This window comes from Chenopodium quinoa, unplaced genomic scaffold (assembly GCF_001683475.1).
Source record: "Chenopodium quinoa cultivar QQ74 unplaced genomic scaffold, ASM168347v1, whole genome shotgun sequence".
NCBI lineage: Eukaryota > Viridiplantae > Streptophyta > Magnoliopsida > Caryophyllales > Amaranthaceae > Chenopodium > Chenopodium quinoa.
Window position 1 is genome coordinate 5,357,364 of NW_018742484.1, and position 71,852 is coordinate 5,429,215.

The window sequence follows — 71,852 nt, forward strand, 5'->3', positions numbered from 1 at the left end:
GTGATCCCCAGATCTGACATGAATTGATGCAATCTTCCAACACTTCAAAAGAACAGGAAAATATTCTTCTCCAAATCATTCAAGGACATTATATTAGGGAGTAAACATTTTAATTCAACTAGATTTCTAGTTTCCTGAAAGCAACTCTGTCCTCTTTCTCATCGTGGTTCAAAGTTCAAACCCAATAATTTTCGAAAAGCAATATGAAAAACTGGCGAGTCTGAGCACCATAAGAAGAAAACAACTTTCTTACATATACACACACAAACGGAAAAAAAATACCTATACTTCATATTCTACTAGTCTGTGTATCTCAGTCACGGTTATAAAGGCCAAAAGTGAGCTTCACTATTATCATTACAAAAATCTATGAAATTACATGCCTTGATATCAACCTGCAAGACAGAGCAGAACCAATTCATTCCTACATTTAAAGCTTAGTGCAACTCCTTATCAATGCTCAAAGTTTTTGACACTCATCATGAAAGGCCATACCTTCCAAGCAAGAAAAGCTTAACTAGCTATTTAGGTATCAATATCTTTAACAAATACAAAAGGCGAGTACTTGTAATCGAAATTTAAGGGGGCAAATCAACAAGAAAAACAATAGAAAATGGCATTAAGCCACGTACCAGTGATGATAATTCATTGAATAGAAACAGTGGTCTTCAAAGTGCCAGCAGAATGCAGAAAAGAGCATGCCAATATATAGCCAGGGTACCATAACACCAGCAATACTGTGATGAACTGCCCGAAGCATTGAACCCTTCAACTTTGGCAAGTTGTTCAGGTTCCAAGGACTATTACAGTATTTATTCCACACTTCAGCATCAACTGATTCTGGTTTTTTGTCATTTGAGCGAGGAAATCCACTTCCATATATCGATGTATCCAAATCGCTACCGTACATGACTTCAACCTCGCCTAATGATCCCCCTACAATTTCCCAAAACTTTTTTTCTAATTGCATGCGTGAACATGATGCAGATCCAAACCATTTTTTCTTGGTACGATCAGCTACCTTTCTAAAAGCTTCCAAAGATAAGCATTTTCCAGGAACGAAACCAAAACTATCTTCATCAGAATTCAGGCATTCGAGACAATACCAATTGCCTGGTGGAATTGCTTCCAAAGGAGGTGATAGGCAATAAATATGCCATCCCTTATTACATCTATCACATAGAAGCATAACCTCTCCATGCAACCCACTTTTACATTGTTCACATATCTGATCACGCTCCTCTTCCTTCCGTGGTTTGGACACTTTAACAGCATCCCCAGCATCATTATTCCGTTTCTTCTTTAAGCTATCCAGATCTGACTTCTGATCCCTTTTCCTATCATTATTATCTATCTCTCGCTTACAACCTTTTAATTTCCCCTTATTCAAGTCACTGTAATACTCCTCATAATCATACAAATGTTCTAGATACAGCTGACCTAAAACATGCTTGGCACACTCAGAGATCTTGCTCTTAGGCCTCACAAACCTAAAAACCTCTCCCCACTTCTTCTCCTTGGCAACCTTATCATACCCACCAAACCGCTTCACAGCATTAAACACCTTACACAAATCTAACTCCTCCCCTTCAAAAACAACCTTCCTCCTCGGCTTACGACCCCCACAATGGGTCTCAAGAAACCTATTATACTCCAACTCAAAAGTCTTGGAATCGCACGAAGCAGGCCTCGCCTGCAATTGATGAATAGCCTGAGTCTTGGTTGGGAACGAAAACGATTCCACATCTAAAGCAAAAGGGGGTTTCCATCCCTCAGGTGGAACAATCTTACAAATCCCAAAAGGCTCAGCCTCAGGCCTAATCTTATATATAAATTCCAAAGGGTCCCTAAAATCTTCCTCAGTTGGGTAATATACAGGTGCAGGGGTTATATTCATTGACCCATTTGCCGCAGAAATTTGCCCTAACAATCCTCCTCCTCTTTCAACTGCCCTAGGTCTACCTTTCCCCATTATTTCTTCATCCAATGCATCAACAATACTATATCACAAAATCATAAATACCCCAATTCAATTCAATTCAATTCAAACCCTAATTCACATTCCATCATAATAAAAAATATATAAAAAAATTTCACCAATCCAACGTACAATCTTACAATAACAAATAAAACCAAATTCAATGAAATAATTGAATTAAATTTCTAGGGTTTGAAGCGTACCTTCTTTTTTCTTGCAAATAAATTACAAATAAATTCAATAAAATTTTCTTTAAAAAATAAAATATGATCCGAAGCTTTTGAGATATTGAAAGTGAGAGAGTGTTTTTCGTGGGAGATTTGGTTAAGTTGGTTAGAGAGGAGAGAGAAAAACCAAAAAACAGAGGTTTTTGTTTTGTGAAAAATTTTAGGGTCTTGAAATTGGAAAATATTACGAAAAGTTGACACTAGGGGAGTAGGGGTTTTGATATTCTAATTTTCCCCCAAATTGATTTTTTTTCCCTTTTTTCCGTGATGAGAGAATGATGACGCGATTTTAAATGTCGTGGATCTTACGTGCTAAGTAGTTGAGTATTTAAGGGGTTAGATTTTTGCGTGATTATCACGTGATATTTTGGAGGAAGTTTTTGTTATTAAAAAAGGCGGTTCGAAGTGTGTGAGGTGGTTAGTTGAGTTGACTCGGTGAATTGAACCGCCCACTGTTTTTAGTAGCCCGTTGGTTTATGTTTTTGGGAGTACTAGGTTCGTATTGTGGTTAGAGTGAGTACACAAGTACATTAATAGATTCACTGTAGTGATTGTCTTAGGTTGTGTACTTGTGTGTACTTGTGTCAATGTGTTGCGTAGTTGTGAGTATTGTTAGTCCTTATGAGCATGATTGTGTCGTGTTAAATTTATATATGTCAAACATGTAAGCTGATAAATTAATATCAAAGATCCTTATATTGTTGAAACAATAATTAGGTCTAAAACATGTGTAATAATACGAAGCATTGGGTGAGACGAGCCTCATCCAAGTATCCAACCATTGGTGAAACGCACATTTTTTTATTTATTACAGATGATATCATTTGTTTACTAAATTATTAATTATATGATTAATTGTCTAGATGATATCATACGTTTATCGGATGAATTTGATATTCTTGTCTTGGCTAGATGGTTTGATTTATTGTTTGGATGGCATTAATACTAGTTTGGTGCCCCGTGTGATGCCTGGGTTGTTTATTGAATTTTAAGATAAACTTTTTATCTATGTACCAAGTTTTAAAATATATCATTGATACAAAATTAGTTAGGAATTGATATGCTTTTGTGACAATTTAAGTTATGGAGTAGCTGACTAATAATAATATTGGTGAAAATGTTTGATTTAAACAATTATTAAAAAAATAGCAAAGTAAACTTGAAATATTAGAAATTTCTAAAAATTAGCCAAAAATAAAATAAACAAAAAATTCCTAACTCCATTAGGTTGACCGGAACCCGAAACTTTGGGCTAGTGTTGAACATTTCTTGCCCGTGACTTGAAGTGACTCGACCCAAAATGACCCATGACCTGAAATGACTCGACCCGAAATGACCCATGACCCAACCCGATTGACAGGTCTACATACAATAATAAAATCATATTAGATTGTGAAGTATTTTATTTCAATCGATTATAATATATTATAAATGAATGTTGTACGTTTTGAACTAATTTTTTCGATCCAAAAAAAATTATGATATAAAAATAAATATGATTAAATGTTTAATTGTTGTCTACGTGGCGCGACATTTGATGAAAAGTTGAAAAACCAAGTGTCAGTGTCTCGTGGTCTGGCTAAACTTATAATTTACTAAATTTAAACCCGTGCGATGCACGGGTTTTATTCATAGTCAAACTTAATATTTAATATTTAATCAAAATTAACAAAATGTTAATACATAATATTACTATTTTTTTTAATCTTATACAATTAAGGTTCACACATATACAAATAAATTTTAAATCTTTCAGAGCAATTATGATCACTGTTCATCGCATTCAAGAATTTCATGGTGTTCAAATTCTAAAATATGCTTCATTGCCTGCAAAAGGTTTACGTTTATCTTGTGGAACATTAGATGAGTTTAAATAGGATTGAAAAACTACTGGATTTAAAGTGGTGATAAAATTTATTAAATATGATAAATTTTAGTAACGTAGAACTTAATCTTTTAGCCGAATAAATGATACATGATGAACATTTTTTTTTATTTGCTGGAAAAAAAGAAAGGATATATTTTTAGTTTTAATGATTCGTATCTAATTCAAAACTGATATTTCTTATAATTGAAGGTGATTTCATTTTTTTTTAATTGGTAATTTTTTAAAATATATTTTATTATAATCACCTCTCATAGTTCATTATTTTTTTACGTAAATATCATTTTTTAAGTTTAATAGTATTTTTGTATATATACGAAATAAAATAAATTGTTTCTTTTGTTTAGGTAAAATTTTCAATTTAAAAGATAATGCTTTCAATTTTAAAGATAATATTTTATTTTTATAATAAATTTAAACCTTTAATTTTAATCCTACGTAACGTTTTAAAATAATAATCCTATGTGGCATAATCTTATACGTACGCTCCAAAAATACTAATCCTACATGGCGCTCTAATAATTTTAAAAAATTAAAATCCTATGTGGCTCTCTAAAATCTTGGGGAAAAACTCCCCTATATATATACTAGTTTATGCCCTTGCCGATGCCCGGATTGTTGATAAAATTTTAGGATAAACTTTTTGGCTTGAATATTTATTAATACGGTAATGTAATCCCTTTTGATAATGCAGGATATTTAGACAAACGATATCCTATCGCTTATTTATAGAATAGTATATTTTTTGTAATTTTGTTTGTATATAGATATCTATGTTATTATTGACTTGAAATTATTGTTATTGAACTTAAATTATTTTTATTGAACTGAAAGTATTTTTACCAAACTAAATTTTTTACTGGTTAAAACTTATTTTTGTTGATTCTCTATTATTTTTTTTACTAAATTAAATATATTATAAATGGATCTTATTTTAACGAACTTTTTGAAACGAATTTTATAATGGAAATAAAACTGAGTTATAGGATATTTATTAAAAGTTATGATTAATTTTGTATATACGAAATATTAGAAGTATAGTAATAGTAAAACTATATACAACATTTTTATCTTAAAAAATCTATCCAAAAATCACTTACTTAGCATCATATGTGTCACAATAATACCTATTTGTCGCCTATGTGGCGCAACACTTGGCGAAAAATTAGAATGCCAAGTGTCCCTGTCTTGTGGCCTAGCTGCGAGACTGACTTTATTTATTAGTGAACTAATATGATATAGATTTGTACCTGTGAAATATTGGTATTTTATCGAAAATAAAACTCTAAACTAACAATTTTATCCTATAAATCTATCCAAATTTTATTGAAATTAAAACTGTAAACTAACTTTTTTATCCCACAAAATTTATCCAAGTTTTTATCCTAAAAAAAAATATTTATTCATAAAAAATATATCCAAATAAATCCTACGTATCATACTAATATTTAATTGTTGCTTACGTGGCACAACACTTGGCAAAAAATTAAAACGCCAAGTGTCATTGTCTCGTGGACTAGCTAAAAGTTTAGCTTTACATATTAGTTATATAATATGATATGACATGATTATGTGATATGATATGATGATTCGTGGAATGATATACTTTATACTCTTTTGTATAGACTAAGGGGGCGTTTAGTTTAGTAATTTTAGTTGTAGGAGACGGATTCAATTAAGTGTTTTCATTTCTAATTGTTTGGTATGGGTTAAAAGTAACAAATACCGTTTCGGAGGGTAAATCCCCTAATTTGTTACCCTTGACAAACCGGTGAAAACAAAATACGTTTCCTTACTCAATCACAATCCACTCAAATTGAATCCATTCCACTAGGATACCAAACATATAGTAAAGGTAACGTTTATCATTACTTTTTCCCTACTTATTTGAATCCTTTCCATTTCATTTAAAATGTTTATACCAAACACCCCCTAAATGATGTAATTTGTTTGATGGTATGATTAATTGGCTAAACGACATGGTTAATTGTTTGAATGATAACAGTAATTGCATAGGCTTTATGATATTTTAAATATTTTATTCTTTTTATATTCTTGTCTTGGTCGCATGATATCATTCATGTCTGGTAAATATGATATGATATGATATGATATGATAAACTATCAATAGCTGAATGACATGGCTAATTGTCAATATAAGTTGGGTATCATATAATAACTAATATATAAAGCTAAACTTTTAGCCAGGCCACGAAACAATGACACTTGGCGTTCCAACTTTTTGCCAAGTGTCGCGCCATGTTGGCAACATATAAAGATGGGTGTTGTTAAACATCGCTACCAAATTACAACCTGGCGCTCGCATTTTTTTCATGAAATTCCGTTTTTGCCCCTTGTATATAAATACTCACGACACTCAATCATGACAGTTACAACACTTTTTTACGCTCGTACTTCTCTCTCTAAAACTTTCTCTCTCTAAAAACTGAAAATCTCCTCAAAAATTAAAAAAACAAAAAAAAAATTTAAAATCTGGAAATTCAAAAAAAAAAAAAAACTGAAAAGAAAAAAGAAAAAAAAACCAGAACCACCACCAATCTAAGGAGGGTACACCAATGGCGGATTGGAGGCGAATAAGGCTCACCTACGGCGGTCGTGGCGGCGGCGTGGGAGGCGGCGAATAGGTTTGGCTCACAGTTCTTTTGATTTTCGTAAATACGTTTAAAAAAAATTCTGGAAAATTTGGGGCATCCGCCTGAAATTTCCGGATATCCCATGGAACATCCGGAAATTTCAGGCGGATCTGGTGAATTTCAGGCGGATGTCCCTAAAATCCGGTTTTTTCTTTCTTTTTTTTGTTTTTGTTTTTGTTATTGTTTTTGTTTTTGTTATTGTTTTTGTTTTTTGTTTTTTTGTTTTTGTTTTTGTTTTTGTTTTTGTATTTGTTTTTGATTTTTGTTGTTGTTTTTGTTTTTGTGTTTTGGTTTTCGTGGTGATTTTTTTTTCCTCATGATTAATGTTGTTTAATTTAATTTTTTTTTGTTTTGATTAATATTTTTTAATTAATCGATTAAAAATATTCCAAATTTATTGGTTTTTTTTGTGATTAATGTTATTTTTTTCGTGGTTAACAATTTTTTGTTTTTGTGATTATTCCGATTTTTTTTATTTTTTTCTCATGATTAATGGTTTTTTTTATTTTTTTGTGCTTAATATGTTTTTTGTTTCGAGATTAATATTCATTAAATAACCAATTAAAATTATTCCGAATTTTTTTTCTTTTCTCATGATTAATTTTATGTTTTTTTTTTCGTGCTTAACATATTTTTTTCGTCATTAATATTGTTTAAATAACCGATTAAAATTATTCCGAATGATGTTTTTTTTTTCTCATGATTAATGTTATGTTATTTTTTTTTCGAGCTGAACATATTTTTTTTTTCGTGATCAATATTCTTTAAATAACCAATTAAAATTATTATTATTAGTAATGTTATTAGTTTTAGGATTGTTATTATTAGCAGCAATATTACTATTATTATAATTATTGTTGTTATTATTATTATCGTTGTTGAGAATATTCTTATTATTGTTGTTATTAGTATTATTACCGTTATTATTTTTGTTGTTATTAATATTGTTATTTGTGTAATATTGTTTATTTTTTTGAATTTGAATATTAGTTGTTCAACTTTAATATCATAGTTATATTTGTAATTATTACTGATATTAGATTTTGTATTTATTTAATGTAGATTGAGGGTTCGGGTCCTCGTCATGCAGTATCAAGACGTTTGAATGCGTCTATTAGGAGGGAGTCGGGTCGTTCGGTAAATACGGGGGCACCGTATCATCATGAGCAGCAATATGGGTCTGCTGGTACTTGGTCGGGGGAGCATCAATCGCAAGGGAGCCCCCCCATGTACTCGTCAGGCCAAGTGCCGACATCTGACGAGGAGGACGATGAGTGGGAAAGTCAGGCTGATCGAGATGAAGAGTACGACCCAATTGATTATCATGCATAGGAGTCAGCAAGGGAGATTTGTGAGTAGCAGTCAAGTGAGTCAGCCTTCCACCAGCTCAGCAGAGACATGGGTAGTGCAGCAGCCGATGCCAGGTGGTCCTGAGGATGGTACTGTTATCCCTAGTTTTGGTGGTCACGTGGCTGCATATATTTAGGGCGGGCAGGAGCGCAATGTTTTGCGCTGTTTGAGCAGGACACAGTTGTGTTTTGCATTGGTTACCTGGAGAGGTCGTCTTGCACAGGAGCATCTGGAGCTGATTGACGGTAGTGGTCTGTCTCACTTACCAGGGATCATGTTTAGGCGTTTTGACTGGCCGTTGATTTCTGCGTTTGTTAAGAGATGGCAGCCAGATACGAACACCTTTCATATGCCATTTAGGGAGATCACAATCATGATGCACAATGTGTACCATATTCTTGGGCTTCGTGTTGATGGTTCCATGGTTTCCACTACTCCTAGCACGGACGTCATACGAGACGCGTGCCAAGTTACCCTGGACATGACTACGGAAGAGTTGAACGAGAAGTGTGGTACGAAGACCATTTGGCAGGGTAGTGGGGAGTTGACCGAGAGGATTATGGACTCGACCTTGGAAGAGCAGAGGCCCTTTAGTGTCCATTATAGTGCCTACATGTGGTTAGTACTGGGCGGATGTCTGTTTTTGGACAATAGTGGTAACTGCACTCATCATTCCTTCCTCAACGAGCTTGTTATTGAGGAGCTGCAAAGTAGTGACTACTCTTGGGGTTCAGCTACTCTGGCATATCTGTATCGCCAGTTGGGTACGGCTTCAAGAAAAGATGCTGATTCAATCGCTGGTTGTCTCACGCTTCTGCAGGCGTGGATCTACGAGTACTTTCCGTGCTTTCGGCCTCAGCAGGGAACCTTGACGAGGGAGCTTAGTATTCCTCGTGCGTGTGCTTGGGATGTGGGATCGGGATGCCCGAACAAGAGCATGGAGCGCCTCCTCGCTGTTTGTGCTCAATTGGATCAGCTGACCGACAATGAGGTTAACTGACTACCGTACGGAGTTGATCCCGCTCGACGCGTGCCAGTCACTTTATTCATTGGCTGCATCCAGTATCGGAGCAACATTGAGCCATACATGCCTGATCGAGTGGTCCGATAGCTTGGATTCGTGCAGGAGATTCTGTGGACCATTATCAGGCCTGAGAAGGCCAAGAGACCGACGAACCTAAAGATGTATCAGGTTGACTTTCCGACCGAGATAACATCTGTGATGTGGACTCGGTTTGTCCCTGGCTCGTCTTTCAGTATTGTTTTAGGTGCCCTCACCAGACTCGGTGGTGGAGGTGCTACGGTCGCTCTTGGTTACATGCAGTGGCTGTACCGATTTTCTCATCCTCGTCTTTCTCCTGGTGGGTCATCAGATGGGAGTAGCAGACTTCCCGAGAGGACTAACACGGACTATGTAAGTAGTTGTCTCTTATTGTACTGTAAATACCACTTAAACAAATTGTAATTTCTGTAACTAATATGTTGTTCTGTTACTTGTAGTGGATGGGTCGGTCCTTGGAGATTCACCGGAGATCACTGGATGAGTATCCCAGCATGACGCGTGAAACGAGGGCAATGATTAAGCAGCTGATAGCTGACTGGAAGGCGATGATAGGGTTGTGAAGTACTTGTCTTTTAGTTTTATATTAGCAAACAATGATTGTTTATTGATTATTATTATTTTTATTATTATGATTATTATGATTATGATTATGATTATGATTATGATTATGATTATCATTATTATATTTATGATTATTGTTGTTGTTGTCATTATTGTTATTATTATTAGTTTATGTTAATGAGTTAATAACAAAAAAATTATTATTGTTTTTGTGTTAAAGAGTTTATGTTTATGTTCATGTTAATGAGTTAATAACAAAAATGATTTACATATTATCTACAAGTGTTCACCATAAATGAATGTACATAAATGAGTTTGCTATCTAATTAACGCATCCCACATATTCCGTCTAACTGCATAACGCTCATCCCAACCGTCAACACTTGGCTCGTGGTGCTCGGTCCACCAACCTGCAATCGGGGGAAGTGGTGAATCTAGTGCAAGATCAATACGGATAAAATGTGAACCCCCAACTGTAGCAATCACAAACTCTCGGGCAGGTGCGGTGACCGTCCTTCGTGCCTACAACGTCAAGATCGTGAGGCATAGGTAGTAGCAGGTTGGTACTTGGCCTACACCAAGAATAATAACCATTGCGTTGAACCAAGTAGCAATAGGAAATAAATCTTGAATTGCAACCATCCAATGACGGGAATCAACCGCCCCACCGTCCCATCGAATACGCTCCACATTCATCCCAAGCCTTCCAAGCCCGTAAATTCTTTTGTACAGGACTGGATAACCGAGGACCTCGTTAGCTATTGTTTCTTGAGCGTCATACCATTTCCCTTGGTTATCGAAGAAGAAGTCGGCCACACAACGAAAGCCGCAATTATTATCGCCAATGACATCCTTCCATCCTGTGATGTAAGGCAATATCGGTCCTGGAAGCAAGTGTCGATACCGGCTTTGGCTGATGTCACATGGATCTTCTGCACGAAATTATTGTTCAGCTATTAGTACAGTAAATGATGAAATACGTGAAAATCAAAATAGCCAATCTTACCTGTTTGCTGCGGACCACGTTGAGTGTTTCGACGGTTGACATGTTCGAAATAACAAGGATCACGTCTTGCATCATTGTTCCTTCGTCGACCACGAACATTGTGGTTTACAGCAGGATCTCCAAGGTTTGAATGATCCGGATGCAGCTCCTCCTCAATGATGCGAGATACATTTCGGAGAACGGCAGGATCACTACCGATTACCTCATCCACCAGAGAACGAAAATGTGTGGCGTCCTCGGTCGAGTCATTACCGAACACCGGTACATCATCACCATCACCGATAACCAAGGTCTTCCAGAACGGGTGAATTTGCCTGGTATTCAAGCCTGTCTCGGCAGCTAGAGAATCATGAATCTGGCAAGCACACGGCAAACCGTGGGTCACACGCATTGCACATCCACATCGCTCAAACACCTTATAACTCGGCTCCCTCATCTTTTTCGTCACGTCGTCGAGAACCTTCAAACAATGTTGAGACACCTTGCCGTTAATACGTGACAGTGGCAATTGTCGGTACTTCTGACCAATCTTTGACCTAGACGTCTACAAACCATTACGAATGGCGATGATCTAGTTACCAATGTTGCAATGAACTCGGGCCCATACGGTATCCAAAGAACCTGAACATTACAAAGAAAACCATCAAGAGTGACAATAAAAATAACAATATCAATAACAATCATAACAACAACAACAACAATAATCATAATAATAATAATAATAATAATAATAATAATAATAATAATAATAATAATAATAATAATAATCATAATCATAATAATAATAATAATAATAATAATAATAATAATAATAATAATAATAATAATAATAATAATCATAACAAAAATAATAATAATAATCAATAACTACAACAAAGTCCAAACAACGAACCTGTCGAAGATTCAAACCACATCTTCACGGCCGAATGTTGGCTCTCAACTCTGCAAGTGCTGGTGTTGCCAAAATGCAGAACTTGGTTTGTCCAAAATGTCACAAACTTGGTTTTATGACAAAGCCATGTTCTCTCTACATATTGTATCACCGCTGGATAACTTGCCCACCAATCTTTCATTGTTTGTACAGCAGCATTATAATCCTCCTCCGTTGCAGCATCCATGATACGTTTCCATTTCCCGTTTTTGAAACTCGCACCGATCTTCTTGTTTTTGAACATATCAGTGACCCGAGCTTCCACATCTTTGTTAATGTGCCATCGACAAAGTAAGTGCGGGATCCCTAGAAACACTTCTCTCAATGCCGCACATAACCCAAGCTCACGGTCTGTCAAAAAAATCGACGGTTCCCTATCATACCCAATCAACTCTCTCAGTCTTTGCAAAACCCATCGATAGCTTGTCGTTCACTCGTTGCGCATGAACACGTAACCGACGAGGAAATTTTGATTTGTCGGTGTCACACCTATTATCTCAAAGAACGGCATCCCGTATCGGTTGGTCTTGTAAGGGGAATCCATACCGATCACATATGGGTACGTCCGTAGTATGTCTACCGTGACTGGGTGCACCATAAAGGCGTGCTGTAAAACGCCTAGATCATCAGACATGACCCAGTGAAGATACTGACTCTGTCTCACCAAATGTAGAAATTGCTGAACTACTCCTCTCTCATCAGACATCTCCGTTCTCAAGTCATTCCGGCAATTGTAGATGTGTCTGATGTTTGGATGATCATCAGGAAATTGCTCGGCAAAAGTCGCCATGATATTACGCGGTGAAACCTTAGACTTTGTCATGTCACGCACAACCTTCTTCGCATCCGGGCTCAACCCACTAATTTTACAATGCCCCTCCTGATACACAATCATTGGATGATTGTGGGTCCCAGTTGCATCATTTTTTGCCCGGATCCTCCAACTATCGGTGATGAACTCGTAATATATCTTGATGTAGAAAGGACAATCATTGGTTTTGGTTTTAGAGTCCTTCCGAATTGCGTTCTCAAGATCTCTCGGCTTGCTCCTACGTCCCGATCACATCTCAAATATCGATACGGCCGACCATCCCTGGTTTTGTTGTAAGACAATTTGACCAAAATAAATCCCAGATTTATGGCAACAACATCCGCCCATTGAACTGCATCATCAAACGTTGGAAAAAACATATCTGTGACAAAATTCGCACTGTAATTCACACCGTCACCGCCTTCTTCAAACTCCGAATCCTTTAAAAATACAAAAAAACACAAAAATCACGCCAATATTAGTATTTTACTTATAATAATAATAACACCAATATTTTTTAAAAAACAATAAGGAAAATTTGTCAAAAAAAACCTTTTAAATGCACCATTTTGCGAAAAAAAACCTTTTAAAAGCTTTTTTGTAAAAGAAAACCCGAAGTTCAATTTTTTTGCGAAAAGAAACCCATTTCCTTAATTAGACTCTAATTAACTTAATTAGACTCTAATTTCTTCTCATTTCATCTAATTAACCCCTAACCCACCAAATTAGAATTAATTAATATATAAACAACCTTCTTCCTCCCTTTCCCCCTCCCATGGCAGCCTTCCCCTTCTTCCTCCCTTTCCCCCCTCCCATGGCGCCACCCCTTCTTTCTCCCTTTCCCCCTCCCATGGCAGCCTTCCTCTTCTTCCTCCCTTTCCCCCTCCCATGGCGCCACCCCTTCTTCCTCCCTTTCCCCCTCCCATGGCAGCCTTCCCCTTCTTCCTCCCTTTCCCCCTTCCCTAAACCCTAACCCCGACCATCCACCTTCTCCCTTACCACAACGCGGCGGCGACTGCGAGAAAGAGGAGAGAGAGTGAGTCAACGAGAGAAAAGGAAGAGGGAGAAGAAGCGTGCCACCTGACCGAGGTGGGTCGCTGAGAGTTGGGGTTCAAGGAGGTGGCTCGGTTCGGGGGAGGGGACTGCTGCCATGGGGGGGGGGAAGGGAGGGAGTGGCTGGTGGGGTGGTGGTGTTTGGTTTTTTTTTTTTAATTTATAAGTTAAATTAATTAATAAATGGTTAAGTGAGATTTAGATGATAATTAGAAGAAATTAGAGCTTAATTAAGTGAATTAGAGGCATTAGGTTGTCTTTAACAAAAAAAAAAGGAAATGGGTTACTTTTCGCAAAAAAATTGAACTTCGGGTTTTCTTTTATAAAAAAGCTTTTAAAAGGTTTTTTTTCGCAAAATGGTGCATTTAAAAGGTTTTTTTTTGACAAATTTAATAATAATAATAATAATAATAATAATAATAATATTATAACATTAACTAATATTAACTAACATCAACTAACACTAGCATTAACTAATATCACAATATTAACTAATATAAACTAACACTAACATTGACTAATATTAACTCATTAACATAAACTAATACTTACAAAAATAACTAATAATAATAATAACAATAACAATAATAACAATATTAATAACAATTACATAAACTAATACTAACAAAAATAACTAATAATAACAACAACAACAATAACAACAACAACAACAACAACAACAACAACAACTACAACAACAACTACAACAACAATAATAATCATAATAATAATAATAATAATAATAATAATAATAATAATAGCAAAAATAATAATAATAATCATAATAATCAAAACAAAAATAATCATAATAATCATAATAATAAAAATAATAATATTAATCAATAACATACAATAAAAAAAAAATTTGAAAATGGCACATCTGCCCAAAATATTCGGAAGTTCCATGGAGGATCCGCCTAAGATTTCCGGATCCTCCATGGAAGATCCGGAAATTTCAGGCGGATGTATAAAAAAAAAATTCTATGACTTACAGATTCTTCCGAAGATGCCTCCGGCGTACGATCGTCGTCGTCGTTCATCGTCCAAAACCCGTCGCTAAACCTTGATAATTTTTTTTTTAAATTTAATTTTTTTGGTGGTGGGCTCGGGATTTTTTAAATGTTAGTGGTGGGTCAAAGTGCTCGGGAATAATATTAAACTGCTCGATATACTATGTGACAAAGTGGTGGAGCCTTATATAGGTCAAATTAACACAAGGGCAAAACGGTAATTTCATATTTAAATTGGAGCGTCACCATATAAATTGGAAGCGTCGAATAGCAGTTCACTATAAAGATTGGTTAAGAATTTATTTTCAATATAATTTGGATAGAATTTTAGGATAAAATTGTTAGTTAGAGTTTTATTTTTGATAAAATACCAATATTTCATAAATTACGTAGTATAATTTTATTCAAAAAAATTATTAGATCATAATTCCTCTGTTCTTTTTTACTTGACATATTTATTTTATCACGCTTGTCAATGCAAAACTTTAACGATCAATAATTTTAATTCTCCATAAGTAAAAATTATAAAAATTATATATTATGATAGTACTTATTAAGACGAATTAAAAAAGATCACACATAAATATATTTTTCCTTATATATTATTCACAAAAGACGGTCAAATGAGTGGTGTTGAATAGTGTAAAAGTCAAAGCGGATCAAGTAAAAAAAATGAAGAAACTTAATAATTATCATATTAATTTATTTTTTACATCATATTTTTTTTTTTGGAACAATGGAAGTAGTTCAAAACGTACAACATCCATTTATAATATATTCTCATCGGTTGAAATAAAATGCTTCACAATCTAATATGATTTATTTACTATATGTAGACCTTTTAATCGAGTCGAATCAAGGGTTATTCCGGGTTAGGTCACTACAGGTCACGGGTCAAGAAATGTTCAACCCTAGGCCAAAGTTTCAGATTCGGGTCAACCCAACAGGATTAGAACAATTATTTATTTTATTTATTTTTGGCTAATTTTTAGAAATTTCAAATATTTCAAGCTTACTTTGCTATTTCTTTATAAATATGTAATCGAACATTTTCATTAATATTATTATTAGTCATTACATGGCTGCTACATAATCTAAATCGTCATAAAAGCGCATCAACCCTAACTAATTTTGTATCAATGATATATTTTAAAATTTGGCATATAGATAAAAAGTTTTTCTTAAAATTCAGTAAATAACACGGGCATCGCACGGGGCACAAAACTAGTGGTCAATAATCTGGATTATATTTTTTGATGCAATTTATTAATATTCTTCTGTTTATTAATTGTATATGATGATATATCATTAACGCTTTGAATGATATGATATGATAATTTATCATTCATTGATTGGATGGTATTAAAAAAGTATACAGATGATATCATTATTTATTTGGATAATATTATTCACTGTCTGGATTATATTATTTACAAATTTTTACCTACACCCCTATGTAGGCAGCGCTGCCTGCACCCCCTCAGCTCCTCTCCATCACGATGACGTCATTTTATTATTATTCCGTTTCAAGTCATCTTTAATCTGTTCATTTTTGTATTAGTAAATGTTCAATTTCGTATCCATAAATGTTCAATAGTGTTGATACATAGTGCAATATTCAAATTAATTCTTTTTTGTATTTGTGATTTTAAAATGTGTTTTTACAATTATATTTTATTATTTAGTTAATTTACACAAGATTTTGCTTGAATTTTTTAATATAAAATAATATTGATTCAACTACAATAATAACATTATTCTAAATTATTTTTTATAATTGTTTCATTAGCGTAAAAAGGAACATGCTTCTCAACTTTTTTTAAATCAAATACATCTAATAATATAGAATTATCCTAATAATATAAAATTATCCTTCTTGTTGCACCCCTAATCCAATGTATCAAGCATTTAATATAGTAACAATCAAAACACTATACACATTGTTTTTTTAATTTAATACATTTAATATAAATAAAAGTTATATAGAATAATCATCGTCCTTGTTATACAATAATTGTTCCCCTTCCACTCTTGTGGTGTTGCGTGTTTTCTTGGATACCTATCCTTTTCTCAAGATATGTGTCATCGTCTTCAACTTCTTTTTTTAAATTTATTTCATTGTGCTGTGTAATAAGATATCAAAATATTTTAAAATAAAGGGAAATTCTCAACGATAACCCCCAACTTCTGCTACGCACCAATGGTGACCTCCCATTTTTTTTATTATACAAAATTACCTTAGTTAAAAATTTCATCTCACTCATATCCTTATTTCATTAAATATTAACTATGGTTAGAATTATATTTTGAAAAAAAGAAAAATTAAAAAAAATTAACCCCAACCACCAAAAACCAGCCACCACCTGCCCAGCCACCATCTCCCTTCCGGCGACACTACCCCAGGTTCCATCGATTGCCGGCGACGCTACCCAGACACCCCGAACGCCGGTGACACTGCGCCAACTCCACCTCAACCACCGCCAAGCCAAATTCCCAAATCCCCGCCCACAACCCTATTTCCCTCTCGTCCTTCTCATCGTCACCACCACTAGGTTGCTGAACTCAGAACCCTGACCACCGAACCCAAGCACGACCACCCCCAAACCACTGATCTTTTTCTCTTTCTTCTCCGCCATCTCCTCTACCCTCTCTCTTTATCTTCCGCCATCTTCTGCCTAGAATCGAAACCTCAAACTTAAACCCACCATCCCTCCTCGACCAAAACCAACCCCACGGCGAAGGGACGAGGATTGAAGGTCAATGAAGGAATGGTTAGAGGAGAGAGATTTGTGAGGTTAGGGTTTAGGTCTAAGCGGTGGAAAGGGTGGAGGCGATGGTTCGGCGGTTTAGGTGGGAGGTCGGCGTTTCAAATGAGGGGGTTTGGTGGCTTTGGTGAGAGTGGAGGTGGTGCTGACTACATCTGATAGGGATGATGGTGAAGGTGGTGGTTGGGTTGGTGGTTTTAATTTTTAGGTTTTTTTTTTTTTAAATCGATAAAACTCATTAATGTCATATGTGAGATAAATTTCTTAATTAGGGTCATTTTGTATAATAATAAAAAGGAAGGTCACCATTGGTGCGTAGCAGAAGTTGGGGGTCACCGTTGAGAATTTCCCTAAAATAAAATATTAATAACAATCAAAACAAACTATAAACAAAACAGGATGATTAAATAAACATTTACATATACAAAAATGAACACATTACCAGAAAATGAACATAGTGCAATATGATAATGAACAAGTATTAATATCTAAATGAACGTCTTTCAATATAAAAATGACCAATTACTAAAAGTCAAGTGAACATCTTTCACTACAAGAATGAATAAATATTATAATTTAATTGAGCATTTTTCAATATGATAAAAAACAAGTATTTAAATTGAAACAAATATATTTTAATGTGAGAATGAACAAGTATAAAACTAAATGAACTTGTTTAAATATAAGAATAAATATTGTATTAGATTACAAATGAACATCTTTCAATATGAGAATGAACATATAATGTAAAAAGAGTGAACATGTATCAAGTTTCTTTATACATACATTAATATGAAAATGATTAAATGAATAGGTATTCCATATATATACACACACACACAAACTCATATCGAATCTGCCAAAAAAAAAAAAAGGATTAAAGATGCTTATAGAAATGAACCTTTTACAAAATTCTAATAATCATCTATTAATATGTGAATGATAATATATAAGTATCATAAATGAACGTAACGTATATTTAAACGAGAATGAACATCTATCAAAATGAGAATGATCATTTTATCAAAAAGAAAAATTAAATTCTTAGTAATCCTACAAAATAACTCAATTAATCCAAATAATTACAAAAACTGTACATAAATTTAAACTTTTTGATTCCATTAATTTTATAATTTAAGAGCACACCATAAATTAATTTCACACAAAACTAGAAAATTCCAAACTCTAACATAATCCAACCATAATTATATTACTTTCACAAAAAAAAAAAAAAAAAAAAACAATCACAAACTCTTACCAATATTTTTAAGATCTAGAGAAAAATTGAAGAAGACAAATATTTCCGGCGAGATGATTCCAACGACAAATGTGAGAAGATTTCAGCGACGTTAACAACAATGGAAAATTAAATTACAATCGGTTTGCAATTTTTTCGAAGTAGCACGAGAAATACATGGTTGTTTGAGGAGAGAGAACTTGAAGAATTTTGGTCTTTGAAAGTTTTATTTGGAAAATAAGAATTGTGGTATTTGGAGAGAGAAAATAAAGATGATGAAGGAAGTTTATGAAATGAGGATTTTTTAAAAAAAAGTCTAGTATGTATATTTATGGTAGGGGTGTAGGTAGTACTACTATATATTATTAGGTCGTGAAGCCCGTGAGCCACAACAATAAACATATCTTACTCTAGAAATCCCTCCATTTTCTCTCTTTAAATAATCCCTCTAGTTTCTCTCTCTAAAACCCTCTCCATTTTCTCTCTCTACTACAAACATGGTACCAAAGAAAGCTAATAAATTTATTTATTTGCTTTGGTTTCCATTTAACAAATAACAATAGATAAAATTTAAATTTGTTGTAAAAAAAAATTTAAATTTATGTCCAAGTTCATATAAATTTTTGAACTAGCATTGTAACATACAAAGTAATAGCATGTAACCTAACATATAGCATGTAACCTGAGTATTTGAACTTTGGAAATGGGATTTACAGTCTCTCATCACACAATCATGCATATTTTTTCAACTTCTTTATAAACTCATTATAAGTATTTAACTAGTGGGTGTGTCAGACGTTGCATTGGGTTGCTACTTTGAACATAATGTTAGAAAAAAAAAAGAATTAAAGAGAAAATTTCTCTATTGTTTTGGAATTGTCGAGACTATTCCTCTTTATTCATTTTTTCCAGGCTATTTTTGCTTAAATATATTTATTTATGTGTACATTAAAAATGTCAATTATTATTGGCTAAAATAATAAGAAATGTGATCTTATATCCATGAAATTTAGGGTTCGAAACATGTGGATGTTTTAATTTTTTCTCATAAAAAATGACATGGAATAATTGTTGCAATGTTAGTACTTAGTAGTGATGTGGCACAATGCTAGTTAAATGACGTGGCACAATACTATTGCAAATAATCTAAGTGGCACATAAACGTTTTTAAGAACGTTTTTTAATATAAAAAAATATACATTTTTTGGTTGAAATTATTTTGGTATACTATAAACGTATAAATAGTACTTACCTCTAAAATAATAATATGTAATTATAATATTTGTACAAAAGACCAAAAGAAATACAAATATAGCATGTGCCATTTTTGTAACCTTTTTATACAAGTATTCTATACTTTTTGTCTTTTCGTTAATGTAAATGTATATTTAGATAGTTTTTTAGTCAGACAAGATGAACTACCCTATCAAATTGAAACCTCTAATAGGTCAATTTTGTCTATTTTATGGGGCGCGCGGAAGGGTAAGAGAAATTCTTACCCTCAAAGTGTCCTTAGTGGGATTGAACCCCTAGTCCCCTACCACTATATATAGATTAAACTTTCTTACCAAATATTTAATATATATGAAGTATATGATACAAAGTACATGATTTATAGATTAAATATATACATTGTATTTTAGGCCTCCAAAATAATTAAAATGACTCGGTAAGGTACATTCAAGATATCACATGCCTTACATGTCTCAATTTGTGCTACATGCATATTGTTTGTTATGGTGGCGTTGACAAATTGACATGTGTCATTTAACATTCAAACGTAACTTCCTTTACACAAAAATTTGCATTTTTAAATCGTTGTATAATCCTTTAGATAGAGACAAGTGTAAGTAACAAGTGGAATGCAACTCAATAATATATCGAGAACAAAGGTGTTTTGGAATATACATATACTCATGGGAATTTGCTAGCATTTAAGAGTTCAAATACTATTTTCTTTTGTCACAAGGCTAATATTCATGAAAGAACATTACATATATGTTGTACCTCGTTTGTTCAATGAAAATTTTCCCCCTTTTCATGTATAACCGTTTCATGAAATTCTTCCTACTTTTTATTAGTGAAGTATTATTACTCCAACTTGACCCACTTTTTTAGGAGCACTGTTTGTGGATACTGTTTCTTTAAATTTTCAGTTAAACTTTAAATGTGTACTCCTAGAAAAATATACAATTTTAAAAACTATTGTAATTTGTAACATAAATATAATCTACAAAAAAGCAACTCTTTTTTTTTTTGGGTAGAAGAAAAGTGACATACTTATGGAAGGGTCAAAGTTAAAAATGTGGGCTACGAGAATTACTTAGTATTGGAAGTTTAGCATAATCAAAAAAGAGTTTTAAATAGGCATCATCATCATTCTAATCCTCACAAATTGTCCTTTTTTTTTTTTTTTATCATCATCATTTTTATTACTTTTTCTTTTGAACAGTTCATCATTCTCATGCTCATATGCAGTATTAAAGTATGATATAGTAGTATATAAAATATAATTAAGAGTAAAAATAAAATAAAAATATAATTAAGACATTTAATGCACCAAAACAATTTCCATGCAAATGAATATTAAAAAAAAAAAAAGGCTAAAAGCCGTAACTAACATTCCATGATTTCCAGCAAATTGCCAGAGCATTATATCCCAAACTATAATTATTTGTGGGAAACTATTTTCCTTGTATATCTATGTGGGGTAAATGATGTTTTTACAAATGTAGAATTGTAGAGTAGTTATTTTAATTGCTATGCCAATGAGGGAATAATCCCAAAAATAAGGAATTTTTTATTTTTATTTTTTTATTTATTTTTTTTGCAAAGTCATGCCATTAAAATCTTCCATCATAGTCTGACTAATACTCTAGATAGAGGCGGCAAAAAATCGTGTCGTGTTGAGTTCGTATTTGGTCTAATGTTCATTTCTTGTTGTATACAAATTTTGTAAAAAAACTATGTGACATGTAGGAACTCTGATTGCATAATTTGACCAAATTATTAAAATGGGTCATGTTCAAGTTGATTTTGTGTCGTGCCAACATTGTGTTTCTCTTAGTAATTTAGTGTTCGTGCTGTGACGGTTTTGGTCGTGTCGTGTTAGAAATTGTCACCTCTATCTCTAGCTTAAAGGAGGATCTTCAACAACCTCTACTTTACTCGTATTAGATTACTTGACACCCTTGTTTACATGAATCCATTGCCCGATTTCCTTATCTATTAGCAATTTAGTAAATTCCGTTATATATGCTTCTCCGTACATCATGGCTTTGATTTAATGTACTTAGTCAACCCGCACAAACGTGCGCTTCATTAATTTGTAAAGCCAAGAATCCCGCTTCTTTGTCCATTTAAATCATCAATTTCCATTTCATACACCGCCGCATATTCTGGTCCCCAATGCTTCAATTATTATTTTAGCCCTAAAGCTCGTAAATGCCCCAAACTAGCAAAATTGGTTTAGAAAGAAACTTTGTAATTACGTAGTTCATATAATTCTATCTCTTTTCTTCATCAATCAACCTTTTTATAATTTATTTTATAGCAATAAGACACGTAATACGTAACGTTTACTATACGATTAATTTAAGAATGATTAACGAACTTACATCAATAACTGTTATTTACTCGATAATTTATCATACTCACTACATAGTAGAACTAATTTTTGGTCTTTGAGACAACAGGATGATTGTTGGTCTCACACCTTTTCGTTGTAATAATAAAATTGTAATAAGTGGTGGGTTTTACATGTCGGTGGAAATTTAGGAAAATATTTGGTACGTGTAGACTTTTACAAGAAGAAAAGTTGAAAGAAAATAGAAGTGGTAAGAAAAAAATAAATAAAAAGAAAACAATTGACATTTCTCTTGTGTAAAATTAATAAATACCCACATCTTCAAAATTTTAACCCAAATCTTAAATTACCAAAAATCCCATATTTTATTGCTTCAATACAGCATATATACACAACTCCATTAAAAATTTAAAAGCACATCCTTAGCTTTCCACCCCCTAAAAAAAGGAGAACCCACTTTTCATTTACTTTCAATTTTCATTTTTGCTCAATTTTTGTGATCAATCTTCAATTGAATTGAACTGGGTATGTTGTAAAATAAGCATTTTTTTGAAGTTTTTCTATGTTCAAGTTCAAATTTTGCATTCAAATATTTGGGTTTTATGGGTTTTGATTTGGGTCAGAATTTTTTGACTGAGTTGTGATTTTGTGGTAATGTTTAATGAATTTTTTAATTTCTTATGTTGATGATTTTGCATAAATTTGAACTTGAATTGTTGATTGATGGGTTAATTAATTTATGTTAATGCTTTTGAGGAATAATTTTTTTTTGACTCATGATTATCACTTGACTAATTAGTTGGTATACAGTGTGAAATGGAATGTATCTCGTGATCTCTGCTTCCCTATTTTTGGGGCGTTTTTATTATAAAGTTTCATGTATTACGTTGATATTTTTTGAATGTTACATTTATATTTTAATGTATTTAATAAGCTTCTAGGTTGTGTATAAAGTTTACATGAAAAAACTCATTTTGTGTGTGTTGAAGCTTGTGGTTTTGTGTGAGGTTTATTCAGTTTTTATCCTGTTGCTTGCAGAAATTAATTATTGGTGTGAGCATTGATATTGCTAGGGTGTTCCTCATTGCCTCATGGGACTGTTGTGACTGAAATTGTTGGCTGATTTCGAGTTTCGACGAGTGGCTTATATGTGTATATAAGCTGTGGGGTTTGGGTTGAATTGTTGAAGTGAGTCATATCCTGCATTTGATCTTGTTGGGTTGTAATGGGTTGTAATTGCTCGAGACTATCGACGTGTTGCTGGGAACCAGGGCATGATGGGAAGAAACCGGAACCTGAGACAGGTACTTGGTTAATTCTTAATGGTTTCAATTATATGTTGTGAGAAAAATACTCTCTTGAATCCAACATATATGTGGTTTTTGCTAGTTCTTTTTCATCCAAATTATAAGTCGTTCTATAATACCAATATTTTGTTAATAATCATTTGTTGATATCACTGCAGAAGCATGGCCATTTTATAATATCAATGAAATGCCACTTTACGATGCCAATGTAATTTTAATATCTATGAAAATTGCTAAAACGATTATAATCTTGGATCATAGGGACTATGAGGTAGTTATAGACTGGTATCGAATTGCAATAGGATGGCTGTTTCATATCATCTTATTTTTTCCTTTGTCTATCAGAGAATGAGCAGAAGGGCGAGCCTGATGATACACCTACATTTCGTGAGTTCAGCATTGAACAACTTAGGACGGCGACATCTGGCTTTGCAGTTGAGAATATAGTTTCAGAACATGGAGAGAAGGCTCCCAACATTGTGTACAAAGGGAAGCTAGAGAACCAAAAGCGGATTGCGGTAAAACGTTTCAACAGGTCTGCTTGGCCTGATGCTCGGCAGTTCTTGGTATGGAATATAGTTCTTCTAAATTTCCCTTGGCGATAGGTCCATTTATCTTATGTAGGTTCTAGTGTTTGTTATCTTTCGGTCCAAGCTTACCTTAGTTACAACTTGACTATATTCTGTTATCTGGTTTAGATTTTGCATTTGCTAGCCTAGTCCTCCCGTTTTCCATTTGCTAGCCTAGTCCTCCCGTTGTGATGTAAAAGGCTGAAAGTTATGAAGACAATGCACTCACTAGCAGTTGGTGTTTAACGGAATTGTAGCATTTATCCTTCTAGAATAAAGATAGCTGATTTTTACTCCATTGGCGAATGATTAATGTCTCCATAATTTGATCTTAACTTCATAAGGCGTAAAATGTTGTTTTTTTAGGTCTTGACTAGTGTTTTATATTTTGGGCTGGTGCCCGAATAATAAGGTTTGATGCTCACGTATAAATTGTCCTGCATGCTATTCTGTTAATGCACCTGAAGGTTTTTTGTATTTATTTATTTTAAATGTATCTTACTTAACTCCTTTCAAAATCTTAAATCTCTCTCATCTGTTTTTTCAACTCAGGAAGAAGCAAAAGCAGTTGGTCAGCTGCGAAACAACAGATTGGCTAATTTGCTTGGTTGTTGCCATGAAGGTGATGAGAGATTACTTGTTGCAGAATTCATGCCAAATGAAACACTAGCGAAGCATCTGTTCCATTGTGAGTTTTGTTTTACACATATATAGAGTTATACATATCCTCATTTTTGTTTATCTGGATGCAACCTCATGCCAAGCAATCTCAATCAATGACGAGAAGAAAAGCAACTAGCCAATCACTCAAAAAAAGCTGTTTGGTTTTCTTTGTATATTCTCCTATGTATTAGTCTGAAGTTACTGTTATCTATTTCTTTGATTTGTGAGATTTCTGCTGATCTGCTCAAATGCTCCATTTCCCTTTGAAATCTGGACTCATGTTACTTTCAGTCAGTAATACGGTTTTCCAGATTGTAGTGATTCTTTTCTTTGAATAGTATGGGATAAGTCTGCATATATCCAGATCTTAATGTTTCCACAGCAGGATACTTATTGGATTAAAATCGTTTTAGTGGTCTGTAAGACTAGTTCTCGGCGTTCATTTTTGTGTAATAGGTACTGTTTAGTGTTTGCTCTCCTAATATATGGTTATTGACATAGGGGATGCACATCCTATGAAATGGGCAATGCGGTTGCGAGTGGCATTGTATCTTGCACAGGCCCTAGAATACTGTACCAATAAGGGGCGTACTCTGTACCATGATCTCAATGCGTATAGAGTTTTGTTTGATGAGGTACCTTTCTGGTCTTGTTCTCCCTCAAAATAAGGTTTTTGCTTTTCATTCTCGTATTTTATTCTCTCATTGCTCATTATTTGGTCAATAAATAATATGTCTGGGGATTCCTATTCTTAATCTTTAGCTAGTAAAAGTCAGAAATTAACACCATCCATAGAGCCCTGTGAAAACCATTATTATCAGCATACAAAAAGATCAACCAATGAGAATCTTAAAGGCTACATGCAGTTGATATTTAATCTTCCCAAAATGAGTTGTTACTAATTTACTATTATACTGAGTATAAAAGTTGGATACAACATCGTTAGACTTGTTCAGTTTTGTTGGGTAATGCTGATGTGGCGGGTCTGTTGAAAGCGCACGTTTAGAATTTATTACCTTCTGGAATAAAGTTTGATTTACTACCTTTTAAGTACCAAAACATGAAAACTTGTTATGATTTATGACGGATTATGTCTATCAGTCCATGGATCTGTTTGATGGGGTCCACATATTGTTTTCTTTTTTCTAAATAACTTTCCTCACTTCATATTTCATACCATGATTTCACTCTCTCCCCGTCCCATTCTTTTTCTGTCCATCTTTCATTTGTTCCTTCCTTAAAAAATTCATTACTCTAATCCAGATATCGAGTACTTATTCAATCATGATGAAGCTGATGACAACAACTCACATGACAATCTTCTACACTTCACCATTTTTTTTTTCATTCTTCCCTTTACAAGGTCTCAAGATTCTTAATGCCTTCTCGTTTTCACTGAGCAAGTATCTTTTTGGCCCACTCAAATCAATTAACTCATTCTTCACTTGGTATATTCACTTGGGGCTAGAGAAGGATACATTTCATCTCAATAGTAATATTACAACTACTATCCATTTTGTGCAGTATAAAGTCAATGGAAAATAGGGGTCAATTTTGAGAATTATTTCAAATTATAAAAATTCCCAATTTATAACCCTAATATTAGAAAAATGCACCTTCAAAGTTGTTCTCGTTAGAAGCTTAGATGAACTCCTAATTGGCCGTTCTTCCTATAAAAGTTATCCCCTAACTTAATTTGAGGGAAACAATTGGAAATTTGCTCGACAAAATGTAGCAAAACGTAACCGTAGGGTAAGCTACGTGGCAGTAGATGTTAGGTGTGGGAGTAACTATTAGCTATTAAAAATCTGTGTAAATAGAAAACTATAGTATGAGTGTTTGGTAAGATACCTATTACTTGTAAAAATTGTTTTCCCTAATATATTTAAGGGTGAGCATAATAGGGTACTTGTTAAAATTCCTGGAACCGGACAGGTTCCACAAAATGAGAACCGGAACCTGTTCAAACTGGAATCGGAACCTGCATCTTCTAGTTCCGATTCAAGGTACCATGTCTTTCAATATATTTCGTACTTTTTTGCAAAATAATTTCAAAATATTTTGGAGGTTCATAAATTTACAAACTCTTACAACTTGCAAATACAACAAAGCAAATATAGCTCTTTAGCAAATTTAATACATATATTAATAACTATTATTTTTATTTATTAAAAATTAGGCTTGAATTGATATATGATTTAGGCTTAAGTGATACTTTTACTAGATTACAAGATACCCTACAGGTTTCGGTTCCAAAAAATTGAGAACCTGAATCGGATCCTGTTGTACAGGTTCTCCATTTTACTACCCAAAACCGGAACCTCTTGTACAAGTTACAGTTCTAGTTCAGGGTTCCTGATTTTTTTCTCACTCCTAATACACACACACACACACACACACACACACACACTACCCCCTTTTTATTAAGGTCAAACCACTAAAAGCTACTCAATAATTAGTGCCGAACATGCTCTTTGAAGATTTGAAATTTTGAAGAACCCTACTATAAGGAATTGTTGAGGGAGAAAGGATAAGTACGTTGAGAAACAAAAAATTAAGCACTTGGGATTTTAAAGAACCCTACTATAGAGGATTTATGGACAGAGTCTGAAATATTATTTCATGTTTTGGCTTTTGAGGTATTAAAATTGGAATCCCCTCCCCCCCCCCCCCCCCCCCCCCCCAAAAGTTCATAAAATCTACAAGTGGATTTTCAAAAGTCAGTTAAAGCAAAGATATTCCTAATGGTACAAAATCTTCCCCCGGGGAATTGCCAACAATTAGTAAATTTTGGCCCAATTTAACTAATTAAACAGCGAATTGCAAACTTGTACTAAACACATACTAGCAAATTAGGTATCACTACACAAGATTAGCATTGGGTTATTGTTTTTATCATTTTGGTGCAACTTAATAAATTGGAGAACATGCTTTGTTGTATAAAATTGCTTACTTCATTAGGTTGTAAAATTAATTGTGAGCAGAGAAAGGAGGTTGCAGCTTAAATGCAATTTACTCTATTCTATCATTATCTCCAAAGAACTATTAAAGTGTATTTTAACACCGAAGGAGATCTACAATAATATGCATGGTTATGGTGATCTCTAAGATCTCTCATTCTGGTGTTAAAGGCTATTTTTTCTTGATCCCTTTTGTAGGAAGGTGATCCTAGACTTTCCTGCTTTGGCTTGATGAAAAATAGTAGAGATGGGAAAAGCTACAGTACAAATTTGGCCTTTACTCCACCTGAGTATTTGAGGACTGGTAAGTGGTCGTCATTTAAGGACAATAATCTCCATTATTATAACATTGGTAAATAATGGTGCATAATTGATGCCATTCTTTGGGTTAGTGTTGTAAACTTAGCGTTCTTGTAGCATTTGTGTGCAAAATGGGTCATGTTTTTCTAGGAATAGGGCCTTCAATACTTCAACAGAAAATGATGCTTCTGTCGTATCTTTAATATTAGCGTCTATTTTTTCCTTTTTTGAGGAATGCGTACAACCAGATTATCTCACATAGTGTTCATTTAAATCCCCCCCCCCCCCCCCCCCCCCCCCCCCCCCCCCCCCCCCCCCCCCCCCCCCCCCCCCGCGCGTAATAGAATCTTTTTTACGTGGTCTTTCTTCCCTTCTTATTAGGGCAAGAAATGTTATCAGATAATACTAAAATGCCAAATCTTTTTGTGGGAAATCACAATTTTAATGGTTCAGATAAAAAGCAATACATTTAATAAAATATAACCTCCAGTATTCCAGGTTTCTATTTAAGTATCTGCTTTGCACTTTATTGATTATCATGAATGATTAACTTGCTGTCTGTACTTGCGATGACTTTGCACTTGCTGCTTTTGATAGGTAGAGTGACTCCAGAGAGTGTGATATATAGTTTTGGAACCCTTTTGCTTGATCTGTTAAGTGGAAAGCATATCCCTCCAAGCCATGTAAGCCTCTTGTTTCACTGTTATTTTCTTTTTTTTTTTTAAATTTTCTTATTTCTGTATGGTCCAATTTAATTTAATTAAGATAAGGCAGAAAAGTGTGAAATTCTAATTCAAGTTGAACTCGATGCACCTTGGTTTTTTATGATATCTAGCTACAAATATCGATGTGTTAAGACTATGTTTCTTGCTGATAGTCATTCGAAAAGACTATGAGCATGCAGAAAGTGCTTATTTGTTTAAATATATACTTATATCTTTCTATATGATTCAGGTATTGATGGATGGTAATTGTTTAGATAGAAAGGAATATGAATTAGTCAATAAAGACACGTGCAAACTGGCCAGATTTCTATTTATATAAGAGCTTCCTGTATGAGAACTTGTTTTTATGAACCAACTGCTTAGATCAGCCGATCAGGAAATAATAATGTGGAACTGCAGTATTACCTTGAACTGATTCAACTATACATATAGGTTAATTCAACATAATTCTTCTCTTGTCAAACCACACATTTTTTTCCTTTCTCATCCACTAACGATTAGGTATAAGACCAAGAAAGCAAGAATACATATGCCTCTAAGGGGGGAGGTATGATCTTCCACTATCAAACTAGCCCCTTGCTAGCTCTATGTCCTCTTTACTGCCAACATATTCTTCTTTTTCTTTTCCTTTAGGAGAGGGGGGAGGCTTGAAATGTTGTTCATGAGGGGCATTTTCTACTTGTGTGTGACATTGAAATACATGTGTTGTGGCAATGTTTGATTCACAGGATGCTCTATTAATTTTTGGCTGTAATTTTTGTTTCAGAAATGTAACTTTTCTAGTGGTGTTCTGTACTAATATGGTAGCTTGTCTGAACATTGCTTGATATTTTTCAGGCTCTTGACCTGATTCGTGACAGAAACATTCAAACATTGATGGATTCTTGCTTGGAAGGCCAGTTCTCTAATGATGATGGGACTGAGTTAGTACGTTTAGCTTCGAGGTGTTTACAATATGAGCCACGTGAGCGGCCAAATCCAAAATCACTTGTTGCTGCCTTGATTCCTCTTCAGAAGGAAACAGAGGTTTGCAGTTACTCTCTCGTTATTATTGTGGATTTTATAATCCTTGATTTTTTCTGTAGCCGTTTCTTTATGCAGTGTTTTTTGGATTCTTGAGATTATTTTCAGCAAAGCTTCAAAAAAGCCTGTACTTGTTGGATTATATAAGCCATTTTAAACACAAGCAAAACTTCACATTTCATTTCACACATGTTTGATTGCTTCTTAAATGTACCCTGCATATGGTTCTTATATAATTAATATGTTGAGATCCTTTAGGCATTTAGCTACCAATAAAATTATCTCAATCAGTTGTAAACTTATATCTGAAGAGTACATAAGAGCCAAATTCTAAGTACCGATCCTTTGGGTAATTGGTACTTTGACTGATGAATTGCTAAGAGTATTGACTGAGTTATTTTGGTAATGTTTCTAAGGGGTTATGGTGTTAAGCTTTAGTGGCAATAAAATAGGAATAAATCCTGGGAACTGGAAGATTTTATTCTTGCTTCAAGGGGCTAATCAGACTTTTATTTTCCTATTTCCTCTCTCCCTTGCCTTGATATCTTTTCTTTTAAGCAACCAAATCTCCAAAAGAAGGATTTGGAACATGCAACTTTCTTCTTGTTTTTCACTGAATATTCACAATTCAAACTAGCACAGAAAATACTGTAACTGAATAATAGAGAAAATCAAAATTAGTGCTGCTAAGTACTATGAGTATGACGGATTATTACTATTAAGATTTTTTTTTTTTTTTTTTTTTTTTTTTTGTTTCTAGAGGTAGTGGCGACTTTTGGATCTGTAACGACTTCAAGTTCTCTCTTTTCCACTTCTCTCTCAAATCATCTATATGTCTATTCGCCAGTGATACCTAATCTGCAGTTTTCTTTAATACGCGAAAGGATACGTGATACACAGTTTTCTACCTAATTACTCCGTATATTATTAGCCCAATAGCGTTCCACCGTACCATGTGCACTCAGTCTAATATGCACGTTCCCAATATGCCATTCGTGGGGGAACAAGAGTTTTAGACTTATAGGTAACACTGCTATTCGCTAAGAAAACAAATGAATTATTATGGAAATATTTAATTACCCATGTAAATGACAAGTTTCTGTGACCTCAGGAGGAGACACTTTTTTTTTTTGTTTTTTTTTTTTTTTGTTTGCAATATGCCACTGAACCTCGCAAATTTGTTTGTAAATCTTTAGCTTTCACTCTAATGTTTCAAGTTTTGTGTTGATTGAGGACTGTGCGGAGTGTGAGATTTACTAGTGGAGATTTGGAGATTTTTTTTAAAATTCTCAGTGCTAGTGGCCCACTGGCACAAGGCATTTCTGACATGCCTGTCTAGAACCTGAGTGGATTCTCGAGTTTGTTTGTAAAGATGGTCTAGTCTCATAAAGTTCAGCACTAGCTTTTAATATGGAGTATTTTTATTCCTTTATTCCAAAAAGGTTGTCAAAGTCTGTCATATAAACAACTTTAAACGAGTAATTTATGCGGTGTTTATTCAATTTAAAGGTATGAAGAAGACTACTGAATTGCTTAAGTAATAACAGTTGTGTTTATGATACCACACTTGTTGATAGAGCTGGTCTCATTTCGATATCAATGTTTGATATAGATGATTCAAATACCTTGCTTTTGTGCTTGAAATTATTTGTCTACATTGAACCCTTTTTTAGATGTGGAGTTTAATTATATGGGATATATGAATGATCTGTTGTTCCTCTGCAGGTTCCATCGCATGAGTTAATGGACATACCTCATGGTGCAGCAGATATATCTCTCTCTCCTCTTGGAGAAGCTTGCTCCAGAAAAGATTTGACTGCCATACATGAAATATTAGAAAGTATTGGGTATAAAGATGATGAGGGAGCTGCTACTGAGGTTTGTATCTAAATCTTTGTATTAACATGTCATGCATTATTGGGCTATTTAATTTGAAGTCTAAATTTATCCAGCCAGAAATATGGTTAAGTTACTTTAAATTCATGCGTGAATGATAGTTGTGCGATTAATGCAAGCTTTGATTAGATGCAGTGTAATTAATTATGATCCCTTGTTACTTTCAATGCCAGTGTGACTGACCTTTTTTGGATGGAATATTTGTTTGTAGTGTATGATGTATTGTAATTTCGATGAAGCATTGACAGAAGTAATACAATGATAGCATATGACCTCTCGAAATTGAGCACTTGACACAAGCCACATCCTTTTATTAATTTTTATTCAATATTTCTAAAAAAATGTGTTTGGATAAAAAAATAAATCTAAAGGGAACGAGAGAAGAGCGAAGAAGTGAGAACCGAGGGAAAACATTATTCTCTTATTTGGACAGCGTAAAAGAGGGTGAAAGAAGGTTTTCCAAACCTTTCCAACTTTTGAGGGATTTAGTTTATGAATTAGGGAAAGAAATTGGATCTTCATGTTTGCTTTTCTGACCTTCCCTTTCTCTCCTTCCCTTCACGGAAAATCTCCTTGTCCAGTCACATTGTAAAATTTGTACAGAGCCTTTTTTTCTCTCTTTCTATATTTAAATTGACTAGGATAACCATAAAGGCTGATCATAACCAGAAGGCCGAGAAAAGGTGTTAGTGGCTCTTTCCTTGAAGCATAACAATGTATGTTTTCGGTGGTCACTTGATGTATTCCCTGCCAATTCACCATGTTATTGCTCTTGATCGACAATTTTGCATAACAATTAATAGTCTGGCTAAGTGAAACTCATCATGTAATTGCACATGGCAGCTTTCTTTTCAGATGTGGACCAGTCAAATGCAGGATACACTGACCTCTAAGAAAAAGGGTGATGCTGCCTTTAGGCAAAAGGACTTCAAGACAGCAATAGAATGCTACAGCCAAGTATGTTCTTGTATAGATAAATGTTACTTTTGTTATTTTTTCTGCCTGCATTTTTTGTGTTCTTTCTTTTTATTTGGGTGGGCGGATGTCCTGTTGGGGTTTGCTACTTGCTAGTCTCTTTTTATTAACAGTTTTGTAGATTATGGAAAAAGAATAATTTCTAGATTTCTAGTAATCTGGTTCCTTTAATTTCTATTTGTCATTCTTTGTAGGTCAGAATTTAATGTACTTGTCTCTCACGGGCCTTAAATGTTTGCATAGCTTTGTTTTCTACTAATCTGGCCAATTAACCCACAATCTCCAGCAGCTTGTACTTTCTAGCATGTTTCTTGTCCTACTGGTCTTACCAAATACTATAAATTTTCAGAGGGGAGGAGGGCAGGGTTAATTACACATATACATTCCATTTATGCGATTTAGGGACAAGTGACAATTTAAATAAGATAGCTGGACATATAAGGGAGGAAGGGGTGATAATAGTTTATCAGTTACGTGCTTGAAAAAAATACTTCAGCAATGTCAAATGGAATTTTTGTTTGAAGTTTGATAGTACTTGTTCTGGTTCAAATGATAAGCCACATTTGAAGAGTGTTGTTGAACCTTGTCTTTTACAATTATAGCTTTCTTTGTCCCTTGCTAGATATCTCATTTAATTTTAGCACATATATTAAAAATAATTATCAAAGGTGGATAAAAAGTGGGTGTGAGCATTGTAAAGTAGAGATAAAATGTTGTTGGAGACACACCCAAAAAAAAAAAAAAAAAAGAGGATTGTCAAATGTGATTAATGTTGATGTGATTAGAGATTTAAACAAAATTAAGAGAAAATGTTATTGGAGCAAAAAAGGATTTATTTGATATATTATTAAAGAAGTTTACTTAAACTGTACATGCAAAGATTGCAAACTGGAGAGTTCACTTTGAGACATCTCACCAAAAATGGAGAAAAGTATCAAGGGATATAGTCTTGTCTATTAGTATATGATTTTGAACCATAAAATGATACGGAGTAGTCCTAAGGAAGAGTTTACACATTATTCATTACATATTTTGCTTAATTGATAGTCTAAACTAGCATAGTTTGATAACCTAAATCAAATTATTGGCAGTAGTCTTTTTCATATTAAAAGTTCTGGTTGAGAAATCTAGGTGAAATTATGCTGACAAATTTCATGCAATTCCCTTTGTTCCAGTTCATTGATGTTGGAACCATGCTGTCACCAACAGCTTTTGCCCGTCGTAGTCTGTGTTATCTCATGAGTGACATGCCACAAGAAGCACTTGATGATGCATCTCAAGCACAAGTTATATCTCCGGTGTGGCATATTGCTTCTTATCTACAGGCTGCTGCATTATTTGCTCTTGGAAAAGAGAATGAAGCGCAGCTTGCTCTGAAAGACGGATCATCCCTTGAAAACAAAAGGAGTGGTGGCTGATAGTAGCTTTTTTGGGTAACCGTTCTTCATTTTTCATATTGCTGCTATAGCATTGATGTACATGGAGTTATTCAAGGATCTTCAAAGCAGTCTTTTATTTTTTATTTTTTTTATAATCATCATTCTTTGATAGAACTACAGGTTAATTTGGTTGAACAGTTTGCTTTAGTGAGTTGATGTGGTGTAACTTTCAATTCTATAGAGGGATTCGTTTTTACATAGAAATCAGATGATGAAGAATGTTTTGTACAGTTGAATTTTGCTGCTGCTTTGCTGAAGATGATTGATAAATCCTATGTTTTTAGACTTGTTTGTGTTAATTTATACCATTTTTGACATGCCATCTGATCTTATAATCCTGGTTTAGACTGGACAAAGTACTGCTCTTGTTAATGCGTAGTTTTTGATTGTTTTTTGAATGTTTAATGTATTTGTTATCAACGTAACTAAAATTTAATGATGAATTTGATTATGCTTTATGTTGCTAGATAAATTTGTAGTTAGGATTTCATCACATCTTATCATCTTAGCATTATTAGTGTCTGTCATGAAAAAATTGGTGCAGCGAAATGATTTAGAATTGTTTGGTGCTGTTTTTGGGCTCTGTTCTAGCTCATTAGATATTTGGATGTATAGGATTTTAGAGATTGAATTAGTATTACTTTTTTTTTTTTTTTTTTTTTTTTTTTTTTTGGGAAATAGGCCTAATCAACGAATTATTCGATTATTTATGGGATACCATTGAGGTTTGGTACCTCTACTTGAAATTCAATTTTTGATTTTGTTTTGTTTTGTTTTTTTTCAATGTTATTCACTTCAATTTCCCTTTCAGAAAGAAGGAGATATTCAAGGAAAATGTTTTAGTAGTAAATCAAATGTCATCTTTTAAACGGAAAATTTTCTGTCAAATTATTACTATTTTGGATTTAAACATAATTGTATATTATAAAAATTAAATTTAGTTCCATCCAAATAAAAGAGAGTAAAACGAATAAGTTCCTTGTACAAAAAAAGGATTCCCCCTCTTGTCACCTTTTAAAATTGAAAGAGATTTAATTCTATTCATTTCTCCTTCTTAATCTTAATTTAAAAAGGAATCCTCTCAAATTAATTTCCGACTAATTTTCAAGCATCCTCCTCTTCATATTCTTCCTCATAGTCCACTCCAGCTTCCTGATACTGCTGGTATTCAGACACCAAATCATTCATATTACTCTCAGCCTCTGTGAACTCCATCTCATCCATGCCTTCGCCGGTGTACCAATGCAAGAAAGCCTTCCTCCTAAACATGACTGTAAACTGCTCTGACACCCTTCGAAACATCTCTTGAATGGAAGTTGAGTTCCCTATGAAAGTCGAAGACATAGCAAGCCCTGTTGGCGGGATGTCACAGACGCTGGACTTCACGTTGTTGGGGATCCACTCTACAAAGTAGGATGAATTCTTACTCTGAACATTGGTCATTTGCTGGTCAACTTCTTTTGTGCTCATCTTCCCTCGGAACATTGCTGATGCAGTGAGGTATCGCCCATGACGTGGGTCTGCTGCACACATCATGTTCTTGGAATCCCACATTTGTTGGGTGAGCTCGGGGATGGACAGGGTTGTGTATTGCCGGGAGTTGATGGAGGTCAAGGGTGCAAACCCTACCATGAAGAAGTGGAGGCGAGGGAAGGGTATCAGGTTCACTGCAAGCTTTCTAAGGTCGGAGTTCAGCTGACCAGGAAATCGTAAGCAGCATGTTATGCCACTCATTGTTGCTGAGATCAGGTGATTCAGGTCGCCAACTGTGTGTTTGCAAAACTTATGTCAAAATTGGATCATTTAAACATCTATTCAAACAACTTGTTTGCATAAGTACTGTAGGGTGGAAACGTAAAGACAAAAGCAGCAGAAAGTCAAGCAAAAAGAAATAATGCAAGTGTTATAGCAACATACATCGAGGGTTGGAGAGTTTGAGAGTGCGGAAGCAAATGTCATAGAGGGCTTCATTGTCAAGTACCATGCACTCATCAGCATTCTCTACCAGTTGGTGTACAGAGAGCGTGGCGTTGTAAGGCTCCACCACCGTGTCTGACACCTTTGGAGATGGAAACACCGAGAAGGTCATCAGCATACGATCAGGATACTCCTCTTTAATCTTCGATATTAGCAGCGTTCCCATCCCTGATCCTGTTCCTCCTCCCAGAGAATGACATAATTGGAATCCTAGCAATCGATTCAAGTAATCACATGTCAGGAGATTATTCAACATAAAAGTCCATCATATGACAAAATTATATGTAGTGATGAATTTAGAAGTATTTGTAAGTCTCATGTGTCTAGGACTCTAGGTGCTTGCTATAAACTTACAGGTAGCAAACGGCTTATAGCTAGGTGATGAGTCATTTAGTTCGAATTTGGTTTGGTTATTATATGTTCGGGATGGGACATATTCAAGTATCATAATTTTTTGGGTCACATTAGACTGATACTTACCCGGGCTAATATCATGTAACATAGCTTAGGTAAAATTTGAATTTGGTCAAGTATTAAAAGATGACAAAATAATGATAAATTCAACGATCATAGTTTTCGTCATGAAGGATATAGATAATTAATTAATATTTCATCGTACCAAAAGATGCATAATCTACATAAATAAACTTTCTAAGATCTTGTCATATTCTTAGGAATATATTGAATTATTGATCAATCACCATATTAATAATAATAATAATAATGTCACGAGCTTAATGTTTAAGTGATCATATACATCAAAGTGTAAATATGAAATGTAAAAAAAACTGATATACATTTGAAGTGTACCTTGTAAAGAATCAGAATTCTCGGTTTCCTTACGAACAACATCAAGGACAGTATCGATCAGTTCAGCACCTTCGGTGTAATGACCCTTAGCCCAGTTATTCCCAGCACCATTTTGCGCGAAAACAAAATTATCAGGCCTAAAAATATGTCCATAAGGACTAGATTTAAGGGAGTCCATGGTACCTGGCTCGAGGTCTATCATGATCGCCCTAGGAACATATCGGCCACCTCTCACCTCATTAAAATAAACATCGGATCGTTCAAGTTGGAGTGGAGAATCACCAATGTATAGCCCGGTGGTATCAATACCGTGCTCATTGCAAACTACCTCCCAAAACTGTGCGCCGATTTGGTTACCACATTGCCCGGCTTGGATGTGGAGAATTTCTCTCATAATGTTAATATTATGATGTTTTAGAATAAGGAGAGGGTGTTACAATGAATAATAATGTGGGCAAAAAATAAAGTTTTAGGAGGTGGGGTTGAATTAGTTTGATGGAAATGGAAGTGCTTGAAAGTTGGGAGTTTTGTAGGGTGGAAAAACAATGACAAAGATATCAATTTCATGTGGGCATGTTAGAAGGCCATGTCAAAGGATGCGAGAGATTTTGGAGTAATACAACTCATTGCTCTCCGAATTTTTAGCCTATGCTCTATTTTTATCTATTATTTTTTGTAACATGTAACATGCAAATAAATAGTTGTACTATAATTAATATATTTCATATCAATGCTTAAATAAAGTTTTGTTATGTTTCCTTAAGTTGAGAGATACGATACTTTACTAATTACGATGTTTACGCCTTATTGTTTCCATAATGTTATTTGAATTAACTGCTATATGAACCGAGATTGGAATTAACACTTCTTGGTCGGTCAAGAGCCATTTATATCATTATTTTAGAGATGTGGTGTCACCCATTTCTAGCTTTAATAGTTGCATTTTGTAAAATACTAACATGTGGACCTCCATGTTGACAATGACATGACGCCATATCATACATAAACTAGTGTATGTCTCGGGCGATGGCCCGGGTTGCTAGTTTGTGTACTTCTTTAATTTTATAATTATGTTCAACTGTTTGTATATAGTTGGTATGTGGTTCGGGTGTTGCATCAGGTGTCATTTTTTTCTTACCTCATATGTATTTATATTCTAATCTTGTGAAAAATAAATGAATTATATTACCTCTAATTTACTTAATAAATGAAAAGAATATATAATATAATGTGAAATTTGAAACATTAATAAGATTTGATTGAGATTGTAAATGTATTATCTTTATGTTTAAGAGGTTATGGGTTCGAATCTAGCTCAAAGCATATTTTATTTTCTTAAATGAGAAGTGGCAAGCTTATATGGCGCATATACTTTGGATAGTGACATGTCATTATGACATGACGCATATTCTTTGAAGAGTGCCACCTGGCACCGTTCCTTTAAAAGGAACGCCTTTTAATGTATAGTATAGATTGCCAATAATTTTATCATAATTTTCACCACTACAAATTGAATGAAAAGAAATGGAATTCAACTCTTTTAATCCATGACCTATGAAATTAACTTGGAGTGCTTTAACCATTAAAGCCAATTAATGTAAATCAATATCATTTACTACACTATAATTTACAAAGTAGGAACGTGGTAATGTTACAATCTTGACATTGATATCAATCGAAATTTGACACATCCAACGGATTCCAACCTCTTATTACATCCTCTTCCTTTCAATTACTACTTGAGACTTTATGGTACTTTTGAACCTCCACAATTATAAGAATTTCACTCAGCTCATTATTCTCCCGTTGCCTCTCACCAAACACCAAAATTATTAAAATTGTAAATTAGTAATTAGTTACCACTTATTGAATAGTTAATTACCTACTTAATTGATTTTTATTTATAATTGTTTGCTTGAAAATAATATGAATAAGCATATAAATATTTGATTATATATTATTTCAATATTTTTTTTAAAAAAATTTTACAACTTTACAATCCGATTCTATGAGCTCTTCAAATTTCAAAGTAAAATCGCAATTTTAGCGACATTGGTTTTTACTTGTACAATTGTAAACTTGAATCTATCTTAGGTACGGTGTTGACATATGGGCAATATAGTGCTTTTGGGTATTTTATTTTATGGTTTCAAAATTAAGCCTTTTCTCAAAAAAAAAAAAAAAAAAAAAAAAAATTGTCATGAAATAATGCTCCATATTCTTTTTGTATATTCAACCATTGTTCCGTCCGGCTCATGATACTCATAACAATTTATTTTGATTTTTTTTCGAAAGAATACTCTTAACAATTTTGCTCATATAATCCACGTTGATAAATTATTTACAAATTTATGGTAACAAATGTCAAAAAGGAGGATGTTAAGTGTTTTATTTATTTATTTATTTATTTTTGAAAGAAGGATGTTAGGTTCGTTGTATTGTATAATAAGTTAATCACAAAACATATACTCCCTCCATTTTTTTTTTATTTGCATTACTTGGGAATGTATAAAGTTTTAGGAGAGTAATATAATATTGTGAGTGAGTGAATAAATTATTGCAGTAAAAATAAGATGGGACCATAAAAGAGAAAGTATTTAAGAGAGGATATATATTTTTAAGTGGGACCATGGAAGAGAGAGAAATAATAAAATAATTAGAGTGAGGTTTAAAGTAAGAGAGAAAAATGATAAATATAATATAAAGTTATCAAATATGAAAGTGATGCATTTAAAAATAACATTCATAAAAGAAAAGTGATGCAAATAAAAAAAAAACAGAGTGAGTATTAATAACTATATTATTACAACAAAAAGATTGAACCAATCGTGCATTGCAGTATTGCACTGTTTCAACCATTAGTCTAGTAACAATCGAACAATATTATATTAACCTTGAAATATAGCACGATTGCAAGAATAGCAACACTTTAGTCTTTTACACTGCCATTGGCCTCTAAGGCATTTGAAAATAGAACAAGGCTGGCAGCACTTTATCTAAACATGATACCTTCTAATTAATTCTTGTAAAATCGACGTGCACACACGCTAAAAAAGAAAAGTTATAGCTTCATTGTAGTTCATACGAGGAATGGAAAGCAAGTTTTCATCCAAAATAGTTGAATGAGATATCAATGGAGGAAGCAAATTTATATGAAAGTGCAAAATACAGCTAACGTGTAACATTCGTCAGAAGACTTGCATTAGAAAGTTAGAACTTAATGAAGCATGACTGCATAAGGAACAAAGCTTGACAAAACCTTGTCATGGTAAATCTGTAAATCATCGCGCTAAATTGTTTGCAACAGAGCTGGCTCCATTAAGCAACTTAGATCAGACCTACAATACTCCTAACAACTTATTGCACGGTGAACAAAAATTGAGATCTATATACTCAAATTTCTCATATGAGCGAAGAATTAGAGATAAACTTTAATAGTTTAATTTGCTGGAGTGTCTAATTTAGCTTTATTCATCAAAAAGTGACTCAAGAATGTCCATAATATCCTTTATCGTTAAAGAATGTCAGTTCTTGTCCAAACATAGCAAATCAAAGCTTACAATATCAGGTATATTACTGACTTGATTCAATCATTAGACTCAATAGCAATTGATGGACCGCTAAAACATGGTACCTCGGAAAACAATATACTTCTTATAGAGGACAGCTAGAAAGACAAAAATGATTATGGAATGCAGTAGTAATTATTTCCTAGAAAAACATATTCTTATTCTCTTAACTTATAAATCTTTCCAAATATACAAGGGAAGACACGAGGATTACTAAAAGAAACTTGGCTCAACTATGATAATAACATATAGAGCTTTATAAATCAACTTCAGTTCCAAGCAATGGAAAGAGGTTTAACATTCACATACATAGATAATTTAGATGAACTTTCACATTCAATTCCTGAAAGCTATAATCAAAATCAAGTCTCAACATTTTCAACCCATCATACATAGATAATGTTCAAGAGCCCCAGTACATTAAAAGAAAAGTAGCTCATGTTTCCCAGTAGGAGGCAGCCCCTCTATGCATATTCATCCCCATCATTTCAAACATAAGTCCCAGAAAGTTCAATTTCAGCGACCCTATGCTATTATGATGATCCCTATGCTATGTTAAAAAGTAAATATTGATGGTAAAGGCAGTACCTTATTTCTCAGCATCTCCCGTTCTTCGTTCGTCCAATCATATGTCATGTCTAAGACACTTTGTAAGGAATCCTCATCATATAATATACCCACCTGACATTGATAGATGTTAAAATTCATTACAGCTGCTATCTCAAACAATAAATTATATGACCAAGATAATTGCTTTGTCACCATGAAACACTGTATGAAAGAATACCTCCAGATAGAACCAACACCTATCATACACATTTAATTAGAAGCCTATACCAAAGCACACATCACATACGTATAGATATCAAGCAAAACATGCAAATCAGTAACTAAAGCCAATTCAAATTTTGAAACACTATACTATTGTTGCAGAATTTTACATACATGAATGAAGAACGAAATATGTGATGTTATTTAGAGAAGGGCAGAACTTAATTGAACTAGTGGGAGTGATCATGGACTTCATGGTAGGTCTAGCTTGGTTTGAGCTTTGTTAGAAACTTCCAGCACTTAAGGATCTATGTTTGCATCCTCCACACTCATCCTCGAGCCATGTGTTTATACCCTTTCTTTCTTCTTGTTATTGCTTTTAGATGGGGAAATTTCTTCTCACCATTGTTCTTTTGCGTTGAATTCTCTAACCACTGTAAAATAATTTTTGTAGAGGTCTCACAGGTCTTTAAGAAACAGCTCCTCAGCTAGTAACGGCTAGTTAAAAGAGGAATGGGATAAATCTAGATTCAATGCTGTGCCGCTGGTGATATCCACATCAGTTTTCTAACATTGTACTACCAAAGAAAATTTCTCTAACTTAAATATATCTGAAGAATGAATGTAGGCATGTATATACTTCAGAAATATTTTTTGCTTAAGGAAAATTGCTATAAAAAGATACTTAGGTTAGTGAGTGAAGGTCAGATGATAGCACTAATCAATGATCACACACCTGCTCAGACCACCAGCCCATTACTATTATTTTCTATCTTAGTCTGTTTCTGTCAGACAACAATCTCTTGTCTCAGAGTCACAATCCTCCCAGAAGTTGGTGTTTTATTGCCAGCATTAATAGTCAATAGTGCCACCAAAGCTTAGCAGACAACTGTCTCTTCCTCTCTCGCAACCTCAGTCATATATGACCCTTTATTATAATCTCATCCACCATCAAACTACCAAGTCCCAACAGTTTTTGCTTTCCAATTCCCGATCAGCTTTCACAGGCATCACTAAATGCCAGCAAAATTATATCCCACGTATAAAGAAGCACATTAGAAAAGCCCCATCCCAGGTCATTTGTCCCCCCAACCCGCCAAAAAAATAACAATACTGATTTATCTATCTTTTGGTAGGTCAAAAGGAAAGATATAAATCTTTAGTTTTATAACAAATTAAAATAAATATTTCAAAACAATAATAAACAAGTCTCATATATAGACATTTTTTATCTCTAAATACCTCTTCAGCCTTACCTGAAAACATGAACCAAGATAATAACGCAAAAGACTGTATATGACATGAAATAAGAATGATTTTACGGCAAGAAGTGTCAGAAAACAAAAATTTCTTGAATGCAAGTGACAGACCTCAGGAAATATAGTAGTCAGATGATTTTCCCAGTCATTAAGTGTCGGCAACTCGCCTGGGAGAACTGGAAGCTTCCCTTCCAAAAAGTCCTATATAATATGATACAAAAGATAAGAAAACTTATTATACAACCAAAAATCATCAAAGGAAAAATTGCCCGAGGTTTATATCGCTGCACAGCCATCTTACAAGAAAGGAAGATTACAAAAAAGGAAAAACCAACTCCCATTATCATTATTTAAATAGTCAGATAATGGGATGAGAAATCCGACGACATCTCAAACATATAACTTCAAGATTTTACTCACAGGTTGTAAAGCTAAACCAGCACGAAATTTTCTGATCATGTCAGCTTCAGTACAAAAATCCAAATTCACCTGGAAAGGCAAAAACCACCTAAGACAGTTCAGCAAGTTGAAATGTCGATAAAAAAAAATTATTACTCTCCAATGCTCAACAAGTAGCTTTTAAACTTCCATCACATATCAATGATCTATTAGTTAATGCATTGATCACATCAGACATTTCTATAGATCTCTTGGCTTTACCTTGTAGAGCTTCATTCTTATTTTTAAGACCAATTAATATTGCATTGGTATTTCAAAGTGACAAGTTAGGTCGAGTTGATAGATGATAAATAATGTCAGAGGTTGTACCACTGTAGTAATAGTGTGAAAGATTATACAGCCTTCTATTGGAAAAATGTACAATAGCATATGTTCTTCTATTCTTCAACTCTAATATCCCAACAACCCCAAAACAACTTTTGGGTAAATGAACCATTTTCAAATTCAAGAAAAAAATATCTATAAAGATGCAACAAATACCTGGACAGTGCATGTCCTGAACATCATATCAAGTCCAAAGTGTATCAGATGAAAGCAATTTGGTGAATAAGAAAGCATTGTAGTACCTTGAAAATAAATGACATAAGCAAATACCTCTATAAACCACAAAAGAGGGAAAATTTCCCAGTCACTATGAAAGGTAGACGCAATTGCCATGTAAACTAACCTGATACAGGTGTGAATTTTTTTCAGCACAAGTTTGATGCAATGTTTCAAGAGGAGCACCACTAAGTTCAAATTGACCTCCAGGTTCCAATGATATGCTTTGCTTCCCCTGACAACATTAAACACACTTTGTTCAAAAGGCTCAAGCAGCAGATAGCAAGATCAAACAGCTTTATAAGGTCATAACTCAAACACGGAGTTGTAGCTCTTGTAAGACAAAATGGATAAATAATCAATACTGGACAGCCTTACTAGAGTACATGTTCACCAGTAATAAGGAATTTTATTTGGGCAGGGGTGGTGGTGGTTAGAAATAAGAAGAAAGTGGTATTCGGGTCATTGGGGTACATAAAAACCAATAATGATTGAATAAGGTGAGAGCTTAGACCATCAATTTTCACCAGTCAAATCAAAGCGTAACAATTCCTTGCATAACAAAACATGTTCAGTCATTTCTTCTTGTCACTTAGTTTGTTAATCAATATCAAAAATCAAACTGTATCTACTCTAGTCAATTGAATCTTCGCAAGCCCTTTTCTTCTCTCCCGTTATATTATATGCATGTGATGTCTGCATACTTATGGATAGTTTTTCACATCATGCATTTGTAATGGCTAGACTGCATAGACCACCCAAAAGGCCAGAACACACCATAGCAAGGGCCTCCTCTTTGTACCATACAAAAGAGACAGAAAACGAAATATAGAATAGCACATAATCAGCATCAAGCAAACAAATAGTTTACCTGCTTCAATCCAATTATGTAGTCACCTTCCATCACTTTATCCCAGTCAAATCTCTCAGCAATACCATTAAGCAACTCAGCTATCTGTTCATATTTCATGGGCCGTAAAGTTTCAATTTCAAAACCAAACTTCTCATGTTCTATGCCTATCCTGTAGGTACAAACATTGCCATTTTTAAGCATCAAATGCAGAAAAGAGAAAAAAAAAATTGAACATTTAACATTATTAAATCTTACATGTCAAAAAAGAAATAGACTTTATATAAGCCAAACTTCACCCAAGAAGGCAGCCCCCAAACCCTCTCACCTCCTCCCAGGGTCTGTTAGAAATTTGGAGCTATATTAAGCTCTTATAAAACATTTGAAATAAATTAGGTCTATAATGTAAAGGCAACTTGATTGCAACCCCCATCCATGGTTGGCAGCATGGCACCAGTGTAAACATAGAAAAGTCCATGCTGAGCAAAATGTTAATCACAAACACAAAAGGTTGCCTCTGATGATTAATTTAGTGCAAACATTCCCATAAAGAATAGTCATAAGTTCACTTTATGACCAAAGCAATAATTTACAATACAAGAGAATTTTTATTTAACAATGACCCAGTGTGTTACTTCCCCGCGCAATGATGAACACAACATAATATATCAAAATGGGAGAAAGAAATCTCAAAGATGAGGCTAATGAATAAATTACAGGAGTTGCAATTTAAATAAATACATGCATTACAAAAAACTTTGTTGTGTAAGTGTGTTACCACAGCACCAAATCATTGTATAACTCGCGCAGTTAAAGCATGGAGTTGGACTGAAATTGACACTTCACAAGAAAATAAAAAAAACAAGAAGAGGAAAAAAAAAAAGTTTATTGGTAAAAAAGTATCTGACATAGCAAATTAAAAATTGTGACTATAAGGTGCAACACTGTAAAGTGTCGGACGAATCACCGCATCCACGTTTAACTTGTAATCATGACCTCTATTTCGTTTCTTTTTATTTTTTATTTTTTTTTTAATTAGGAAAATGCTAAAATGACTCGTATAATACTTAAGAAGTTAAGATTGCGTTTAACAGATGTAATATGCATTTGTTTTAATGTTCACATGAAAAATTGGAAGCAGTATGAAAGTTCACAAATGCCAACTGGAGCAAATAAATGGAAACCTCAAAATATGGTATTTGGGAAACAAAAGCAGTACAGTGCTAGTACATCATAGCAGAAGTTCCCAAATGCCTATTGGAGCAAATAACTAAAAACCCACCACCAATTCTCTTTAGGTTTGCATCCAGACATAAGGTATCTCACAAGATCCTCTCTAGTGAGCGGCTCCGCAGCTACTATAGGATCTTCTGTAGGAGGACTAGCAGCAACAATGGTGCGAAACCCGCGTGATCGTTCTCTTTTCGCCGTGTCTAAGCACAAAGGATTAGTTTCTTAACAAAATTACCGGAAAGAAAAGACAGATTGCTACTAATCTCCTTGCTTACAGTTTCACATCGGACTGTCTCAGTATGCATAGACAATGGCACAGCTCCCTGGTAAACAAGTGCCATGATATCCCCCTACAAAAGTTATAAAACAGCATCTCATCAAATATAGCTCAAAACTCTAACAAGGCCTCTAGAGCAATGACAAGTGCAACTTCAATTCTGAAAGCAGAAACTTCCTAAACCAAAGACTCCAGTACAAACAACTACAACAACAAATGTACCATACAAAGGCTAACATTACACTAACGACACACTTGGTAAGCGGAAATAAATGGTGGTATGAGGAAATTGTAGCTGCTTTTGCAAAGAATGTCTCATGCCAATGTCCATGTTAAAATCTATCACCCATAATATTTTTTTTTCATAACAAACTTCCATTACCACCTACAAAAAAAGCACAAACTTAGAAGCGGAGAATCATTATCATGAACAATTTCTCGCGATTTTCCTCAATTACTTACAATTTTATAAACTCAAAACAACTACCACAAATTATTACCGCCTAGTCTGGTTGTATTACCCCTTTTAAAAAATCATGCCTGGTCGGCCACCTGTCGGACCGACTTGCAACTAGGTAGTGTTCGGGAGCCACCCGTACTTTCCCGGCTAATACCTTCCAAAACAACAAATAATACACTTGCCCAACACCAAAGCAGAGCGTAAGTAGCTCCACCCCTTCAGCATATACAAGATATAGTATTGAACCATTTCAAATGGCTTTTATAACAAATCGATTATAACACTCAAATCCTAAAGAAGCTAAAAATGATTAAAAAAATTATGATAGTCGTTCATCTTGCACATGACAATGTAAATCACACTTGGTCCCATCAAAGTCCAGAATTTGAGGGTTTCATTGATTTAAAATTCAAAAATTTCCCAAAAACCACACTACCCATTTTTCCACCAGCAATTTATCCCCAAAAAACGACTAGATTCATTGCTTAGTCTCTAAATTACACCCAATTCAACTAAATCATCCATTAAAATCCAGAATTTTCAAAAGCATTTTCTTAACTATAAGAATTCAACAGAATCAAACCCATATGCAATCAAACTACATAAAACCAAGACTCAAAATCCTAAAGCATTGAACTTTATATGAAAAGAAAAAAATCGAATTTTTTATAGAATTTTGTGGAAGTCACGTAAAAACAAATAAAATGTTCATTTTCCAATACATAATTTAATATAATTAAGCAATATAAATTAAAAAAAGGAAAAATTCATGGGAATAATTCCACCTTTGCGCCATTCGTTTTTAATAATTCCACCTTTGGATTATTTTTTAATAATCCAACTTTTACCTCCCATTCATTTTTATTGGTCCCAACCGGTCAAGTGACCTATTATACCAAGTTACCTGACACTTGGCAACCTGTGATTGGTAAAAAAATAAATTAAAAAAAAAAAAAAACTCCCAACCACCCCTGTTCCTCTTTCCCCTGCCCTTACCCTCTTTCTCACCTCCATGAATTCCGACATACTCCCAACCACCTTCACCGCCCTTCCCCAACCACCCTGTTGCCCTTCCCAACTTCCCTAGCTACCCCAACCACGACCACCCACCTCACCTCCACCCAAAACTCAATCACCACTCTACTCAACCCCAACCACCGCTCCTTTACCACCTTTCTACCCCACTCGAAACACCCGAAAACCACCTATAATCATAAACCACTGCTTTACCACCTCTTTCTCATCTCTTTGCTAAGTGTTTCGGGTTTCTAGGGTTTCGATGTGGGTGGATTAATTGTTGTTGCTGGCTGATGTCGAGGTGGAGAGAGAGAGCAGTGGCAGGGGTTTGGAAGTGGCGGTAATGGGGTTGCTGCTGTCTTGAGGTTGTGCGTGAGAAGGTTGGCTGATTGGTGGTTGTTTGTTGCAGGTTGGTGGCTAATTGGTTGCGCAGGGTGGAGGTGCGTGGGCTGAGAGAGGAGGTGCAGTGTTTTGGGTGGTGGCTGCATTGGTTGGAGTTGCGAGGATTTTCGAGTGTTGGCCGGAAAGAGGGAAGGGGGACTAGTTGGCCGGAAAAGGGGAATTGAGGCTGCTGGAATCCATGGGGGACTTGGTTGCTGTCGGTGGTGGGGGTTGCTGCCAGAGGAGGGGAATAGGGAGTAGGTGGCTGGTTGGTGGTGGGGGTGGTGGTTTGGGTGGTGGTGGGGATGGTGGCTAAATTATTTGGGTTTTTTTAATTTTTTTTTTGACCAATTATGTAATGACACGTGTATTTTAAACCAAAAAAAAAAAATTACCTCTTCAACCGGTTTCAGGTTAAATGGGACCAATAAAAATTAAAGGCACTCAAAGGTCGGATTATTAAAAAATAATCGAAAGGTTGGATTATTAAAAACGAACGGCCTAAAGGTGGGATTATTCTCATGAATTTTTCCTTAAAAAACATGAATTGAGAAATTACCTGGGATATTGATGGATGAGAATAAGAATAAAGTAGCCTAAGGTTGTTTTTTTAATTTATTTTTTCAAGTAGTGCAATGACAGAGGAAGCAAGGAAGGTGGAGAGAGAGTGGTGGATAGAGAGAGGAGAAAGAAGTCGAATATAAATTTATAAAGCGAGCGAATGAACGATTGAGAGTAGACACGGGAGAAGGTCACATTTGTACAAACATTATTCAATGACGGTTTTCAACTTTTCATAGTACACTCGAGTGTCAACGACGCCAGGTTACTCCATATGATCTCAGTTTTCATTTGATCGGTATATTTGTTAATGTAAAATTTTAATCTATATTGTCTTTAACTACTGGTATTAAAAATTATCAAAGTTAATAGTGAGAGTGAGGGATTAACTTACTCACTCTCACTATTAAAGTTAATAATGAGAGTGAGGGATAACTCAAGTGGTTAGAGGTACCCTCTTGGTTCCAGGAAATCTTGGGATCGATTCTCATCCCCACTCATTGTGGCTCTCTAAACACCAAAAAAATTAAAAAAAAAAATAAAAAGTTAATAATCGAAACCTCTCAAAAATAAAATAAATTAATAGTCGAATTTAATTTTACGTATAAAGCGCAAACGAAGGTCAAAGTGTTGCTTTTGAATAGTGCAAAAGTTGTATTGGGACATTTATTTTGAAATAAATAAATAAATAAATTGTTGTTGGAGAAATGGGCGTTATTGGAAATTTTAAATTGTATGGAGTACATTTTATTTTAATTTTTTGATGAGAAATGACTTCTATACCACTATTCTTTTCAAGTCTATAAACCAATAAAAATTCATGGGTGATAGATTTTAACATGGACATTGGCATGAGACATTTTTTTTTTGACAAAAGCATGCATGAGAAATTCTATAGCTTATTGGAACTACTTAAAATTTACGGCTATTTCACCAAATGCCACTAAACAATTGCAAAATTCACCTAGTGCCACTTGCCACGTGTCACCTTTTGATTGCTCCGTTTTTTTTAAAAAATTAAACAAAAAATTAAAAAAATTTAAAATAATAATAATAATAATAAAAAAAAAAATCCCCAAACCCCAGCAGCCACCACCCCAGCCATGCCGCCGGTCCCCGAACCCCTACCGCCGGGACCTGCAACGGCAAGCGTGCCAGCGGCCGCCAGCCCTCCTCCCTTTCCCATCCTCTTCCCCCGTCACGACCCACCGGAGCTTTAAACACAAAATCCAAAACCCCACCCCCCTTCCTCCACTATCCCGAAACCGCACCCTTTCCCTTTAAACGCTTGAAAACCTCCCAACTTCTAAACCACCATTGGGGTTTCGTGGGTGGGGTGGTCGATAATGTGGGTGGGGTCCCTTGTCTTCTTTAATGTGGTTGCTCTGTTCTTTAGCTTGACGCATTAGGCCCATCACCGGCAATCACGAATCTCAACAAAATTAACGGTTGAGGGCAAAATTGTTGAAATTGGTGGCAAATTGTTGATTAGGGGTGGAGGATTGGTGGTAATTGGTGGCGTTGGCTATGATTTGATGCGCAAATGGGGAATTGGTGATGCGGCGGGGCTTTTATTGTTGGTGCGAGGATTGGGAACGGCAGCAAGGCTGATGTTAGCTGCTATTTGAGAAGGAGAGGGTTGCTGCGATTTGTGGGAGTTTTTGGTGGTGGAGGTTGGCTGCGGTGGTTAGGAAGGGGTGGAATTGGGCTACATAACAGGTTAGGGTGATCGGAAGTTAGGGTTTCATTTGGATGGGTGGCGCGAGGGGTAAGGGGAGGTCTAGGTAACAGGAGGTGGTCGACCGGCAGTGGGTGAGTTGTACGCCGGCTGGCCAGTTTCAGGGGTGGGGGAGAGGGGAGTTGCGTGAATGGTGGCAGGTTGGTGGGGAAGGTGGCGGCAGGGTGGTGTTTTTTTTTATAAGTTTTTGTTTAATTTTTTTTTTAAAAAACGGACCAATTAGAAGGTGACACATGGCAAGTGGTGGGGTCAACTAACGGTTGTCAGCCATAAATGGCACTTGGTGAATTTTTGTAAAACTCGATGACATTTGGTGAATTTTGAAAAGTTTGATGACATTTGGTGAATTTTGCAATTGCTCAGTGGCATTTGGTGAAATAGCCGTTAAATTTAATTTTTTTCTACTTTTCTTCTTTATTGTTGTATTATTTCAATCTACTTTTCAAGAAAAATGTCAAACATGTTAGTTATTATGGGACGAATGGAATACTCGGTAAAAAAATAGTTTCAGTAATATAAGTTTGGTTCAGCAAAAATAATTTTATTTCAGTAATATAAATAATAAATTCAGTTTAGCAAAAACAATTTCAATTCAATAAAATTAGTTTTAATTTGTAAAAATCAATAACTTTAAATAACAATATATAGAGAATAAGTTTCAAAAAAAAAAAAAAATTCAATTTAGTAAAAATAATTTAAATTCATTAATAAATCAATGTTTTTTTTTTTTTTTTTTTTGTTTGTGTTTAGAGAGCCACAAGGGCAGATGATGCAAATCAATCCCAAGATCTCTTGAGAGAGGGAGGAAAGCTCTAACCACTTGAGCTATCCCCCACTCTCATTAATAAATCAATGTTGATTTGATTAAAATGCCACCATCAAATTTGATCCTTTCTGAAGCAAATTCATGTGTGTAAATGTGTAATAATACATGTCATTTGCATCACATGATATTATGATTACTACTAACTTACTGAAGTCATAGTCCAAAACTAAGATATAGGCTTACATCATGGAGGACGTAGAGTCGTAGAAGAAAAGTTCATGCCCTCAAAATTCAAAATTAAGAAGTCAAATAGAGCTCTTAAAACGATAAGAGTAGTCATTTATAAGTGTAAAACAAATTAAGGAAGTAACTAAGACGTCCATTTGAGGACTAGGTTCATTGCAAATTTGCAATCTTATACGACCTATCGTACACCCGATTTCATGGAGCAGTGTGTGCCTAAACACAATATGTGCTGATACACATGGTGATACGGTGTGCTCCAGTAGGTGCATCTTCAAGGCAACCTTACCAATGGCATTATCTAAACCTAGTACTCCAACTTATAATTTTCCAACCAAGCCCGTTAAACAGACTCACTTTGGTCCAGGCAGCCGTGATAGAACGTTACAAATGGCATCAGCTAAATGTGTTCACAGCAACAAAGATCTATGATGCTCAAATTCTTCAACCACAACGTACTATATGTAACTGAGTATTGTGATTAGTCTCACAGAGAAAGTTAACAAAACATTAAATACACAAAGGGCCAGAATCCTTGAAACGTTTGATTATCTGAAACTGTTGAAGTATATCCTACTAAATAACACATGTAAGTATCTCACGTTGTGAAAAGAAGAGAGAGCGAACACTTTATAAGGCTAAGGGGCTACTCCTCCTATTGCCATATGGTTTTGGGATGGAACCTCCTTTGGTCTTGTGAAGTGGACACTCTCTCTTGGTTTGCGGGTGCGGCCCAAACCCGTATTTAACATGGTATCAAAGCCAGGCCCACAATATGGGACCTCTAATGGCTTGAGTATATTGCCAGGTCCAAAGTTTGGGACCTTTAATGACATTAAGTATTCTGGGCCCAATTGTATTGGATCAAGTGATCCTTGAGTTAAAAGGGACCTTACATGTGAGGGGGAGTGTTGAAGTATATCCTACCAAATAACACATGTAAGTGTCCCACATTGAGAAAAGAAGAGAGAGTCGAACACTTTATAAGGCTAAGGGACTACTCCTCCTATTGTCATATGGTTTTGGGATGAAACCTCCTTTGGTCTTGTAAAATGGACACTCTCTCTTGATTGGCGGGTGCGGCCCACACCCGTATTTAACGTAATATTTATTTTCGAACAGCCACACTACAGTCTGAAATTTCTTTGTGAATCCATCTGCAGTCTGCAATTTTTATTATTCATCCACAGATTCACTCTTAAATCCCTTTTAGATATGTCACAGAAATCACTTTTGTGTAATGATATGGAATTATAATTAATAACTAGCAAATTGAACAAACCACAATACAGTTGTTACAATGATTTTGGTTATGCTACATGAAGTATTTGGACTGATATTGTGATATTATTAGGCATACTATGTGATTTATGGTGGTACCAACTAAATGCAAAAAAGGTAAGTTAATGAGAAAACACAATTGACATGAGAATCTCTTGCAGGTATAACCAAGATATAAAAAAGACAATCTACAAGTTTGGTGAAACTTAATTCTCTCCTAATCTTTGATCATTCTTTTCGGTTTTTTCCAGTTTCCTATTGCTTAATTTATCCCATAATTTCTGTACTTAAACCCCCCAACATTAAACTTCTCCAGATCATCCATTTTACTTTGTTGTAATACCTTTATAGCAGAGTTCAAAAATCATCTGCATGGCAGGAAGCATCGACATGACTGTACATGCAGTTGAATCAAATGGTGTCAAAGACCAAAGCCACCAGAAACCAGGGATGGACTCAAGAGGACTCCTAATCCCTTCGAAGGTACCAAAAGCGGTGCCTCTGACAGCCCAAACAGCTGATGGAGAGCCAATCCGGAGGCCTCGTGGCAGGCCTGCTGGGTCCAAGAACAAGCCTAAACCGCCAATTATCATCACGAGGGAGAGCCCGAACACACTATGTGCCCATGCTATGGAGGTAAGCTCGGGTTGCGATGTCAATGAAAGCCTGATCACCTTTGCTCGTAAGAAGCAGAAAGGAGTTTGCATACTAAGTGGTACAGGGTATGTAACCAATGTTACTCTAAGGCACCCTTCATCACAAGGCCCTAATGCCATTGTAACCCTCCATGGTCGATTCGAGATTCTCTCTCTCCTCGGATCCATACTTCCACCACCAGTTGCACCACCAGGTCTCACAGGTCTAACAGTTTACTTGGCAGGCCCACAGGGGCAGGTCGTAGGTGGGGGAGTGGTGGGTGCCCTTATTGCCTCCGGTCCTGTGGTTATTATGGCTGCTACTTTTATGAATGCATCATTTGATCGTTTACCTATATGCGAAGAGGAGAATGAAGTTGCAGCTCAAAACCAATGTTACCAGAACAATCGCCGCCATCACTACCAGCATATTGATGTGTCCGATGTATGTGGTGTTCCGCAGAATTATATGAGCAATGGCAGGGCTTTGCCTCCTGAAGTATACTCCTGGGCATCGGGTAGATCACTGGCAAAGACCTGAAGCTGGGCATTTCTATTACTTTTAACAATCTCATTGGCTTCATATCTTCTACTTGGATCAGTCTCTCACAGCTAGTTTATCCTTCTGAGCAGTTCACATATTTCTACCTATATACCTTGTACTTCGACATTTATAAATGGCATAAATATTGACAGCAAATTATAGACAGTCACCATATAATCGAATATATATTTCACATCAAAACAAGGACAGACATTTCTATATATGAAACTATGACTCTATGAGTATGTTAATACCGTCAAAGTTTTTATTTAGCTATTGAAGCTTTATTGCAGTTGATCTATCATATTTTTCGACACTAAGTTAAACCATTCAGAAACTCAATGGAAAATGGAATAGAGTATATCAAAGCTATCAGATTTCTATTGTTTGATGATGCATTACATAACAAAATGTTTCTAAAGATAAATTTAGAAAATAAAAAATACATATTTATGAAGTACATCAAACTTGAATATTATGAGCAATTGAAGTAACAAACTCGTATATTGAACATAATCCACATACATAAGAGTAACAAAGGTAGTCCAATGCAGACCACCCCTAAATTCTACTTTTTTGTCCTAATTTTCTATACAAAAGGAAAAGAAACCAATATTTTTACCAACAAATAGATGACAACATACTGTACATTTTGAGTGTGCTACCAGAAGATATCATCCACTCCAGTTGGCCTGGATGAATGCCTGTCTTCCTCGATTTCTTCCTCCATCTCCAACTCTGGCTCCTGAAATTCAGGCGATTCTACAGCAGCGAGGTTTTTTAGATCCACAACTGAAAGCTCGTCTAAATGTCTGACAACCAAATCCGCAGCTCCAAGCTCATAAACAGGATGCTTGCTAGCAACAGCAACACATTTCATTCGAGCATCATGGGCTGCCTCCACAGTCTGGTTTGAATTTCCAAAGACAATGCACCTCTCTGGTATAAATTTTAGACTTTGTGCTGCATATATGAACATCTCAGGATCAGGCTTACCCCTATGAACATCCTCAGCAGCCACAATCACACTAAACACCCCTTCAAGTTCAATATCTCCAATTGCAGCCTCCAATGTTTTTCTTGGACGGGTAGAAACAAGCGCCATTGGAATCTTGTATGCCATGAGCACATCCACGAATTCCCGAGACCCAGATCTCAAGCTATATATACCACCTTGTAATCGTTGATATATCTCTTCTTTCCTAGAAGCCAACCTTCGCAATTCAGCTGAATCTCTAGACCAGCAGAGGACTTCAGAAATTGCTTGTTCATTTTTCATCCCTTCTATCCTTTTAAGAAGGAAAGTCGGGGGAGGTGTCTTTCCTTCCTCTTGAGAAAGAGCTAGCCAAGCCTGCTTCTCAAGATCAGGATTATCATCAATTATAACCCCTTCCCACTCAAATATAGCACCTAGCCACCCACAACCCATCCTTTCAAGCCGAAGCAAAGGGTTATGCAAAGACGGATTATCAGCCCTATTATTTGGAGGCCACATGCTAGTTTTTAAATCAGTGTCAACTTCAATTCTATCATTCCAAGTTCGTGGTATTCGATCCTTTTCCTTAAAAGCATAAGCCTCTTTCGTCAACTCCATTGCAAGGGCTACAATAGACCCCCTTGACCTCATGTCTACCCTCTCAACTCTCTTCTTGCATAAACATTGATTCAAAGCCATCTTTCCACCTATGAACCTCTCCACCGGAAACCGGGCATTCTCAATAGGTTTTCTCCTATAATTAGCATCCCCCAAACCCCAGCCGCCATATAGCGGCCGGTAGCCTAGAAGAGATGCAGTTGCAATTGCCTCAACCATCTTCACCAATCAATAACTTACTTAATCAGCTTACTAATCACAAATTCCCCTCTTCTCCCTTACCCTTTGTAAAATCTAATCTATGTGTAATGATTATACACCAAATTAAGCTTAATTCACCTTATAATTCCAAATATTGACCAATAAAACCTAAACAATTAATGAAGTTCAAACAAATTTATGAAGCTAAACAAATCAAAGCTGTAAATTACAGCATACAACCTCTAATAGCAAAAATAATCAAATACCCATAAAACCCATTAACCTAAGCAATCTAAAAAACCCCAAACCAGGAAATGGGTAGCTCAAATTCTTCACCTTTTCTTTGACAACACTCAACCCCAACAATATTTACAGCAAAACATACACAAAATAATTATATTTATTCCAGTAATCAAATCTAAATACCCAAAACTAAAGTTTATAATTATCCAAAACTATATATTATATTTACAAAGAGATCGGAATAAGAGAGAGGAACCTGGTTTGCTGCTAAATTGGAGGAAGATTTGAGAATTCTTAGGAGAGAGAAAATCAACGAGATTCTTCAGGAAATGTAAAAGAGAGGATATTTATTTTTTTATTTTTATTTATTTATTCAATATTATATTTTCCTGTAACAGGGAAAAATTGTTGAAAATAGATATTTTTGTGGTTTATAACAATTTTGAGAAATCATTTGTGTAATAATTATTACATCACCTACCAATTGAGACCGCAAAGTTAGGCTTTGGTAATGACACGTGTTTTATTATAGAACTTTTACTTTTGCTTGTTGATGACTATGTGATTTGTTTAGTATACTTAATTTAATGAAGCAATTAAATATTATTTTCTCAAAAAAAAAAAAAAAAAAAGCAATTATACATTATGTCTTCCCAACTTTATCTTCTTCTAACGAATCTAGATGATCGCCGAAGGAGGGCACCGATATGCTAAACGTAGATCTAAGTAATTGTTGGTAATTGTTATTGTGTGACTCGTAATCGGGGTTCGATTACGACTTGATTGAAGAGGAAACAGTAAATTTGTACATGTGATGACTAGTCTAAGTTATGAATGTCATGATCACTTTTGGGTCATAATGATGCCTAGTAGTCTAGTCTTGCATGCCATAATGACTTTAATGTCATGATTACTTGATTGATTTTAGGGACACATGCAAATATGGTGACATAGGTGCCTTGTATATTTCTTCTTCTGAAATCGTCTTATGTGAAGTGGATGAACAACCACGTTATGAATTAACACACATAGCTTCATCTCTTGTAAGACTTGTAATTCCTTTCCTATATTGAAGTTGGTAATAAAAGCTCTATCTCCCTTCCCCTAAAGTGGATTTGAGTGAACCACTATAAATTCAGTGTTGTTGAGTTGTGCATTTTAATTGCTTTCTCATTTCAACTTACATTGTTATTACAATCAAATTCAAAGTCCCAAAAGGTCCTATTTCATAACAATTGGTAACAATAGCTTAAGTTGTTTTGGGGTTGATTGTTTTGATTTCTTGTTTTTGAGTATTGAGTACTCATGCCAATAATGAAGATAGATATTGAGAAGTTTGATAGATCAATTAACTTTGGCCTTTGGAAATTAAAGATGAAAGCCATTTTGATACAAAATGGTGTGCACAAGGCTCTTGATGGGAAAGATGAAGAACCGTTAACTATGACGGATGAGAAGTGGGAAGAGATAGATTTGAAGGCTTTGTCGGCTATACAACTTTGCCTCTCTAATGAAGTATTGAGGGAAGTTGCAAACGAAGCTACCGCGGAGGATCTATGGTCGAAGTTGGAGTCTCTTTAATTACATGGCAAAGAGTGTCACCAACCATCTACTACTTAAGAGTAGACTCTAGGATCTTCGCCTTGAGGAAGGAAATTTACTTAAGTCTCATTTAGATGAATTTTTCTCGATTGTCACGGATCTTCAAAATATTGATTTGACATTGGATGATGAAGATCTTGCTATTTACTTGTTATGTTCATTACCACCTTCTTACAAGCAAGTGTATGGTAGAGACGATTTGAGTATAGATGATGTTAGAGATGCTTTGTTCCAAAGGGACTTAATTGATAATCAATTAATTTCTAAATCATCTAATAACTCCAATAATTATGGTTTGTTTGTGAGGGGTATTCTATTAGTAATGGTAATGGGGAAAGAACAAGGGTCGGTCTAAGTAAAAGAAATCGAACCCTAACCGTAACAAGACTTGCAACTATTGTCGCATCAAGGGCCACATTAAAATTGGAGTGTTGGAAGTGGCAAAGAAATAATCGGAGAATGGTGATGCTAAGAACAAAAAGGGCAAAGATTCACAAAATACCACCGAAGCTAGTTATGCTGACACCGATAGTGATAGTGGTGCTTTGGTTGCCACTCATGGGAAATTCTAGGGAAAGGATGAATGACTTTTAGATTCGGGTTGCTCTTTTCATATGACCCCCAACAAGGATCTCTTTAGCTCCTATGAGGAGTATAATGGAGGTAATGTCACCATGGGTTACAATGCTACTTGAAAGGTGATTGGAATTGGGACGGTCGCCATCAAAATGCTTGTCGGGGTTGTGAGAACCTTATCTAAAGTTCGTCATGTTCCGGAGCTAAAGAAGAATTTGATCTCTCTTGGCACCCTTGACACAAACGGGTGTAAGTGCTTAGTGGAAGGTAGAGTTTTGAAGGTTGTGAGAGGTGCTCTTGTGTTGATGAAAGGTTTAAAAGTGGGTAGCTTGTATACATTGCAAGGATCCACCATGGTTGGCTCAGCAAATTTTTCCACGGCTACTATGAGTGATAGTGAGACCAAATTATGGCATTTGAGACTTGGCCATATGGGGGAGCATGGTATGTCGGATCTTAGTAAACAAGGTCGTTTTGGAAGCTTAAAGCTTGGAAGCCTTGGCCTTTATAAGCATTGTGTGTATGGCAAACACAAGCGGGTTAGCTTCACCCGCAATTAACAACACCAAAGGGATACTTGACTACATTCATTCGGATATGTGGGGTCCTTCTAAAGTTTCTTCTATTGGTGGTTGTAATTATCTACTCATTATGGTTGATGATTTTTCTAGGAAAGTTTGGTCGTTCTTCATCAAGCATAAAGATGATGTCTTTGATGTTTTCCTTGATTGGAAGACCATGATTGAGAAGAAGACCGAGAAAAGAATCAAGACCTTGAGGGCCAATAATGGTCTAGAGTTTGTTGAAAAGAAATTCACAAGGCATTGTGCAGCATCGAACTTGTGTGGGTAGACCTCAACAAAATAGGGTTGCGGAGAGAATGAACAGAACTCTCCTAGAGAGAGCAAGATATATGCTCTCACAAGCAAACATGGGGAAATCTTTTTAGGCGGAAACCATATCAACAGCTTGTTACTTGGTGAATCGCTCTCCTCACTCGACCCTTAACTTTAAGTCACCACAAGAGGTATGGTACGGAAAACCCGTTGATTATTCTACTTTGAAAATATTTGGTTGTCTGGCTTATATTCATGTAAATGATGGTAAACTTAAACCTAGAGCTAGAAAATGTATATTTGTAGTCTATGGTTTAGGTGTTAAGGGTTATAGAGTATGGTGTACCCAATTTAGAAGAGTTATAACTTCTAGAGATGTAGTCTTTGATGAAAAATGTATGATTGCTCCTGAAAAGGAGATTTCTATATGTAATGATGATGTAGGTACACACCATGATACTGAGGAGGAGGTGGAGCTCAATGATGAGCATCCACATCATGAAAATGGTCCTTCTCCAAGGAGACCTCTTGAAGCAACAACACAAGCCCAAAAGAAGTCCATTGCCGAAGAGAGAGCAAAAAGAACAATCAAGCCTCCAAGTAGATACATTGAGGAGTGTGATTATGTCCAATATGATCTCACCATTGCAAGTCAAGTTGAGACCAATAATGATGATCCATGCTCCTTTAAGGAAGCAATGTCTCAACCCGATGCCGACAAGTGATTGATAGTCATGAAGCAAGAGATGAAATCTTTGAGCAAGACTAATACTTCGGAGCTATGTTTTGCATCAAAAGGCAAGATAATTGTTGGGTGCAAATGGATGTACAAGAAGAAGGAAGGTATACCGGAATCGGGCGGTTCTATCTACAAGGCAAGAGTAGTTGCAAAAGGTTTCGCACAAATTGAAGGCGTTGACTTTCATGAAGTTTTCTCACTGGTTGTGAAACACTCATCCATAGGGGTGTTGCTTGCTTTGGTAGTTATTGAAGACTTGGAGCTACATCAACTTGATGTGAAGATCGCATTTCTTCATGGTGAATTAGAGGAAGAGATCTACATGAGACTACCAGAAAGGTTCGAGGTAGTAGGGAAGGAAGATCATGTTAGCCGTCTTGTAAAGTCCTTGTATGGTTTGAAGCAATCTCCAAGGAAATGGTTTTGATTCATTCATGTTGACACATGAGTTCACAAGGAGCTCGTTTGATAGTTGTGTTTACTTCAAAGAACTTGAAGGTAGTTCCTTTATCTACTTTCTCTTATGTGTAGATGATATGTTGGTGGCTTGCAAGCATATGATTGAGGTTAACAACTTGAAAAAGTTGTTGTCTAGTGAGTTTGACATGAAAAATCTTGGTGAAGCCAAGAAGATTCTTGGTATGGAGATTATTCGTGATAGGAGTGTGGGTGTGTTGTATCTTAGTCAAAGAAGATACATTGAGAAGGCGCTTGAATGCTTCTCCATGGTGCATGCTAAACCAGCATCCACTCCATTGGGTTCTCACTTTAATCTCTTAAAGAAGCTTTATCCTCAATCCACATAAGAAGAGAAAGAGATGGCTCATATTCCTTACATAAGTGCGGTTGGAAGTGTGATGTATGCCATGGTATGTTCAAGATCGGATATAGCTCATACGGTGAGCATGGTGAGTCAGTACATGTCAAGGCCAGGAAAGGTCTTTTGGGAAGTTGTGAAGTGGTTGTTGAGGTACTTGAAAGGAACCTCAAACGTTTGCCTTGAGTTTGGAAATGATGCAACGGACTTGTTGGCTGTTGTGATTCGGATTATGGAGGAGACTTGGGTGATCGAAAATCTATATCCGGTTATGTTTTTACTTTGGGTGGTAAGGCCGTGAGTTGGCAATCTTCACTACAATATGTTGTAGCTCTTTCAACTACGGAAGCCGAGTTCATGGCCATTACCGAGGCATTCAAGGAAGCAAAATGGCTCAAGGGTCTAGTGGGTGAGTTTAGTTCATAATCAAGCTTAGTGTCCGTGTTTGGTGATAGGCTGATAGCCAAAGTGCAATTCACTTGGCTAAGAACTAAAACACATTTTACAAAAGAACCAAGCACATTGATGATAAGTACAACTTCGTTCGAGATGTGATTGCAAAGAAAGAGTTACTCTTGAAGAAGATTGGTACCGAGGAAAATCCCGCGGACATGTTGACAAAACCTTTGCCAACAACTAAGTTCACTTTGTGTGTAACTGTGTGGACTTATTTGGTCTCTTTAAATGTTCAATGTAAGCCTGTGAGGGCTTGTTAGGGGAAGGTGTGTTACTGTTTATATTTCGGAGACTAGTTGGTTATTACTTGTTATGAGGAAATGTGTAGTATTACGAGTCAAGGTGGAGAATTGTTAATGTGTGACTCGTAATCGGGGTTCGATTACGACATGATCGAAGAGGAAACGATAAAGTTGTACATGTGATGACTAGTCTAAGTCATGCATGTCATGATCACTTTTGGGTCATGATGATGCCTAGTAGTCTAGTCTTGCATGCCATAATGACTTTAGTGTCATGATTACTTTATTGACTTTAGGGGCACATGCAAATATGATGACATAGGTGTCTTATATCTTTCTTCTTCTTAAGTCTTCTTATGTGGTGTGGATGAACAACCACGTTGTGAATTAGCACACATAGCTTCACCTTTTCAGCTCGAAATCGGGTCGGGCCCATGTAACACCCCGACCCCAAAAAAATTAGGGAGGGACCTATTGTCACGAAATGTGCATCAAGGGCCAACAACTGTCCTCATAGACCAACAGAAGTCCTTCTGGCGCATTTTTTCCTCCCTCATGCGCACCCTGGGAAAACTTCCTAGGAGGTCACCTATCCCAAGGCTACTCCCAACCAAGCACGCTTAACTGAGAAGTATCTTAGCATCTGAGCTCCTTAAAAGGAAGATGCATCTTGTTGGTATGAATAGTATATCAAACTCCCTTAAAGCAATCATGAGGGGTATTACATACACCCCCACTTGAGAACGGCAACGACCTCGTTGCGTCTGGAATCCTAGGGACCGTAGTATTACACCTAATGGCAACTGGGCAGCCAAAGTGTTACATCCATTCTAGATACGGCCATATGGCCCCTGAATTCTCCCCCGCTAGGGGACTGACATAGGATTAATTATCCACAGTTAGCACGTGGTCGTAGGATTGCTTTGATACCATTTGTAATACCCCGACTCCAAACAAATTAGGGAGGGGCTTATTGTCACGAAATGCACATCAAGGGCCAACAACTTTCCTCACAAACCAACACAAGTCCTTCCGGCGCATTTTGTCCTCACTCAGGCGCACCCTGGGAAAACTTCCTAGAAGGTCACCCATCCTAAGACTACTCCTAACCAAGCACGCTTAACTGATAAGTATCTTAGTATATGAGCTTTCTAAAAGGAAGATGCATCTTGTTGGTATGAGTAGTATATTAAGTTCCTTTAAATTACAGCCTAGCCCGACCAGATTTTTTTTTTAATTTTGGGCAGGCTTGGGAATGCATTTTTATGCTATTTTAGTTCATTTTTTTGTCCCGGCCCGAAAAGCCCATACAACCCGTCCATTTTGGGCGGTTTTGGTCATGAAATTTTCTGCCCAACCCGAGAAATGGGCAGTTTTTTTAAGCCCCGGCCTGACCTACCCATTGATCAGGTTTAATTCAAGGTGTTTAAGGTAAAAAAAATACCCCATCACGTGGTCAATACCATGGTGACACATGGCCCAACAAAAGGGCGACACATGTCACAATAGGAAGATGACACGTGGAAACATAAGGGAACCTGAATGATCCTTACATCCAGAGGCCCAATTCCCAAGAGAAGCGCCATAACGACGCTCCCAAAGGACACATGTCCTCAACTGATTTTGCTGCCAATCAGTGCTCCCCATTCTAGGAATTAAACCCTAGAAGGCACCATTTCCACCCCTATAAATACCCCAATTATGGATGATGGGAAAGGGTGGATTGAGACATATCATTCAAGGCATATTAAGTGCTCCAACTTCTCTCCACTTTCTCTCTCAAAACTCCTTCGTTTTCCGGTTACTAACTTGACCATCAGAGGTGAATATTCCAATACCAGAATATTCGTTGTTTTGTAGGTGTCTGCGGCCGTCCGAGCGCATTGAAGATTCGTATCCCGAGGCAATCTCAAAAAATCACGAAACACAAGGGATAGTCATAGTTTCATACTAAATGAGATGCTGCAGTGGTCAAAGTCCCACTTGTAGAGGCTTGTGGATGCGAGGATCGAACCCTGATGAGCTTGTTGTAATACCCCGTATTTTGATACGTATTTTCTAAATTAATTAATCAATTATTATTTCCTAAAAAGGGTATTTTAGTAATTTAAATTACTATTTGAATTTTAGAGCCAAAATGATATTTGAATTTTGGCGCCAAAAGTATTTTGAAACCTAATTATTATTTTTAGATTTTGGATATGATTTATTATTTATTTAATTTATTTTAAAGACTGGATTATTTATATATTTCGGATATTTTAATTAAAGCAAAAACTATATTTTATTATTTTATTAATAAGGTCCAAGCTCAATATTTTCGGCCCTCATGGTCAAATATTGGGTGATTTATTTTGGAAAATTGTATTTTTAATTATCTCCTTAAAATCTCTTATTTTTCTTAATTTTATTTCTCCATCTCCTAAATATATGATCATTTTATTTTCCTACATTATATATTCCTTGATTATTCCCCAAGTAATCTCTTTTGCCATATTATTTTTCATGACAACACACTTTCCTTAATTCTATTATTCTTAATCACCTTAATATCAAAACTTTCCATATTTCTTTCATTCTCTTCTCCAAGTAATTCCTTAATTCTTTTTACCATAATTCTTCCCACATTCTCTTGCCATAATTCTTTCATGAGCTAGCCTATAAATACCCCCTCATACCTCTCACATTCTTCACACCAATTCTCTTCTTCTCTCTTACTCATCTTCTCCTCTTTTCTAAAAAAAAAATCAGCCCGTATATCTTTGGAGCCAATTTTCGGGAACTTATGGTCAGTTTTGGGGTTTTTCTATATCACAGAAAATTGTTCCTCTCGAAAAATCCTTGAGGTTAGGCTGAAGAATCACCCAATTCAAATTTATATTGAAGGAGTTACATCCTCTGCAAGTTCTGCCTATTCTTTCCAACGCAAATCCAATTCTTTTTTTTTTTTTTTCTTTTCTCTTCTTTCTTGCAACACCACCAATCACCACGACCGCCACCTCCAGCCACCTGCCGGAAAGCTTCCCTTGCCGCCACCTCTCTCTCTCTTTTCCTTGGTTTTCTACCTTTTCTTCTTTTCTTCTCTTATTTAATTAATTATTATTATTATGGGGGATTTATAAAAATTATTATTAGTAGTTTTAATTAAATAAAATCAGATTTTTATTCATGTTTATAAGAAAATAATTTAAAAGGTTTATGTACATATAGTTGGGGGTTTTTAATTTAATTGTTGTGATTATTTGTTAACCTTATATTAATTAAGGTTATATTTATTCATAGGGTGTGTTCAATCAAGGTTCTTGAAGTCTATTTGTGTAATTGTTAGCAAGGATCAAAGGTACGTTTAGGTGGCTAGATACTTTTGGAAGTGATTGGTTTGAATAACATGTTTTGTATGAGTTTATTGGTGATTGAATTAAAATGATTTGAATTATGATTTATGAAACAAAGTATGGTTGGAGGAATTGATTTTAATATTTGTTTTAATAACTGTATTTTTGAAGGATTGATTTTAAAATCGTGTTTTGAATTACTTATCATGTTTGAATAAAGGAATTGATTTGAAAAGCTTGTTGAATTAAATAAAAGATTTTTCAAAGGAAGAGTTATTGATTTTGAAAATTTATTTATATGAGATTTAATTCTCAAGTATTTATTAAAAGTTTGATTTCGAAGGCATGTTGAATTAAATAAAAAGGAGTTTTGATTTAACCTATTATAAAGGTTGATTTTATTTAAGGAGGAATTATTGAATTATTATTATTAAAGCTTTACAAGCATGTTAGTAATACCACTATGCGGATTTGGTAGATAAGACTTTGGACTTTGTATTACCGAGTCTTTCCTCAAGAATAGCCTTGCAATATAAGGAGACTAGCTTGGGGGGTGTGCACACTTGGGTGAGGAATTGGTTTTAAAAAGAGGAATTGGTTTTATTGAATTGATTGTTGAAATATTGAATTATCGGAATTGGTTTTATGAATCGTTTCATCGAATTATTGAAATATTGAGAATTAGTTTGAAACATGAATTTTGAAATTCATTGGATTAATTATTGGAATTGGTTTTAAAAGCATGTTTGCAAATAAATTGAATTTACTTATTTTGCACTTATCATACTTAGCATATTTTGCTAATCCGTATTTCCTATTTGTTTTGGTTCGCCTTGTTTACCGTAATGGTAAACAGTGTTGACTATTTTCAGGTGGAGTCATGAATGAGCATATGGGAGTCCCGGGATTTGCTTCACCTAGTTTAGAAATGTTGGTCTGTCTTTATTTTGAGTACTCGTAACAATGTTACTATTTTTATAAGTATTAATAAAGGAAAGTTGAGTTTCCGCTGCAAGTTTTGTTGTTGAGTTAAGTATTTTGAGTAGCCTTGCATAATCACGCGGTGGTAATACGCCTAAGTCTATCTCTACGGTATAATTATACGTATTATACTAGTATTTCCGTAGAGGGAGATTTGGGGGTGTTACACTTGTATTCAAGAGACTAGTTCAAAATTTGTTGCCATCATTTAGATGATGAAATTATAAAAGTTATCCTTGAAATAAATAAAATTTACCAATACAAATAAATAATTATATGTAATTTAGTTGTTCTAAGTGCATTAATATTATTGTAAACCGGGTGTACACAAAATTTTTTGTTTTAATAAATTGATAAACAATTAAGGTTAACGTTTAGTTAGATCATATCTGAAAAATTTTAGACCATACCCAACTTTATAAATTCAGATCCAAACATTTAATTCAGGCGAAGAGAACAAAGTTTAATCACTTTTATTTTTATAATACGGAGTATATTATAGCGTGCCCGTGCATGTTGTTTTATACTTTTGTGATCTATAGCTATAACTCATAATCATGTTAAATCTTGTTTGAATCATTGCATTGAAATTTTATTAATATCAAGTTTTTATATTTTTTACATGTTGTTAATTAATCACTAAAGTTGTGCGTTGGCAAAAGTTATAAAAGAAACGTGTCAACTAAAAAAGAGAAAATCCAAGTTTTTATCCGTGAGAAACATTATAAATTTATTTCAGGGCAAAAACATCATTACGAATCATAAAGCAGGGGTCTGTTTGATATTTTAGGCCAATTTTATCTGTTAGAGGTAGATCACAGAGAAGTTGAAAATGGAGAAGTTCCTAAGCAACATGCCCGCAACTTCAATAGAGATTGGACAACTTGTGTTTTTTCACAAACTCCTTCAATGGAGAAGGGAAATTACATAACCAAACAACCATCATCTTCCCTTTAGGGTTAACCATTTCCTTAATGTTATATTATTTTCTTAGGATTTTTGTTAGATTTGTCAGCAAAGTCGCCAAAAATAGTGGTGTCGAGGTTTGATGGTCTCCATTGGAGTAGCTTTAAGAAGAAAAGGAAGGTGGTTAAATTACTTGGGAAACGAATGTAGGAGGAAGAAACCATTGATAGACCATGAAGGTGGGTCATCTACGATGGAGTGAGGAGGAAAATGAAATTCATTATACTACCATACATCTTTCCCAAGTAATTTAAGGATTTATGTCTTCGTCAAGTGCAATTACTAGATATATAATGGATCAAATTATGGAGATAATTAAGTTCATTCTTTTGGGTCGTCATTATTTGTTGCTAGACGTGATCAATGATATTTAGGCTAGTCAAAAAGTCCAAAGCCCAATAGAATGGATCTTATAAGGTCACACAAAAGGGTGATGGATTGAATAAAAGAAAGAAGCCCATTGTTGGGCCTCATGGAGTAACCGACCATATGGGATTAAAGAGGGAGTAGTTTGAGCTTGGTTTGGACTCTAATTATACATGTGATGTATAAATAGAGGCCTTGCCTAGTGTTTGCATATAACACATAAGCAGTCAATTAAGAATTGATATGAAAGCAACCAAACCTTAAAGCCTCACGTACTCACTCTCTCCTCTCCTCTCACGTCCGCACACGCCAGTGGCGCTTTTTCCGACGGAAATTTCCGTCGAAATATACCACCTCCGACGAAATATTCCGTCGGAAGGAGTTTAGCTTCCTACGGAATATTCCGTCGGAAGCTTCTCTTCTTCCTACGGAATATTCCGTCGGAAAATTCTCTTCTTCCTACGGAATATTCCGTCGGAAGATTCTCTTCTTCCTACAGAAACGTTTCCGTCGTAAGCTTGTGACGGACTTACGATTTTAGTCAAACTAGGATCCGACAAGATATAATCCGTCGGAAAACACTGTTCCGGCGGAAATTCCAATGGAAATGGCCGTTTTCCTACAAATGGTCTTCCGACAACACGTTCCGACGGAAATTCCGTCGGAACAGTGTTTTCCGACGGAATTCAGGGTGTTTCCGACATAATTTTTCCGTCAGAAATGGCCTGTTTTCTAGTAGTGCAAGACGGGTAGTCATCGTACTGAAATATTTCCCTGATGATAAGATCTAAGTGTTGCATCTCATCGTACCCGTTTTCAGCCAACATCTTGCTTCTAAAATACATGCATTGTTCTTCGCTCGTGTGGATCATGTCAAAAGGATCGTCCGGAGAGAAATTCAGCCACTCTACCGTCACGTGAATTAAGTCTTTGTTGTATTCCGACGTGAAATCGTGACCAAGTAGTGAAAGATCAAATTTATCACGTTCCTCACAGTGCTTATTGAGCATGTACTCAACATTTTGATGCCACTTACACATGGGGAGGAAAAGCTCCCAAAATTTGATCAAGTGCCTGCAATAGTATGGATATCGCATCCAGTAGATCATGTTTTCCAGGAACTCACGGAGATTCACACTTACAACGATCTTGTAAGCATCAACAACGTAGTGCATGAAACTGAATGCTTCCATCCGAAAGTACCCGGGACCTCCTAGTTTAAAAAGAGTTAGGAAAGGGTATTCCGGATGGAAATCTATCCCAGTGATGGGATTTTGAATCCCTCCACGAGTAATGGTGGATGATTGGTGGGCGAACATCATTTCTTTACCTCTATTGGATAGGTAAAAGTCCCGGACAACACCGTTTACGTCGTGAAACCCATTTTTTCATGAATTCCAACCGCTTCATAAGGCTGCTTGGGCTCTTATCACCTACCACTCCCTTATCAGCCATCACTCTCTTACTTCTTGGGCCACCCATTTTATTTTATTTTTGGCAACTTTTATTACTCCAAGGAAAGGGAACCACCCTTCAACTAATACTTGCCACCCTTCTTATATTCGCAAGTATCACCATGCGTTAAGTTCAATCCCAACTACTTTGTGTAGGTTTCGTTACTTCCAGTGGTGTAAAAGTTGTACCATTACATATTTACATTAAATGTGCGTATATGTATGTGACTATAAATAATACCACTGGAATGAATGTGCGTTTCTTTTGAAACGACAGCTCTGTCCCATAGTACTAGACCTAGGCCACGTAGCCTGTAACAGGCTCAGCATTCACCACTGTAACTGAAGGTAAAAAATAAAACAATACATACAATGGTACAACCAACCAACCGAATACAAAATCAAATGTACCACCAGTGGCTAACTTCTAGCATTAACCAGACTTTGTGCTTCTTTTGACAAGACATCTCCTTGGAGAACGCGTAATATGAGGAACTGCCATTTTCATCACCAGTCATTTCAATATGTCAGATCATAGTGGTACATATCATGAACGATTAATGTACCACTGGAAGCTGTTTAGACTTATTTAAAGACAACTTTGTTTGATTTTATGTTTGTCCTACTAAGTTAACTCTACGTTACAGCATCAATACTGAGAAGCATCTTAAAATGGGGGAGTTCTTAATCTCTATCCATTTCCACATCATCGCCAACTCCTACTAAGAGTCATCCTTCATATAATTTACGAAATGCACTAGTTCTTACTAAGAGTTAGTTTTGTGTGTACAACTTTTTAGTTTTTATATACGTGTGCATATGCAAGGTGCACCAATAGTATTACTAATTTTTTTCATGCAAACTCCTTTGTGTTGTTTCCGTTACATCCAGTGGCACAAAAAATGTACCATTACATGTTTACATTAACTGTGCCTGTATGTTGTGACTTTAAATTGTTCCACTGGAATGAATGTGTGTTTCTTTTGAAACGACAGCTCTGTGTCATAGTACTGAACCTAGGCCAAGTAGCCTGCAACAGGGTGAACATTCCAAAATTCACCACCATAACTGAAGTAACAGTGGATCATCCGAAATCCTTTGAAACACACGGCCAGGTCATCTTCACCTGAAACTGCATCAGCATGAGGCTCTTTCCCACCAACTGCGTTCGCACGTTCTTCTAGTTTTTCCTTCTCCAACAAACACCTGCCCAAAGCCTCATCTTCATGCACAACAACTTCCTTCTCCGTTGGGTCCCCCCTACTCATTCTCCGGGCTTTAGCTACGTCAACATACTGTGACATCAACATATGCATTGTTTTCATAACGTCACCTAATTTCAAATCCATCATAACCACCAACTTCGGAGTAATTCTATCCAACACCTTCAGGAAAGCATAAATAAAAACTATTAACAATTGCCATAGGACATGTCACTTATTTCTTAAATTATAGAGCTACATCTAACACAATCATTGACTTGCATTATACCTGTTGCGTAATATTTTCCACATCTACCTCCTGCGTAGTCTGTTGCACATCTACGCTTTCCACCCTTTGCTTTCGAACCTCCCGAGGAGTCAACAGATGCGGCTCCCCATACGCTACTTCCAGAGACTGAAAATGAATCAAACGTAACAACTTCAGCAGGGATGTATTCACATCAACTGAAAGTCAAACTAATACTAACCGGCAATTTTCCGAAATCCCCAGATTCTTTTTTGTCATCACCAACCGCCTCATTAATCTTTTCTTCGGACCACGCCTCCAGTCTCGGTCTCACATCCCACCTCATAGGGACGCGACTTAGGTGATCTAGATAAAAAAAACCTACAAAAAAAAGTAAGGATGGATGATTTAGTTCAACTAACCATTACAAACGAGAACACTACAAAATTTAATACAATTATGCAAGAAGCTTTTGATGTACGGCGGAAAATACCCAATTTTACTCACCAACAAAAAAAGGATACAACCCCCACAACCTGCAACATATCCATCACGAGCAAATTTCTTTTGGAAACTCTTGGCTGCACCAACCATCCAGTTAAATACATAACTGCACCAGTCATACTCATCCGCTTCATCGTAAACCAATAACGACGGTACAAGCTTCACCCCAAGATAGCTTGTGTTCGCCGTAGCACACAATAAGTAGCCCAGAGCTGCTATGAGAAAGGCTATCTTGAAATCAGCCTTCTCGTCATCCAACAACGGCAACACATTACCTTCCTCATCTTTTCGAATCAGTGCCCCCAACGCAGCTACTAATGAAATGTGTTCGTTTTTCCCAAACTTCTCCAAAATTCTTTTATGCTCTGCCTTCTTATCCTCCGGAATCGTAGACGGCAATTCCTTCGACCCCATGGGAATCCCAAGTACGTACTCGACCTGTACAAGACTCAAAGGAAGCACACACTCATCTCCAAAATTTATGGAACCATCACTCATCACCCTTGTCAACAACCAGTACACAAACTTCCAGGGTACAAGAGTCAGGGGTATAATTAACAACCCTCCAAAACCCATTTCTGTGACCAGCTTCTTCAAGAGTCATCAAACTTCTTCACTGCAGTTGCAAAAGCCTTCACACCATGCAAATTTGGGGCCTACAACATTACATTCAAACAACACAAACTTCAATCAAATGACACCGGCCCAAGCCTCACATAATAACACCACTAACCGCTTAAATTCCTTCTAGGTTACTCAAATTCTTCATTTCCAACTAATTCCTTTCTAGGTTACCTCAATTTTTTACATTTCCAACTAAATTACAACAAATTACAGCAACTGTCCTTCCATATAAACCACCTAAATACAAACTAATTATACAATCCCATTCAAATTACTTGTGAATATTCTAAAGGGAATTTAATCTTGCACATCCAATTAAAGACTCACAATATTCATACTTAACTTACAGCTAAACTACAATTTACAATTAATCTTTAGTAATTTAGTTTATTTACCCAACTACCTACACAAAACAAAGGACCAACCACAGAACTCCCAACAGACATTTCCATGTCATGGATTTCAACAAATAATGTTCACAGAGTACCTTCTGCGTACTTCTTGATTGGGTTTTAACGACAACCCCTTTCTCCTTCGCCACTTCTCCCTTCGTCTTCTCGACCTACACATGACATTACACATTTCATTTCTCCATCCAAGTATTACACAACAAATAAGCTTTTATCATTTCCATCTAACATGACATACCTTTGGCTTGCCCCTTTTTCCTGTCCTTTTCTCAATATGACCTCGCTTGCGCTTCCCTTTCTCAACCTTTTCCCGCAATAACTTGATCAGAAGATCCTGGTAGCTCACTTTGTCCTATTCAGGTTCTTCTTCACTACCTTGACCATCGTCCTTCGCATCCTCATCTTCCTCGTTATCACCAGATGTGGAAACAGCATCATCAGAAACAGCTACATCACTACTAGATTCAGTATAACCACGATCATCAGAACCAGCTTCATCAGAGTCCTTTAAATACTCTACCTCAAAAACTGGATCAGATTTCAATTTCTTCTTCCCTTTACTAGCTGCTTTCTTTTTAGGCACCTCTTCATTCACGGATTTCGACCACGCCTACACAAACACAAATATTTGCCACCAAAAATCAACTACAACACACAACCACCACTAAGAAAATCCAGCAGACACACAATCTTTTAATTTCAACAAACAATAACTCACCATTCCTGATCCTTTGCTCTTCCTCGGCGGCATTATTTCCTCCTGCCAAGTTCAAATGAACGCTCGATAAATGGGATTTTCCAACTACATAAAACCATTTCAACGAACCCTTAACTCTTCACATGTAATTTCTCCACTATATTCACATATACATACCACAACAGTCATAGTTTCTTAATGTAACAATATCACTTGTTCATAATTCAATATGTCTACCACCACAAAAAACTCAAAATTAATCACTCATTTACATGGATTCAAATTAAATTAAATTAAATACTTTAATTCAACAGTCCTACCACCACACCCAAAACAAGTTCGCTTGTCCATTACAGTTAAACAACAACGAGACGCAAATTTCCAGTGGTTAACAAAGCATTACATAATCTAAATC

The 71,852-nt window shown here is 35.5% G+C and overlaps 7 protein-coding genes and 1 pseudogene across 9 annotated transcripts in view; 3 read left to right on the plus strand and 5 right to left on the minus strand.

Moving 5' to 3' along the window:
- Positions 1-2,602, minus strand: part of LOC110719517 (lysine-specific demethylase 5D-like) — an 18,631-nt gene extending 16,029 nt beyond the window's left edge. The window contains exons 1-2 of the mRNA XM_021898469.1: positions 2,182-2,602; positions 633-2,000 (exon numbers count right to left, since the gene is read on the minus strand). Of these exons, the coding sequence (XP_021754161.1) occupies positions 633-1,972 (1,340 nt within the window). The 5' untranslated portion in view covers positions 1,973-2,000; positions 2,182-2,602. The remainder of the gene's footprint in view (positions 1-632; positions 2,001-2,181) is intronic.
- A 5,466-nt stretch (positions 2,603-8,068) lies between these two features.
- Positions 8,069-9,717, plus strand: LOC110719196 (protein MAIN-LIKE 1-like). Its single transcript, XM_021898097.1, has 4 exons — positions 8,069-8,183; positions 8,364-9,085; positions 9,221-9,508; positions 9,595-9,717. Exons 1-4 carry the CDS (start codon positions 8,069-8,071, stop codon positions 9,715-9,717), a joined length of 1,248 nt encoding a protein of 415 aa, XP_021753789.1.
- A 2,368-nt stretch (positions 9,718-12,085) lies between these two features.
- LOC110719197 (protein FAR1-RELATED SEQUENCE 5-like) lies at positions 12,086-14,559 on the minus strand. The gene is made up of 3 exons (XM_021898098.1): positions 14,512-14,559; positions 12,709-12,906; positions 12,086-12,625 (listed from the first exon to the last, which is right to left on the minus strand). The coding sequence occupies exons 1-3, from the start codon at positions 14,557-14,559 to the stop codon at positions 12,086-12,088; spliced, it is 786 nt and encodes a 261-aa protein (XP_021753790.1).
- Positions 14,560-22,238: 7,679 nt separating this feature from the next.
- Positions 22,239-34,259, plus strand: LOC110719518 (probable serine/threonine-protein kinase At5g41260). Of its 3 annotated transcripts, none has more exons than XM_021898472.1 (11): positions 22,239-22,642; positions 23,156-23,421; positions 23,770-23,990; positions 24,546-24,681; positions 25,158-25,291; positions 27,815-27,920; positions 28,514-28,599; positions 29,479-29,667; positions 31,390-31,542; positions 32,416-32,517; positions 33,711-34,259. In XM_021898472.1, the coding sequence occupies exons 2-11, from the start codon at positions 23,343-23,345 to the stop codon at positions 33,951-33,953; spliced, it is 1,449 nt and encodes a 482-aa protein (XP_021754164.1). In that variant the 5' UTR covers positions 22,239-22,642; positions 23,156-23,342; the 3' UTR covers positions 33,954-34,259. The 3 variants fall into 3 exon arrangements, with proteins under 3 accessions (XP_021754164.1, XP_021754162.1, XP_021754163.1); XM_021898470.1 differs by having other exon boundaries at positions 22,244-22,642; positions 32,404-32,517; XM_021898471.1 differs by having other exon boundaries at positions 22,244-22,642; positions 23,191-23,421; positions 32,404-32,517.
- A 356-nt stretch (positions 34,260-34,615) lies between these two features.
- Positions 34,616-37,337, minus strand: LOC110719520 (tubulin beta-3 chain-like). Its single transcript, XM_021898473.1, has 3 exons — positions 36,762-37,337; positions 35,892-36,161; positions 34,616-35,740 (listed from the first exon to the last, which is right to left on the minus strand). The coding sequence occupies exons 1-3, from the start codon at positions 37,153-37,155 to the stop codon at positions 35,079-35,081; spliced, it is 1,326 nt and encodes a 441-aa protein (XP_021754165.1). The 5' UTR covers positions 37,156-37,337; the 3' UTR covers positions 34,616-35,078.
- Positions 37,338-40,423: 3,086 nt separating this feature from the next.
- LOC110719521 lies at positions 40,424-45,812 on the minus strand (annotated as a pseudogene).
- A 6,472-nt stretch (positions 45,813-52,284) lies between these two features.
- LOC110719523 (AT-hook motif nuclear-localized protein 16-like) lies at positions 52,285-53,652 on the plus strand. Its single transcript, XM_021898475.1, has one exon. It carries the CDS (start codon positions 52,539-52,541, stop codon positions 53,340-53,342), a length of 804 nt encoding a protein of 267 aa, XP_021754167.1. The 5' UTR covers positions 52,285-52,538; the 3' UTR covers positions 53,343-53,652.
- A 96-nt stretch (positions 53,653-53,748) lies between these two features.
- On the minus strand, positions 53,749-55,897 carry LOC110719522 (5-amino-6-(5-phospho-D-ribitylamino)uracil phosphatase, chloroplastic-like). The gene has a single exon (XM_021898474.1). The coding sequence runs from the start codon at positions 55,156-55,158 to the stop codon at positions 54,007-54,009; it is 1,152 nt and encodes a 383-aa protein (XP_021754166.1). The 5' UTR covers positions 55,159-55,897; the 3' UTR covers positions 53,749-54,006.
- Between the last annotated feature and the right edge of the window lie 15,955 nt (positions 55,898-71,852).

Excerpts from the sequence above, each read along its gene's own strand:
- LOC110719520 (XM_021898473.1), bottom strand. The coding sequence starts at position 37,155 with ATGAGAGAAATTCTCCACATCCAAGCCGGGCAATGTGGTAACCAAATC. Across the intron at positions 36,162-36,761 it reads GAATTCTGATTCTTTACAAG|GATTCCAATTATGTCATTCT; the intron begins GTACACTTCAAA and ends ATCGATTGCTAG. Across the intron at positions 35,741-35,891 it reads CAAACTCTCCAACCCTCGAT|TTGGCGACCTGAATCACCTG; the intron begins GTATGTTGCTAT and ends GCAAACACACAG.
- LOC110719197 (XM_021898098.1), bottom strand. The coding sequence starts at position 14,559 with ATGAACGACGACGACGATCGTACGCCGGAGGCATCTTCGGAAGAATCT. Across the intron at positions 12,907-14,511 it reads AGGCATCTTCGGAAGAATCT|GATTCGGAGTTTGAAGAAGG; the intron begins GTAAGTCATAGA and ends GTATTTTTAAAG. Across the intron at positions 12,626-12,708 it reads ATTTGAGATGTGATCGGGAC|ATATATTACGAGTTCATCAC; the intron begins GTAGGAGCAAGC and ends TTCTACATCAAG.
- LOC110719522 (XM_021898474.1), bottom strand. The coding sequence starts at position 55,158 with ATGGTTGAGGCAATTGCAACTGCATCTCTTCTAGGCTACCGGCCGCTA.
- LOC110719196 (XM_021898097.1), top strand. The coding sequence starts at position 8,069 with ATGCATAGGAGTCAGCAAGGGAGATTTGTGAGTAGCAGTCAAGTGAGT. Across the intron at positions 8,184-8,363 it reads GCCAGGTGGTCCTGAGGATG|GGATCATGTTTAGGCGTTTT; the intron begins GTACTGTTATCC and ends CTCACTTACCAG. Across the intron at positions 9,086-9,220 it reads ATCAGCTGACCGACAATGAG|GAGATTCTGTGGACCATTAT; the intron begins GTTAACTGACTA and ends GGATTCGTGCAG.
- LOC110719518 (XM_021898470.1), top strand. The coding sequence starts at position 23,343 with ATGGGTTGTAATTGCTCGAGACTATCGACGTGTTGCTGGGAACCAGGG. Across the intron at positions 25,292-27,814 it reads ATAGAGTTTTGTTTGATGAG|GAAGGTGATCCTAGACTTTC; the intron begins GTACCTTTCTGG and ends TCCCTTTTGTAG. Across the intron at positions 27,921-28,513 it reads ACCTGAGTATTTGAGGACTG|GTAGAGTGACTCCAGAGAGT; the intron begins GTAAGTGGTCGT and ends TGCTTTTGATAG.
- LOC110719523 (XM_021898475.1), top strand. The coding sequence starts at position 52,539 with ATGGCAGGAAGCATCGACATGACTGTACATGCAGTTGAATCAAATGGT.